Source organism: Tachypleus tridentatus, chromosome 8 (assembly GCF_004210375.1).
Source record: "Tachypleus tridentatus isolate NWPU-2018 chromosome 8, ASM421037v1, whole genome shotgun sequence".
Taxonomy (NCBI): domain Eukaryota; kingdom Metazoa; phylum Arthropoda; class Merostomata; order Xiphosura; family Limulidae; genus Tachypleus; species Tachypleus tridentatus.
The window spans coordinates 6370307-6442395 of record NC_134832.1 but is presented as its reverse complement, the minus strand read 5'-3'; the positions used below and the strand labels follow the sequence as shown (position 1 = coordinate 6442395).

General features: G+C 34.4%; 2 protein-coding genes across 2 annotated transcripts; one reads left to right on the top strand and one right to left on the bottom strand.

Moving 5' to 3' along the window:
• Positions 1–9502: 9502 nt before the first annotated feature.
• LOC143224092 (uncharacterized) lies at positions 9503–10749 on the top strand. Its single transcript, XM_076452552.1, has 2 exons — positions 9503–9593; positions 9798–10749. Exon 2 carries the CDS (start codon positions 9888–9890, stop codon positions 10392–10394), a length of 507 nt encoding a protein of 168 aa, XP_076308667.1. The 5' UTR covers positions 9503–9593; positions 9798–9887; the 3' UTR covers positions 10395–10749.
• An 8869-nt stretch (positions 10750–19618) lies between these two features.
• LOC143258465 (uncharacterized) lies at positions 19619–42736 on the bottom strand. Its single transcript, XM_076517481.1, has 3 exons — positions 42629–42736; positions 25774–26169; positions 19619–20016 (listed from the first exon to the last, which is right to left on the bottom strand). The coding sequence occupies exons 2-3, from the start codon at positions 26162–26164 to the stop codon at positions 19949–19951; spliced, it is 459 nt and encodes a 152-aa protein (XP_076373596.1). The 5' UTR covers positions 26165–26169; positions 42629–42736; the 3' UTR covers positions 19619–19948.
• Between the last annotated feature and the right edge of the window lie 29353 nt (positions 42737–72089).

Here is a 72089-nt window from a genome sequence, read left to right as displayed (position 1 = left end):
AACTAATTATCACCACCCACCGCCAACTCTTGGGCTACTCTTTTACCAGCAAATAGTGGATTAACCGTCACATTATAACTCCTAAGGCTGAAAGGGCGAGCATGTTTGGTACGACGGGGATTCGAGCCTGCGACACTTGGATTGCGAGTCGAACGCCTTAACCCACCTGGCAATGCCAGGCCATATTTGTTTGGCCTATTTCAAAAGAAACATTGAAGAAGGTGTTTTGAAACTGTGTGAGCAAGTCGTGTAATCTGTACATGACACTCATTAGCTGCAGCTCCTCCACAGCTCTGGTCGTACAGCTCTTGTATAAAGGTAAGGTTATAAATGTTCTCATGTGAAGGTTTTACATTATATTTCTTACTTTAAATTAAAATGGTTAATTTTGATGTTCTTTGATGTCAAAGTACAACCTGTACGGCTTCACATCTTGCAATGGTTCACCCAGACTTGAATCGAATTTTATGGTTTATTTTGTTCATGGCCCTAATAGTCACATCATCTTGTTTTTGTTATAATACTAGTCATTGCTACTACGGTACTGGTAGACGTAGATATTTCCTTTCTCACTACAACTGTATTATTGTTGTTTAGGTATCAATTCTTCCACATCATTTGTGTGAAAACTGTACATGTTCATTTATACTGTTTCAACTTAGGAAGATATTAAGCTTTCTATCAAAACATATACATACTGTTATAAATAGTTTGCATAACGTAATTTAATATGTCATGAATTTGTCATTTTGTGCACTTAGATTTTCAAATACACTTCATGTAGCTTAAATGAGAAAATATACACTGGTATAATAAACGGCACTGTCAATGATTAGTGGATTAAGGTGATATGACAATGTTCTCTCCAAAGTTTTATCAAAACAAAAACATAGTTGGCGTTGTATGACATATTACCTATTTGCATATGCTTTGAAGATAATTAATCTGAACTTGATAAACATTTATTTACATAATTAAAGGATTAACTTAAAAGGATCTTCTTTATTTTTAACATGTTTTTGCTCTCAAAATAGTGCATAAATAGTTAAATAGTGTTATGGTTTCATTTATAACTTCAGTAGTTTCTCTAATAAATTTTACTTATTTTGAGCTAATTTAAGCTGTGTTAAGCTTAAGCTAATATAGTTGAAATCATTACAAAAAACCTTCAGTAAGAATGTGACGAAATTAATCAAGAATATGACAATGTATGGATAGCAAAACGATGAGAAATGTTTTGCAGATAATTTTACCACAAGTTCGATAATAATATTAGCTACATAAATCTACACAAAATATGCAGCGCATCTCTTGTTGGAACAAAACTAATTTTCGAGGTGCATACTTCAACTCAGCACATGACCTAATGGTGTTTTCTAGTCCTGCGATCGTTTGAAATATCTTAAAATTGACAAAGGATATGATAAGCACTGATTGATTACATGTAATAATTTACGAAACCCTAAAGAGTAAAGGACATAAACAACCCGCCTATTACAAAAGATTGAAATCAGGCTGTATTTGTCAGGTAAGGAAATGAGAGTGCAATTTTTAGACGATTGTAAAAAACAAATAAAAAGTGGAAAACGTGAATATTATTTTTTAAAAAAGATAATTTTTGGAGCTAATTTACTTTGATCCTTTATTTTATTTCCTTGTCGATGGTTTTAAGCAAAAACAATAAATGAAAAACTGTTAATTAAAAATATCGAAAAATATAATTACAAAATATATGCAAATTATCAAAATTAGAGGTAATATGAACAACTGATCAAGAAACACTGAATAAAGAAAATGTATTATATAAAGAAAAACATAGTTTTATTATTTCAATTAAGTATAAAGAAAAATACATATTTACTCTTGATATTTAAGTTGTATAAAATTATTTTAGAACTTGTTGAAGTGTATTTCAACTATAATGAAATAAAGCACTGAAATCGAATATTACCCTTTGATTAAATATATGCCATAATAAACATAGATATTTTGTTTGTAAAATTATTTAGAAAATGGTTTAATACAATATAAACCGAAAATGTTGAAAAGTATTAAATATCTTACCATTAATAAATGTAACGTGTCTTTCTTATTGACCTTCTTTGATGTTTTAATTTTCTCTAATTTTTTTAACGAAAAAAATAAAGTACATTGCAACAACATGGTTTTCATAATTTCATGCTCACAGCGTGCATTTACGAAAAGGAAAAAACAAACACGATTCTCTCATTTTGTTGACAAGTGAGTTTTTAACAATATGTAGTTGGTATTATTAGTACTAGATGGCAACACCCTGTAATGTAATTTCAGATTTTTTGTATCTAGTTTATGTATAATTTGTGTCTTGAGTGTTCGCGCGTGTTTTTTTTTCTTATAGCAAAGCCACATCGGGCTATCTGTTGAGCCACTGAGGAGAATCGAACCCTTGATTTTATCGTTCTAAATCCGTAGACTTACCGCTGCACTGGCGGGAGGCCTGTGTCTTTTGAAAAGTTAATTGAACATGAAAAACTTCGAAAAGCAAACGAATGTGTAAAATAATTATAGGGCCCGACTACGTATACATTGCTATGTATTATTTGCGCCTAGTGGGCACAACCTCTCAGGTGCTAAGTTCCACAGGTGTTCAACGGTTCTGCAACGAGCCTCTATGTGTGACCTAACTGGTCAACATACAAACGTCGGCCAGGAGACCCTAAAAAGTATATATATATATAGACACACACAGATATTAACGTGATTTTTTTTATATCTTTAGATAAATAGAGCATCTGTAATAAACTTAAAATAATTTGAAACGATGTGTATATTAACTATAGGTTTCTTGATCTATAGCATGGCCAGGTGGTTAGGGCTTTCGACTCGCAATCCGCTGGTCGCGAGTGCTTCCGTCTGCCTGATAAACATATTTAAATACATGTGTTTCATTAGTTATTGTTTTTTCTTTAAAGAAAAAGCCATATCAGTAAATCTGCTGCTTCCAGACTTGTTTTGGTTTTAAAAAAGGATTTGTTTTCAGTAATTCAGCTGCGCAGACTTCTAAAATAATAATTCTTTTTTTTCTAGCACGTAAGAATTTTTTTTTTACAAATTGGAAAGAAAAACTTACTGAGACCAAATTATTATTTCGTTTACCACAATAAAAAATTATCAAAAATACAAATAAACTGAACAAAAAGGAAGAACACTGGTGTCGAATATGTATCCCATTCTTCCTGATTTTTTGTGTGACATCTTTTAGTCTCAAAACTACGTGTTGTGGTCTTGCTTTTAAGTGTTGCATCAGGAGCATCTCGTTTCAATAACCATCAGTGATCAGCCATTATGCTGATGTTCCACCTTCCCTGATACCTCTTTTCTATTTCCCTGATGTCTTGTTAAAACCTTTCCCCTTGTTCTTCACTGTTGATACCGAGATTTTCAGGGAAATAGTCAATATGTGAGTGTAAGAAATGAACTTTCAGGCTCATATTAGAACCCAACTCTTATGTCAATACCATCTTTTTTCAGGCTCATATTAGAACCCAACTCTTATGTCAATACCATCTTTTTTTAGGCTCATATTAGAACCCAACTCTTATGTCAATACCATCTTTTTTCAGGCTCATATTAGAACCCAACTCTTATGTCAATACCATCTTTTTCAGGCTCATATTAGAACCCAACTCTTATGTCAATACCATCTTTTTTTCAGGCTCATATTAGAAACCAACTCTTATGTCAATACCATCTTTTTCAGGCTCATATTAGAACCCAACTCTTATGTCAATACCATCTTTTTCAGGCTCATATTAGAACCCAACTCTTATGTCAATACCATCTTTTTCAGGCTCATATTAGAACCCAACTCTTATGTCAATACCATCTTTTTTCAGGCTCATATTAGAACCCAACTCTTATGTCAATACCATCTTTTTTCAGGCTCATATTAGAACCCAACTCTTATGTCAATACCATCTTTTTTCAGGCTCATATTAGAACCCAACTCTTATGTCAATACCATCTTTTTCAGGCTCATATTAGAACCCAACTCTTATGTCAATACCATCTTTTTCAGGCTCATATTAGAACCCAACTCTTATGTCAATACCATCTTTTTTCAGGCTCATATTAGAACCCAACTCTTATGTCAATACCATCTTTTTCAGGCTCATATTAGAACCCAACTCTTATGTCAATACCATCTTTTTTCAGGCTCATATTAGAACCCAACTCTTATGTCAATACCATCTTTTTTCAGGCTCATATTAGAACCCAACTCTTATGTCAATACCATCTTTTTTCAGGCTCATATTAGAACCCAACTCTTATGTCAATACCATCTTTTTTCAGGCTCATATTAGAACCCAACTCTTATGTCAATACCATCTTTTTTCAGGCTCATATTAGAACCCAACTCTTATGTCAATACCATCTTTTTCAGGCTCATATTAGAACCCAACTCTTATGTCAATACCATCTTTTTTCAGGCTCATATTAGAACCCAACTCTTATGTCAATACCATCTTTTTTCAGGCTCATATTAGAACCCAACTCTTATGTCAATACCATCTTTTTTCAGGCTCATATTAGAACCCAACTCTTATGTCAATACCATCTTTTTTCAGGCTCATATTAGAACCCAACTCTTATGTCAATACCATCATCTTTTTCAGGCTCATATTAGAACCCAACTCTTATGTCAATACCATCTTTTTTCAGGCTCATATTAGAACCCAACTCTTATGTCAATACCATCTTTTTTCAGGCTCATATTAGAACCCAACTCTTATGTCAATACCATCTTTTTCAGGCTCATATTAGAACCCAACTCTTATGTCAATACCATCTTTTTTCAGGCTCATATTAGAACCCAACTCTTATGTCAATACCATCTTTTTTCAGGCTCATATTAGAACCCAACTCTTATGTCAATACCATCTTTTTTCAGGCTCATATTAGAACCCAACTCTTATGTCAATACCATCTTTTTCAGGCTCATATTAGAACCCAACTCTTATGTCAATACCATCTTTTTTCAGGCTCATATTAGAACCCAACTCTTATGTCAATACCATCTTTTTTCAGGCTCATATTAGAACCCAACTCTTATGTCAATACCATCTTTTTTCAGGCTCATATTAGAACCCAACTCTTATGTCAATACCATCTTTTTCAGGCTCATATTAGAACCCAACTCTTATGTCAATACCATCTTTTTTTCAGGCTCATATTAGAACCCAACTCTTATGTCAATACCATCTTTTTTCAGGCTCATATTAGAACCCAACTCTTATGTCAATACCATCTTTTTTCAGGCTCATATTAGAACCCAACTCTTATGTCAATACCATCTTTTTCAGGCTCATATTAGAACCCAACTCTTATGTCAATACCATCTTTTTTCAGGCTCATATTAGAACCCAACTCTTATGTCAATACCATCTTTTTTCAGGCTCATATTAGAACCCAACTCTTATGTCAATACCATCTTTTTTCAGGCTCATATTAGAACCCAACTCTTATGTCAATACCATCTTTTTCAGGCTCATATTAGAACCCAACTCTTATGTCAATACCATCTTTTTTCAGGCTCATATTAGAACCCAACTCTTATGTCAATACCATCTTTTTTCAGGCTCATATTAGAACCCAACTCTTATGTCAATACCATCTTTTTCAGGCTCATATTAGAACCCAACTCTTATGTCAATACCATCTTTTTCAGGCTCATATTAGAACCCAACTCTTATGTCAATACCATCTTTTTTCAGGCTCATATTAGAACCCAACTCTTATGTCAATACCATCTTTTTTCAGGCTCATATTAGAACCCAACTCTTATGTCAATACCATCTTTTTCAGGCTCATATTAGAACCCAACTCTTATGTCAATACCATCTTTTTTCAGGCTCATATTAGAACCCAACTCTTATGTCAATACCATCTTTTTCAGGCTCATATTAGAACCCAACTCTTATGTCAATACCATCTTTTTTCAGGCTCATATTAGAACCCAACTCTTATGTCAATACCATCTTTTTTCAGGCTCATATTAGAACCCAACTCTTATGTCAATACCATCATTTTTTCAGGCTCATATTAGAACCCAACTCTTATGTCAATACCATCTTTTTTCAGGCTCATATTAGAACCCAACTCTTATGTCAATACCATCTTTTTCAGGCTCATATTAGAACCCAACTCTTATGTCAATACCATCTTTTTCAGGCTCATATTAGAACCCAACTCTTATGTCAATACCATCTTTTTTCAGGCTCATATTAGAACCCAACTCTTATGTCAATACCATCTTTTTTCAGGCTCATATTAGAACCCAACTCTTATGTCAATACCATCTTTTTCAGGCTCATATTAGAACCCAACTCTTATGTCAATACCATCAATACCATTTTTTCAGGCTCATATTAGAACCCAACTCTTATGTCAATACCATCTTTTTTCAGGCTCATATTAGAACCCAACTCTTATGTCAATACCATCTTTTTTCAGGCTCATATTAGAACCCAACTCTTATGTCAATACCATCTTTTTTTCAGGCTCATATTAGAACCCAACTCTTATGTCAATACCATCTTTTTCAGGCTCATATTAGAACCCAACTCTTATGTCAATACCATCTTTTTTCAGGCTCATATTAGAACCCAACTCTTATGTCAATACCATCTTTTTTCAGGCTCATATTAGAACCCAACTCTTATGTCAATACCATCTTTTTTCAGGCTCATATTAGAACCCAACTCTTATGTCAATACCATCTTTTTTCAGGCTCATATTAGAACCCAACTCTTATGTCAATACCATCTTTTTTTCAGGCTCATATTAGAACCCAACTCTTATGTCAATACCATCTTTTTTTCAGGCTCATATTAGAACCCAACTCTTATGTCAATACCATCTTTTTCAGGCTCATATTAGAACCCAACTCTTATGTCAATACCATCTTTTTTCAGGCTCATATTAGAACCCAACTCTTATGTCAATACCATCTTTTTTCAGGCTCATATTAGAACCCAACTCTTATGTCAATACCATCTTTGAAGGCAAACCGTGCTTCTTTTTCTGTGTGAAAAGTTGTGATTCATCAGTCATTTCGGGTTGAAAACAGTTCTTATCATCATTGACCTCAGATTCAGAATTAGATAAAACTGTATTAAGAATCTGTGGTGCAGTAGGTACAAGTACATCAGGTTCAGATTAAAGGTTCAAATAAGAAATTTGTTTTTTATTTTATCTTTGTTTTTGCAACACATTTACTACAAATTTAACATAATATATTTACCCAACCTCTTGTTGCCACAGCAACGAATAAATAATATTGAAAAGAAAAAATAATGTAAAAGTATATGCACAAATAAATATTATCCGGAAACGATACGTCTTGCGGTCTATTAACGGTATATATACTAGTGGTGTGTTTCTCGTGGGTTCTAGAACAGTCGATAAGACTCTTTCGTCGCGATTGCTCTGGAGAAATATATATAGTCAGTGGCTGTCAACATTTTAAGCTGAATAAAAATGTAACTCGATTTCAATAAAAATGATTCACTTATGTAAAAGTACATATGACCTTTTTTGAAATATCTGTAAATGTTGTAGGAAAATGATTATGATTTTCGGATTCAGTGTACAGGAATTAAAGTAGAACATGTAAAAAAACTGAATGTAATAAAATCATCGCAGGCCTGTGTTATTAGAGAAGCACAACTTTGAAAATAACTAGAGTCAACGGCAAATACAATTGGATATATGGATGTACAATGTTTATGTGTGAATATAGCATAAATACACTTTTAACAGTACTTTCTGGGATATCGACACATTGGTGACATGGGAGCAAGTTAAAATGTTAATATGTAAATTACAATACTTATAAATTATCTAAAGATATTGGAATTTTCTTTCATGGTTTATTTTAATGTTCTTCTCGTTGCTCAAAATATTTTGCGTTAAATTATACTTGTTTAAAGCTGCATGAATTTTTTTCTATGACAAGACATTAGGTGAGTATACTTAGGTTTATCCAGTACAGTGATCAAACAAGAATGGCCCGGACTGATCAGGTAATTACGTAATTTGAGAGTCGCTGGTTCGATTTAACGTCACACCAAACATGCTTGCCTTTTCAGCCGTGGGGGCATTATAATGTTACAGTCAATCCCACTATTCGTTGGTAAAAGAGTAGCCCAAGAGTTGGGGGTGGGTGGTGATGACTAGCTGCCTTCCTGCTCGTCTTACACTGCTAAATTAGGGACGGTTAGCACAGATAGCCCTCGTGTAGCTTTGCACAAAATTCTAAAATAAACAGATGAATAAACATTTGTTCAGAAACTATATTTATACGTAAATTATACATATAAGTCAAAACTGTATATAATAGTTATAACTATATTTCACATCGCTGTCTAACACATTTTGTTTTATATTATGGTAAACGTTTAAGGTGATACGATAGCTGAATCTTGTAAATGAGTTAAACCAGCTGTCATTGCTAGCCACTTCTTCAAAATGAGACTAGTCAGCTGTAATAGTCAAAATTGGGAAATAAGATGAGCAAACTGTAATCGCTAAGCCATAAAAATGAAATGAGTCAGCTGCAGTAGCCACATCTATAAAACTGAAAGTAAACACTTTCTTAATCTTTTCTGTATATACTAGAAAACATTCTTTAAAGATCTGCTTTTAATTTATGTTGAGGGTTCTTATCTGATACTAGGATAATAAGATAATGTTATACCGCTCTTCATATCAAATACGTCTTAGATAGGTATCCCACAATTCTTACATCACTCGTGTCGAACGAAGTCTGTTTCGATTTACATAGTATAGAAATACTTGTATTACCCCTTAATATAAGCCCCACATGATTAAATTGATACAAGCTTTCATTAAATACAAGCTGCTATATATAACCTTCACCTGAACAAGAGCATAAGTCCATGTTTATGACCTTCTGACATCCGATTTACTTGGATATTATTAATCACGTTGAGAAAACCTGCATGAAAATTAAGGAACATTACCATAGTAAACCTTACTACAGATATGTTATAAATTGCTTATGAAAGGGCAAGCTTATCATTTAGTCTAATTCTAACAAAGCTATGAAATTTTCAGCTGCTCTTAGTTTGTTTGTTTTAGAATTTTCACGCAAAGCTACACGAGGGTTATTTTCATTAGGTATTCGTAGTTTTTAAGTGACAGACTGGAGCAGTGATGGCTCGCGAAACAATTTTGTTGGCACGCGGCATGCAGTGCCGCCTCCTGATTTTTTAAATCCCAACGCTAACCCATAATAAATAAGTATATACGTAATGATTATCATTATTGCCAAATGCAGCAGCGAATGACTTTTTTTCAACCCGGGAGTAGTGAGAAATGTTCACAGGAAACGTCTCACGTGCTCTTGGTGCCAGCTTTGCGGTTGCAAGAACACGTGACATCGGATGGCACGTTTTCAATTTGTCGCAGACTCAGTGCACACACCAGTATTTGAGTAAAAATAAAAGTAAACTGTTGGTGTTGGTTTCGCTCTGCTTGTATTTTTTTTCTGTTGTTTGTAAGTAAATACTGGATATTTAGTGATAATAACGGTAAATATGCATTCATTTTTTCGCAGAAAATATATGAATTATATTGTTAAAATTATGCTATTTGGCGTGGCATGCGTATATTTTCTATTAGTTTGTTAATTATGGATTTATTTTTATATCAGTGATATAAATGTTTACCTACTGTTAGGTTACGGTAATAAGTTAATTGGTGAGATATTTTAAAATTGTATTTACACTTTTCAGAATATCAGTTCAACCCGTGAAGAAACAAGACGTTCAAATGGAAGGAGTAGCAGCAGAGATTTACAGTAATCGTGGATTGAAAGATTTGGCATGAACAAAAAGGGTGATAAAGCATTATGCATCTTATGTTCTGAAAGAGTGATGTGCAGGACTTCCTCTGTAAAGTGGCATTATGAAACTGTTCATAAATGGCTTTGCAATAAGGATGAGCAAGAACAAAAAGAACACATTTCTCGAGGAGTCGGCAACAACAACATGCAGTCAAATGTTTTGATGAAATTTGTTTCAGGTAGTTCCAACTTAGTTGCTGCTAGTTTTGAGATTTCAAAGATTATTGCTCAACATGAAAACCCACTTAATGGTGGAGAGTATATTAAAGAATCATGGCTAAAATGGACTACTTTCCTTTTTGATGGTTTTCCAGAAAAAGAAAAAAATATTCAGCGCATTAGTAGAACCACAGTAAAAGACAGAATATTAAAGATGAAAACAAACATAGCAGAACAGCTAATAAAAGACATTTTTTCAGGTAAATTCCTTTCCATTCGTCTTGATGAGAGCACTGATGTTACAGGAATTATCCACTGGACAGGTTGACCTTTCAGAAATAGTTTCCGGGACAACTGACAGAGCACCCAGAATGATTGATTGGTAAAAAGCAGGTTTTGTAAATATGTTTGACATCAACTGGTAGGTTTTCATTGTATTATACACGAGGGGACTTTGTGTACAAAAACTGGCCTTAAGGAGCTTGAAGAAAAAAGTGATGGAAATTGTAAACAAGGTTAATTTTATTTCTGCACATGCTCTGAAAAAAAGACAACTTCAAAATTTACTGAGAGAGAAGAATTTGGTGTATACAGGACTACTTATGTACAATATAAGTTTGATTCTCTGAGTATTTGGATAAAATTAGTCTGTTTTTTACAAATAAAATTTTTCTTGTCAAGAATTATCTGATGTTGTGTGGATTTGTAAATTTATGTTTTTTTTACAGATTTCTTCTCACATCTAAAAGACTTGAACACCAAAATACAGCTTTTGAAAAGCTTTTGAAACCAAACTGAAAAGTTTTAAACTTGATGTTTACAATGGTACTTTTAAATATTTTCCAAACCTAAAAAAAACGCATGACAGATATTGAAATTTATTAGAAAATATACATTTGGAGCTTGCAAATGCAATTTTCAGATATCATTAATTCAACTTTTGAACAATTCTCTTTAAGATTTAATAAGTTCAGGTTATTTGAAGAAACTGCAAAATTCATAAAGTATGCAGATAATGTAATGTTAGACAAACTGAATTTGGACATGTTACAGTGGATTGACTTGGATAATTTTGAGACGCAACAAATTGATTTACAAAGCAGCTCAATTTGGAGGCAAAAATGTTTCGATTTAAGAGCTGAACTAGAAAATATTGAAAAATGATCAGTTAGCGACTGGAATAACGCAGAAAATGAGTTTCTGAAACTGTGGAATTCTATTCCTGAAACTTTTGACTGCCTGAAAAACATCGCAATGTCAGTATTAACAGTATTTTCATCAACATATTTATGCTAGTCATTATTTTCAGTGATGAACTTTGTAAAGTGTAATTAGAGGAATAGACTTACTGATGAAAACTGGTGCTGCATGCATAGCTCTGAAAACAACCAAATACAAGCCTGGTATAAAATATCTGTCATCGTTGGTGCAGCAGCAAAAGTTCCATTAAGAGTAAAATATGATTATTTTCCTTTCCTTGGTTTTTATTTATTTTTTGTTTCATAATATGAGCCAAAGCTTATCATTTCACAACATGCTTTCTGTTAATAGTAAAACAATGAACAAACGTAATCCCGGCGTAGAGAGGTGGTTAAGGCACTCGACTCATAATCTGAAGGTCACGGGTTTGAATTCCCGTCAAACCAAACATGCTCGCCCTTTCAGCCGTAAGAGCGTTATAATGGTACGGTCAATCCCACTATTTGTTGGTAAAAGAATAGCCCAAGAGTTGGCGGTGGGTGGTGACAACTCTCTGCCTGCTCTTTAGTCTTACACTGCTGAATTAGAGACAGCTAGCGCAGATAGCCCTCGTGTAGCTTTGCACAAAATTCAAAACAAACCAATGAAGAAACGTAAATAAACGAGAGGACTCTTGTTTTTCCTTAAAAAGTCCATTATTATTCTTACTAATTCATTAATTTTATCTATTGTGAATTACTATAGTTATTAATAACGTGTAACTCCTACAGCTGTTAGATTTAAAATAATTCAGAAAAATAATACATTATAATCTGTTGCTACAAATTACTGTGGCGACGCGAGAGAATTTTGTACATACTCCCAAAAAGGTTCGCGATCCCTGGACTAGGGAGAACGCAGTTAGTCAGACACATCCACAGCTACTCTAATTCAATAGCGGGTTTGATTGTTACTGTTACAGAGATGCCAACCATTACAATTTGAGCGTAATCATTACGATTTTGGTGTATACATTACAACTATACGCTAATACAAAGAAATATTACGACTCGTTAAAACTCCCAAATTATTATATATTATATAGGCCTATACAATAAAGTGATAAATTGTTCCCCCAGGGCTTGAAAGGGGTGAAAAGAAAATTTCTAGTAAGATACAGATAAGTTTTGATAATAAATAAGACATAGTCCAAACGACTACTTGCGATAATCATGTTTATGCTTGAAATAATAAAAAAATATTTGTATCTCTGACATCTACCAATAGTTTGAGTGCGGTGCTTCTCCATACTGGGTACGTGGGGAAATCCAAAGTTACGTCATCAGTACTAGTCAACCAATCAGCGTTCGCGTAGATGGGTATTTCTCGTTTTCTAAGCGGCATAGAAACATCAATGCGATCGTTCACAAGTTGGAGAAAAAAAAGGCCTCGTTCACCAGATTGTCTTGTTTCTAGCAAATCTAAAAGGATTAAAACTGTGAAAAGGCTCTGTCTACAATCATTACGCTCAGTCATTTGAAATAGTTAGCATCTCTGCTGTTATAACGTACCCGCTGCCCCATAGTTTTGATTAGATATTTCGTGTCAACGGAACTTGAACCATGAAAGTTTTGATCAAAAGTCATGTGTGTGAGCCACTATATTATTCTTATTCATGAACAATTAACCAAATACCTTTTTGATGGTTCACTGAAAAGTGCAGTACTTTTGGTTATTCTTACCTGTTGGCTCATGTTTGCTTTATTTCTTCACGTAATCTTGTTATATTTATTTAAAAGTTACGTAAATTATTTAACTTTTTACAAGTTATATCAGTCGTTGAATCTGTTTGATTCAGGAAATCACGCCTTTCCAACGCAACTGTGTTTTGTTGTGTGTGTTTTTTTTTTAATATTGTTTTATATTTTGTACTTTATAAGTAAGCCATTAACTAAAATATTTTGGCTTTACTACTTCGTGACTAAACAAGTCTCTTAAGTTAAATTTATTCATAACAGAAACCAACGTGAGTAGTGTGTTGTGATAATTATACTGTAAACAATTAGTAACTACTGTGTTGTGATAACTACACTGTAAACAACAGTAGGTAAGTATTGTCTTGTGATAACTATACTGTAAGCAATAGTTGTTAGTAATGTGTTTTGATAACTATACAATGAACAACAGTAGGTACGTATTGTCTTGTGATAGCCACACTGTAAACAACAGTAGGTAAGTATTGTCTTGTGATAACCACACTGTAAACAATAGTAGGTAAGTACTGTCTTGTGATAACCACACTGTAAACAACAGTAGGTAAGTATTGTGTTGTGAGAACTACACTGTAAACAACAGTAGGTAAGTATTGTCTTGTGATAACTACACTGTAAACAACAGTAGGTAAGTATTGTCTTGTGATAACTATACTGTAAGCAATAGTTGTTAGTAATGTGTTTTGATAACTATACAATGAACAACAGTAGGTACGTATTGTCTTGTGATAGCCACACTGTAAACAACAGTAGGTAAGTATTGTCTTGTGATAACCACACTGTAAACAACAGTAGGTAAGTATTGTGTTGTGAGAACTACACTGTAAACAACAGTAGGTAAGTACTGTCTTGTGATAACCACAGTGTGAACAACAGTAGGTAAGTATTGTCTTGTGATAACTACACCGTAAACAACAGTAGGTAAGTACTGTCTTGTGATAACTATACTGTAAGCAATAGTTGTTAGTAATATGTTTTGATAACTATACTATGAACAACAGTAGGCAAGTATTGTGTTATGAGAACTACACTGTAAACAACAGTAGGTAAGTATTGTTTTGTGATAACTATATTGTAAATAAAAGTATGTTAGTTATGTTTTATAATAAATATATATCTAACAACAGTAAGTTGTGTTGTAATAATTATAAAGTTAACAACAACCTCCGGGGATTGAGCTGTAAGCCTAATGTTTATAATACTAAAATCGGGTTTCGATACCTGAGGTGGGCACAACACAGATAGTCCATTGTGTTGACTTGTCGTTATTAACACGTAAACAAAACAAAGTTACCAACAGTAATTACTGTGCCGTATTAACTGTGTAGCTAACAATAGTGGCTACTGTGTTGTAATAACTACACATTTACCAACAGTAAGTTCAAACGTTTAAAGGGAATTCATTTTTTTAATTTAGGGAAGATAACGACAACAAATGAATGCCTATCTAGTAACAGAAAATAAGATAGTTTGTACGTCAACGAGACGAGACGAGCGAACCTTGGATTCACAGTCTGTGTAGGCTAAACACTAACTCACACTCGGTCTTAACAATGTTAAAATATATGATGAGTTTTTTTTAATTTTGCAATTTTTAAAATTCTGAATATAACCGCTTACGTCCCAATTTATAAATTATAAAGTAAACCATAGTCTCAATAGTAACGTTATAAGATAAAAATCTGGTCTCCACATTAGCACTCATCTCTCAGTTCATAAGTTATAAAGCAAACTTCATTCTTGATAGTAACGGCCAGGATTCAGTTTAGAAGTTATAAAATAAACCATACTTTCAATAGTAACTTTCGTGCACTAATTTATGAGTTATAAAATACATATCTTATTTCCTGGAATAGATTTATCACCAAGTAAGAATGTGGATTAAATTTGCAAATTCGATTGAAATAGAAATTATGTAAATAATACAAAATGCTTAAAATAATATTTTGTACAATTCATCATTATTTGTTAGAAATTTGCAATGTTGTGAAATTTGATAGTTAATATTAATTCGTGTTTTAATATTAATCAGTTGTTTAACATCTCACACACACACACAGCCGAAAAGTTATTACTACTGTTCGTGCATACTTGTAAAGTATAGCGAAGAACTTATATGACATGTGTGTTTGTTTCTGTCTAGTTTAAATTCAAATTACTTACTTGCCTTTGTAGGATCAACACATTGTAACATATTTAGTAACATGTTGAAACTTTGTAGAATGGACGGCAACTGCATATTGTGGAGACACAAGTGTAGAGGACGATGTTTCGAAAGTCTTCCGCCTTTCGTCCTCTACACTTGTGTCTCTACAACAGGCAGTTGCCGTCCATTCTACAAAGTTTCAACATGAATACTCTGCCTAAACAATCTATCAAAGAATATTTAGTAACAGTTACTTGTATTTATACCGTTCACAGTAGGATCAACATATTGTAATATATTTAGTAACTTGTTTGTTTGTTTTGAATTTCGCACAAAGCTACTCGAGGGCTATCTGTGCTAGCCGTCCCTAATTTAGCAGCGTAAGACTAGAGGGAAGGCAGCTAGTCATCACCACCCATCGCCAAATCTTGGACAACTCTTTTACCAACGAATAGTGGAATTGACCGTCACATTATAACGCCCCCACGGCTGGGAGGGCGAGCATGTTTGGTGCGACCGGGATTCGAACCCGCGACCCTCGGATTACGAGTCGAACGTCTTAACATACTTGGTATTTAGTAACTTTATGAGTTTGCCTGTTACATTACTCATATAAAAAGAATTTACCAAAAGTTGAGTAAAATTATATTGTCTGTATAATTTACATAAAGAACTTTACCAGTCTAATTAATGGCATTAAGAATAATTTTGATGATATCTTTGGTTAAACATTTCGCGCGTGTATCTCATATTTTAAGGGTCCTTTAACCAGAAAATTAATGGACCCAAAAGTCATTCGGTAAATACACAGCTCAGGAAAATTTATTTAAAGAACAATGCAGGATCTCAGCTGGAAATCTTAAGGTCTGATTAATCATACGTTTCTTTTTGAAGGACCTGACAAGCTACTGCAAATTTGATAAAGGCACAATTTTTGAAAACAATTCTTTGGTTAAGTTATTTCTAAATTGAAATACTATTGTTTCTCATCAGCGAACTATTTATTCCATTCGTTTTAGAGACACTGATCTTCGTAATTTCTTTTGTAGCTTTTGTTAGCGTACTGCAAAAGATAAGACATACTTTCAAACGTAAATTTTATGCCAACGTCACAATTTAATCGTCAATAATCGGCAACCTATAGGCTTAATTTTTGTGGTAAAATTGAGTGTGATTTTTATCACATTCCTCTTAGTTATTTTAACAAGTTTTGTTTTTCACATATGAATAATAATTTAGCTAAACTTTCTTCTCTCCTAACTTAGACAAGAAGATTAATGGTATTGAAGGAAAAGCTTCATTGGCATTGAATCATGAAAAATTACACATAAGCTACGATTAAAAGTTTTGCAGCAACCTAAAACCAACTAATTGTTCATAAATTGAATCTAAACCTGTTAAGTAATTTTACACTTAAAGATTGCAAGGATGAAAGTACAGTATAACTCAGACCTTTTGAGTATATGTCTAAAAGGCTTAGAAAGTCTTTAAAAAGCATGGAATGCATTGCAAAAATACTAAATTAACATTTTCAGTATAACTTTACAGATTATTTTCTTAAATTGTGTTATATTAAAAATCTATATTATGTCGATACATGTGTTAAAATTATATCTTATTCCTAAAAGTTTAGGGTGATACGTAACATTTGGTCAATACCTGTAGATCTAAAATGCTACTTTTATACAGTTTTGGTTTAAAATTTACAAAGGCAAATTTAAAAGAAAACGTGTAAAAAACACCATACGGTATTATTTTAAAGACGGTATATGGAAAAAAGTGTCTTGTTTCTGTTGTCGTAATAGTCAGTCTATGTTATGACACCAGCTGATATTTTTGCTGACAACTTACTTTTGATTTCACTTCTATTGTTAATGAAGACGTTCTCACGATACTTAACTTTTCTTTCAATCTAAGAATAAGGACCATTGAAACTGTATCATTTCAAGATTTGACAGAGAATAGATAACACGAGTCTACTTACGCTAAACTTAGTAACAGTGATATATCCTGGAAAACAAGTCTGTAGAAACTTCATTGTTCATATTGGCAGTTTGGTTATTCCTGAAAGTTACTGGGTTCTTCTTCCCTTTGTTCCAATAAGTTATTGGATTATTCTTCCCTCTATTCATGTAAGTTACTGGGTTTTTCTTCTCTTTATTCATAGAAGTTATTGGATTGTTCTTCGCTTTATTTCTGTAAGTTATTAGGTTCTTCTTTCCTCTATTCCTGTAAGTTATTGGGTTGTTCTTCCCTTTATTTCTGTAAGTTATTGGGTTCTTCTTTCTTCTATTCCTATAAGTTATTGGGTTGTTATTCCCTTTATTTCTGTAAGTTATTGGGTTCTTCTTTCTTCTATTTCTATAAGTTGTTGGGTTTCTCTTTCCTCTGTTCCTGTAAGTTATTGGGTTGTTCTTCCCTTTATTTCTGTAAGTTATTAGGTTCTTCTTTCTTCTATTCCTATAAGTTGTTGGGTTTCTCTTTCTTCTATTCCTGTAAGTTATTTGGTTCTTCCTTTTATTCCTGTAAGTTGTTGAATTGTTCTTCCTTCTATTCCTGTAAGTTATTGGGTTTTTCTTCAAATCAAGCATCATCAATGTGTAGTTTCATAAAGATAGATGTTAAAAATACGATCTTAAGACAGATTGTTACATGAATGATTCTACAACAATATTTGAAATAAGTTATTCGATTATGGTTCCATCTACCAGACTGTAACATTTACCATTTCTGTGTTGTTGTTGTTTTACTGTAGACAAATCATTATTGACTTTGCTGGGTTTGGAGAAGTGTTGGTGGCTTCACTTACTCGAGGCTTCACTTTCAGGGTTTATATTTTAGTGAAATGTTAGGCCACTTCATAAAGTAATCATTTCATATCATGTATATAATTAATTGTGCTGACTTGTTTCAATTAATTGTTTGAATTAGAAATTAATATATTGAACAATAGATGTGGTGTATTTTCTGTATTGTTGCTTAGTTACTGGATTTTAAACTTATTCCATTAATTAACGTGCAATCACTTTTCAAAATACAGAATTTCGTCAAACTCTTAGGTATAGGAGATCCAAAGCTGTCATAAACACTTTTACCGGAGAAGAATTAAAGTAGTAACACTTAATTATATGAGAAATTTTATTACAATACTAAGTTGCTTTCGGATCCTATTGTATTGTACAGAGACAGCAAATTGTAATATACGTATTAAGCTACTCATTGTGTTCCTAATTGTGACAAGAAATTGGCCTACTTTTTGCATTAATTATACCTTTGAAGCTGAATTTAACACTTGTCTTCAACCGTTAATACATGCCAAGAGAAACAAGCCGCTAATCTTGTTATAAAATAACTTTTACCTTATCACATTCTTGATCTATTTCTTTCGTTTCTCACGCAGCATTTTCTGTCTTTTCAGAGACGTTTAGATAGATTTAAACTGGGTCTTAAGCAATCCAAGTCGGATTATAAGCCATTCAAAGAACTTTCAGTGGATTCAGGTCAGGAGTTTGAATTGTCCAAGGCAGATTACAAACTTTCCAGAACAGTTTCGGTGGTTTCAGAGCAGAATTCTGAAATGATTATAAATCTTCTAGAGCATTTCCAATGGATTAAGATCAGGATTCTGAACTGGCCAAGACGGTATTTGGCTGAAAGAAATGCTTTGTATGACGTATTAAAGTGGATGTAAAAGGCACTGTCTTTTCTTATAAAACACCATTAGTACAAACAGTGTATTATTACTCATAATGTCAAAATATGATAAGACATTATTTGTTCCCTTAACTACTACCAGAGGGCCAAAAACAATAAGCTACTTACATTTTGTGGTTCAGTGATGAAGTTGAGGACGTTTAACACTGGAAATCGAGATTCGATACTCATGATAATGACAGTGACAAACATAAGCAGAAAAAAAATTAATATCTTTGTTTCAGTGCTCTCATATCCACAAAGAATCAAGCATTTATTTGTATATTTATGCTGAAACAGAATAATCGATTAAAAATTGATAAGGAGGTTAAAACACGGGTAGAATTTTGTTAAATGTATCACAACACAAATATACTGGTGTTCTATAGAAACTTAAGACTTATAGTTCAAAAATCGAAGATATATAAAAATTAACTTAAAGGTTCTTCATCCCCAAATTTCTAATCCTTTGATAATTGTAAAACGAGTTATTTCTTTCCAACAATATGCATTGCGTGTATGAGCCCACCTTAGAATCTTCGCTAACGTTCCGGTGGCTAACACTTGCAAAATGTTCACTTTGTTTTGTTGAGAAGCCCATAATGTTTTTTTGTTTCATTAGGCCTAGATTATAAACTAAGAAACAAAAACAAGAAACAAGCTATTCCGTTGATATCAATACTTAAACACCGTTCAGAGAAAAGAAATCCAGAAACCACATTAATTTGAACATAAATTTATTGTTACATTAATTAACGTCTGTATTTCCATCATCATCCTAGAAAAGAAATGCATATTGTTTAAATCTTAACATCTCAACACTTATCATGAGAAAAGCAAAAATTGAACAAAAACACAATATAGCGAAAAAAAAAGTCTGTTTACAGTAATTACTCTTGTCTCAATCAGCGACAACAGCACATTAACTATGAAACGATAATGGCAAAAAACATTTTTTTCTTTCCGGTAATTTATGCGAAATGTCGAAACCTTAACTGGTAGAAAGTGATTCACAGCTACAGTTTTTGTTAAATTATCGCGTTTCATTGTTGGTTACTCCTCAGAAATCCGACATTCTCAAAGACTGTCAGTTTAGATATCAGTTAAATCTTCTGGTATAACTCTTTCGACTGAATCTCGACCTCTGATCTCCAATGGTTCTAAATATTAGAAGAAAAGATTACTTTTATTGGAAGAATGACTAAAAGCAAAATTCAATCAAGAGAAAATGTATTTTGTACAAGTCGAAGCTTATGAAAATCCTAAACTTAAAATTATTATATATTAAAAACTACTTACAAATGTACGTGTTTCAAAATCATATCAAAATATATACCTAAACCAAGCTAACATTGCTTTTATTAATTTTTTCAATTATTTTTAACATGCGATATTAGTGACTCAAACATTATATTCGTCAATGTGCAGGATATTGAAATAAACAATGAATTTTTTACAGAACAAAATGCGCATGTATCAGCGTCATTAAGAGCTGACAGAACTGAGAATGTAAAATGGTAAAAACGTATTTAACGCCTTTAGTGTCAGTTTTCAAAACTTTGTATCATCTCTAAACTCTTCTGAAACAAAATTATGTGCCTCTGATAAGATTTTGTTTCCCTGACCCAAGTAGTTTCAAAGATGAAATCGTTTTAAGTATTTTTTTCTTCATAATCATCCTGTATATACGTATTTTTGTTATTTTCTGATTATTATGTGAATGAACTGGCAGTTACAGTATCTTGTTAGGCACATTTGTGATAAAGCTACTTTGAGGCTTCGCCAGTGAGAAGCATAACGTTAAACGTCAAAACCAATTCATGCCCACTATGCCTGTTTGACGTTGTTGTTTTTTTTAAATGATCTTAATAAACACGCATGTTGGTTTGTTTGTTTGTTCTTTGAAATTCGCACAAAGCTACTCGAGAGCTATCTGCGCCAGCCGTCCCTAATTTAGCAGTGTAAGACTAGAGGGAAGGCAGCTAGTCACCACCACCCACCACCAAATCTTGGGCTACTCTTTTACTTACGAAATATTGGGAGTGACCGTCACATTATAACGCCCCCACGGCTGGGAGGGCGAGAATGTTTGGCGCGACAGGGATGCGAACCCGCGACCCTCAGATTACGAGTCGCACGCCTTAACACACCTGGCCATGTCGAGCCACGTATGTTGGAACAGGAAGCGTCACATTTCTCCGTGGCAGTAGGTCTTTTTTGCTGTTTAATTATGTGAATATTTGTATTTTGAATATTAGTTCATTATAGAAACCCTAAATATAGAAATATTATTAAACAGTTCGAATATTATTGAATGTGTCTCAAAACTGAAGTCGTAATTTAGGCCTCATGAAACAGATAATTTTCCTTACAAATATGTTTTCCAGTAGGAATTAATATGCGCTAAAAATTGAGAAGTATGTGAACAAAAACACTAACGAGTATTTCAGCAGTAAATTTCAACGAAAACTTTTGAGCGTGAATATCATCTTGGTTATTTTACTTTTATTACTCTCGTACAACTAAATATTTTCTCTGGTATCACACTAGTTGTACTACGTTCACGTGATTATGAATATCATTTCCATGGTTACTGTAATTTTGCCACCCCTATATAAATCTGAAAGTATCTCCATAGCTAAGTTACTTTCATTATTGTTGATCTGTCCGAATAATTAGTTATCTAATAGTTGGTTACTGAGGCCAAATATACCAATTTTACCTGTATTGTTATCTTTAAAAACAAATAATACTGATTCTTTTACATTAGTTTAAACTAATTACACATTTTATTCACATACACACGTAGATATTCATACGGACATTCATAATATTATTGTACATATCTAGAAGCATTTTAATAACTGAATGACGTCAAGACAATAATGATCCAGTTGATGTTTGTTATAATGTTTTAGTTGGCTTTACGAATCTTACATTTGTTTGATGCTTTACCAAATCAATAAATATGCATGCTGTAATGTGATACTGTAATTAAGTTTAAAAAATTGGGACAAAGGTTCAATGACTGTCAATATTCCCGTGATTACAGTTATTACAGATGTATCATACAAGCTGATCGTAACTTAACGTCTGTCGAGTTCGATCGCTATCTAACTCCAATATTAATAATTAAAGGAATACAGCTCGAAATTTATACATATGTATATGTACATAATGAGAATGTAGAGGTGAATTTAAATTATCCAGATAAAAGTTAGGCTTAGTTCTTAGAACAGTCGTCTGTAAAATTTAGGCCAAACTTGTAAGTAACCTTGAGATGACCCCTACATCGCAAACTTTCGAATTTTATTTTATCTAATCTTATTTTAGTAATTTATCCTTTGTTAATTCTGATATCGTGTTTATTCACATAGTAGTAATAATTTAATATATGTGGGTAGCTCAGCGTTAAGCCTGAGAGTTTATACAGCTAAAATTAGGGTTCAGATACACGCGATAGGCAGAACACAGCTAGCTCATTGTTTAACTTTGCGCTTAACAACGAACAAAAGCAGGGCAGCTAAGTCTGTATGCTCATTAGGAACTACCTCTACTTGAAGTATAAACTGTTGTATGAAATTATGACGTTTCTGGTAAATAAATAGACAGATGAACAGAATAATTTGTTTGTTTAGATGTAGTTAAGTGCAAAACTATTTGTGGTGTGCCCACCACCTGTATCGAAACTCGATTTTTAGCGTTATAAGTCCCAGGCTTACCGCTTTGCCAATGGAAGGCAGAAACATAAGAAAGTGAGTTTAACTAATGTATGTACTTTATTTAGAGAAGGGAAGAATTTGAAGTTTTCTGTGTAAAAAGCATTGAACTGTTGTCACGCGCATTAATATTGATGTGCTTTGATGAAAGATCGGACGAATATGGTGTTTATGAGAGATGACCATTTAAAGATGAGTGTACATCCAGATTTTTGTTCCTTGAGAAGGTATGAGAAGAATGTGATGTATTGATTGAAATATAATTTTACGTGTAAGAGGTTATTTAAACTGTAACGGTTTAGTGCAGTGAAGATGGACGCTTAGGGTTTGTATATAACATATGAATGCACTGTTTTCAGGGATGAGATGAACGGGCCATACTTGATTCAGTAAAGAAGGACGTGTAAGGATGTGCGTGTGTTATACGATCGCACTTTGCTCAGGGATGAAACGTGTGTGACGTGTTTGTTGCAGTAAAAGTGGACGTGTAAGGATATATGTGTACATTAAATTGGTGTGCTTTGTTCAAGGACGAGATGATGGATTTGGCGAAGTAAAGATTGATGTGTAAGGGTACGTGTGTAGTGTATGAATGTGTTGTATGTGTGTTTTATTAGAGATGAAATGAATGTAACTTGTTTTGCACAGAAAATATGGACATTTAAAAATGTGCTGTTCATTGTTCTGTTACCTGTTGTTTGGCGAAGATAGTCGCCTTGCGTAGTGAAAGGCCAACAACCCAGCCAACCTTTGTTCTATGACGAGATTAATGTGACGTTTTTAAGCGCAATGACAATGGACACGTAACTTTCAAAGATCTGTCGTTCTACAAGAAGTGAGAAGAAATAATCTAGTTAAAATATAATAAAATTAATTAACACGTTTAAATAATAAAAATATTTTATTTAGTTTTATTCTGTGCAATGTTTTTGTTAGGGTCCTTTAGTCTGGAAGTAAGTACCGTGTTACATACAAATTAATCTAATAAAGAGTGGTTAAAGGTTTAGAACATACAGAGTTTCCAATTCTATTTGAAGCATGCTAACAGAAATACAGTTTGAGGAAAATGAAAGTTTCGCGGCTTTCTTCTATAATTATGATCAAAATCACTAAGAAAATGGAAAGTCTGTAGTAAGAGCAACCGGAACTAAAACTCGGAAAACTAATACGGAAATTCGTAAAAAAGAAATTCGCAAAATTATAAAATGATAATCCAGGGAAATATTTCTGAAGGGAAGGATTTAACCAACGTAAGGTTGAGAACGAGATTGTGCGAAAGGTAAACAGTAAGTAAAGCACATCGAGAGAAACATTTTGTTGAGTAAGAAATATTTGATTGAATATACTCTTTTGAATTGTTTGAAAGTAAAATTTTATTTTTAATTCATAAGGAGACCTGGTTATCATATCAGGATATTCTAGGTTTTCTCGTTTTAACTTGGAAAGTGATGCGTTTATGATGATTACGATTTGCAGGTTTGCAATATTTTGTTTATATTCTTTGTTTGAAGTTAAGCACCAAGCTACACAATGGGCTATTTATGCTCTGCCCGCCACAGGTATCGAAACCCGGTTTATAGTGTTTAACTCTACAGACATACCACATGTTGGAAGTAACAAGGGAATTGATATGCCAAGTTACTGGAAGTTCAATGAAAGGGCGAGCATGTTTGGTGTGACGGGGATTCAAGCCCGCGATCTTCTGATTACGAGTCGAGCGCCTTAACCGCCTGACCATGCCGTGCAATGATGTAAAATTAAGCGTTTTGACATATACTTTTAATAATGAAAATTATAAGTAATAACTATAACACATATAGCATTTTAATTGATATCTGTGGATGATAAAAGTTTGGGCTTCAGATCTAAGATGTTCTCGAAGGAGACCAACAGTTCTTCGGATGCTTCTCAAATATGTAAATTTTATTATATTTACTGCACTGCAGTAAATTCCAACTTATGACGGGCTGGAATAATGTCTCCTAACGTACAATGTGTTTGTATGTTTTCTTATAGCAAATTCACATCGGGCTATCTGTTGAGTCCATCGAGGAATATCGAACCCCTGATTTTAGAGTTGTAAGCTAACCGCGGTACCAGCGGGGGACCGTGCAAAGTGTATTTAAGATCAATTATTGTAGTGTATAGACAAGTATAACAAATTTTCTCTGGTACCCTGAGCTCCAACAGTGGAATAATTCTTGTGTTGTGGGTTCAAATATCTCGAATGGTGTTTTTTTCTTTATAAGAAATTAAATTAGTGAATATTTCAGTAGTGATGGTGTCAGTCTTGAGTATATATTTTTTTTATTTGTATGAGATTTGTTACTAATCTGTTGAGGGGGATTTTATCGTTTTCAGTTTTGTCTTTAAGTTGGATAACTTTGATATGTGCTATGGACTTTTCTTAATGGCGCGAGCTGGGTAGTTGCTTTGTTCAAAAGATCTAGTCTTCTCATTGGGTTCACCGCTGGAACAGCGGTAATTCTACGGATTTGCAACGCTAAACTCATGGGTTCGATTCCCCTCGGTGGACACAGTAGATAGTGCGATGTGACTTTTCTATAAGAAAAAAACACGCACAAGTACATCTGATTGGTTTTGCATAAAAAGTCTGGTACTCGGAACATCAGTGCCCCAATCTTGTGAATGTTCTTTGAGAATTTCGGTCTTGGTTTCGTGTAAATGGAAAGAACGGTAGTCTAAGTAACTGTACCTATCAGTGCCTTTGTAGTACAAAGTGGTTTAAGAAAGTAGGGTGAAATGCGAATGTCGATGTTGAGAAATAAGGCACTGATATAATAAAATTACACAAGTGTGAAAGGTCTGAGAGAAATTGTCAGACAAAGTCCAGGAAACGCTCTACTTTAACTCTGATACATGTAACAACACCTAAAACTTCGTCACTCTAACGCATAAAGAAATCGGGCAAAAGTCTTAAAAAGGCAACCCTCAGGATAATCAAAAAATAGAAGAGAAAATAAAGAATCCATTTCGTGGCCATAAAGTTGTTGATCCAGTTGGTCATTGAATTCAAATTATCCATATGTGAGAAATATAATAATTCAGGTAGTTAAATGAAAGTAGTAGTGATAGAAAACTTAATATCTGTTTTACTTGCTGACAGTTAGAAAACGGTTTAGATATGGTACAGTCGAAATGTTGTTATATTTCAAAACCAAAATTTTTCATTTTTACCATGAAATATTGACTTGATCCATATGTCTTCAGTGCCTTCACCCGGAATCATGCTGTCTACCTCTTTGTTTCCTTTTCCCCAAATTTCTGAAAGATCGTTCCAATCCCGTTTTCCCCACATACCCGACAATCTATTCCAGTCTCGTTTATCCAACATGTCAGATAAGTCTTTCCATCCTCTTTTATCCATGATCTCGGAAGGTTTTTTCCAGCTCCGCTTGCCCCACATTCCAGACAGACTGTTCCATCCTCTCTTCTGATGCTCTCGCTCGCCAGTTTTTAACAGTACTGCTTCAAGGTCTGGGTTGTTGTCAAGATAAGAGCTCTCTGCCAAGGTAACAACAATGCACAGACAAAGGAAACAGTAGACTCCTTCAGTAGTATGGTTCATGACGGCTATGAAACAGACGTAGGTAAATATAGCAATCAAAGCATAGGAAGAAGGCAAGAAAAACATATATTACAGTAAGAATAATAAAGATATTAAATTATTGTTAGACCTTAATTCTAATATTTTATGACAAGCATAACTGTAATCATTCTTCGCCAGCTTCTGTTATTATATCGAATGGCCTATAGGAATAGTGTTTCAATTACTATTGTATTTGTCGTATCCCAGGCGGTCTGAAAAGCTCTGGATTGATAGAAACTGATAGTTTGGCAATGGATATGACAAATATAGTGGTTTTGGAATACTATTATTTTACGCTCTTCTAATACTTGAAATTACCTAAGGGGATGGATAAAGATGTAGTGTTTGATTTTGTTATAGGTCTAATATTTATGTCTTATGACAATATATTAAATAATAGTCAAGAAGAACATTAAAACCTAGAATAATATGGCTCTTTACGTGTGCTACATCCCATCTAGAACATTGGAAGGATATTTAATATTATATTCAGATAAACAAAAACTACCAACTTTTACCAAAACGAAACATAAATTCAGTAATGAACATAGGCACTTATATATAATTGTTCCACATTCTTCTTCATAAGGTTTATAATGCATTGTTTCCTCAGTTGAATACCCTCACTTTTGTTAAGTAGTATAATAATGTTTACCTTCCTTCTGATAATTCTTTTTAAAGTATACAGTTTTAATAAACAAAGTATTCCAGCTTTTTAAATCTTTAATAACCTTGGCAGTATTCTGTGTGTTTCTTTTTATCATAGCAAAGTCACATCTAGCTATCTGCTGAGTCCACAGAAGGGAATCGAACCCTTGATTTTAGAGTTGTAAAGACGTAGACTTACCGCTTTACCAGCGGGTCGCGACAGTATTCTGAATTCGTATGTAACATTTCAATATAAGTAAATCATCTCGAATAAAAATTACTTGTTGTATTTGTTTACAGATACAATCTTTATTTAAACATATTTTTAACATTATTAAAATGAAATAATGTCATTTCGATGTGTGGGAAAGACGGTGGGGTTTCCCAAATTCTATAGGTACGAGGTGAAAATTTTAAGGGTGAAGCACTTGAAAGAAAGTATAGCAAGCACTTATCACCACATGAAGGAATTTACCATCAGCAGTTGTCACCATTTGAAGGATCCTATCGCTACTGCTTGTCACCACCCAAAGAAAGATAACATTACGATTTGTCACCACCCAAAGGAAAATATCACCACTTTGTCACCACCCGAAGGAAGGTTTAATCACTCTTTGCCGTTACCAGAAGGAAGGTCTCATCACTGCTTGTCAACATCTGTTGTAAAGGAAATATCACTACTGTTCGTAACCATTTGCTCTTCACTACTTGAAGGGATATGTTTCATGGCCAGGACATACAGCATTTCAATGGTCCAAATGACCAGTCACTTTATTATTGGTTACTAATGATGTAGCGCAAAATTTAATAGTGCTGGAGCCCTGCCAAAATTTGTCAGACATGTGACGTCACCATAAGGATAACTATCTCAAAGGCTAACTTCAAATTTTCTAATCCATTTTAAATAAATTAAATATATATTCAATACTAATTATGTGAGACTACTTACATTAGAGACAAATTTAATACATATATAGAAGCGAGAGAAAACACAACTAAACTTCCTTTAATTGAGCAACACGGAAAATTAACAATCATTATGTAAGGTATGAAAATCACTAAAGTTAAAAGAAGTTTCAAATTACATATTTGATTAAAATAACTGAATTATAATATAAATCATCTTGATTTTTATAATTTATTCCATTCCGCTTATTTTATCAACACGAATAGCTAAAAAAAGCAGTATTTGTTTTTGATTATAAAAAGTTATTTATTTCAGGTGAAAATACAATAACTTTTTTACATACATATTTTTAGTTTTTGAAGTGTCAACGTTTAGCTCCAAAATTTCAGGAGCTGGAGCGACACTAGTGTAATGGATACTTTTCTGTGTGCCAGTGACATTAAATTAAAATTTTCCTTCGCAATGTTGAAATTGTAACTTGTAGTTTTCCAAACAAGTATTTAAGTTATTGGTAGTTGGATTATTGCCTTTCGAGGGGATATTCATTTTAATACCTTACACTAATACTGATATATTGATTGATTTATTTCACAGTTTTCTCTGCAGTTTCAAGCAAATTATTCTTCAAACAAGATAGCAAACAACGAGGTTTGGTTTTTGGAATTTCGCACAAAGCTACTCGAGGGCTATCTGTGCTAGCCGTCCCTAATTTACCAGTGTAAGACTAGAGGGAAGGCAGCTAGTCATCACCACCCACCGCCAACTCTTGGGCTACTCTTTTACCAACGAATAGTGGGATTGACCGTCACATTATAACGCCCCCACGGCTGGGAGGGCGAGCATGTTTGGCGCGACTCGGGCGCGAACCCGCGACTCTCAGATTACGAAGCGCACGCCTTAACGCGCTTGGCAATGCCGGGCCAATAAGGTATGAAATTAAACTTGTCTCTATTACTGAAGTACTTGTATAAAAAATAGAAAATTACTTGTCCAGAACAAAATATAAATACAATATTTATAACATGTCTAGGATAAATACCATGAATATTGCTAAGAATAAGTGACATGAAGTGTGCGCTAACTTTTCAACTCAGAAATAAACATAACGCCTGAATAAATGCATTTTAAATAATCCATAGTAGGAAACGTGGTGTTGCATTACATAATGGGCATTATATATTTTCTTTTTGTTGCTTATTTATAAAATAACACCGAAACAATCATATCGATAATTTTGTAATCAGTGAATCGTTAGAGGGCGTTTTTGTGACACTTGTGCTCACAAATACTGTTACTTGGATGTACACTTTCATAATCTATTGACATGGTTTAATAGCAAAGAAACCTGTCATATTGGAAAAGAGCGTCAGAACAAAAACCTTCCTTATCAAAACCTGAAGTAAAGAGAATCAATACTCTTTGAGTTTAATCTGGTTTCGTGTCACGTAATTTGTTTTATAATCAATAGAATTACTGTGTCACCTAAATTAAATACAAATCATAAGACGCTGTTTTGGTAATTAGCTATTTATTTGAAACTACATAAATAATAGGCTAATTTGAGTACTTCTACCATTTAATTGTTTTAATGCTGACGATAATTACATTATTTTTATTACATTAAACTACCCTCTTGTGACACAGCGGTATGTCTGCGGACTTACAACGCTTCAAAGTGGGTTTCGATTTTCGTAATGGGCACAGCGCAGATAACCCATTGTGTAGCTTTGTGATTAATTTTAAACAATTACATTAAGCTTTTGTTTTCATTAAGAAGCCTTGAAAATATCCATATATTTCTTAATAGTAAAAATAAATAGAAGGAACATAAGAAGTTCTTGAGTATTTTTATGTTATTATTAGTACTTTCTGAATGATATTGTTTCTTTTATTTCAGCACAGACTAGCTTGATAAACATCCTCGATTGTATATATAATCCTCAGATAGAGATATAGCTGCGTAATAATAACACATGCTACTCTGTGTTTACTTTGAGCGTTCCACCAAATGATATGTATTATTGAGAACTAGCTACCCCTATTTTGTAGCTTTTAATTATCCACTCTCGTGTCATTCATAAAGGATATACTTTTCTTTTCAAGAAATGTTGAAGTTCAGGTGTGGCATCTTGTAAGTAGTTTTGATTAGAAGTAGTTATTGATAAATATTCGACGAAAGACGTTATGGTTCTTTCAGTTTTTTTTAACATGACCTAGTTCACAAGAACTCTAAACACTCTAATTCCTAACACATCATTTCATTGTTAGAACTTAAGCAGTAAGAAATATGTTCTAATCACACTCTAGCTAACACCTGCTATTATCAACATGTGTTGACAGGGAGGAGCTAAACAGCACGTGACAACAAGAAGTTATATTCGTATTGAGGCTAACAACCGCACAATTTCAGACAAAACTACCCCTATAGTGCTGGCTCCTATACGTTTACGCTACAAAGTCTGTAGCGCAGATAATGAACGCTTAGTCGTTACGCTACTTAATACGCAGAGTACTTTGTTCTTTCGTTCAAATTGAAAGCTGCTTTTCTATTTTTAAACTAAAAAATATGACATAAAATTCCCCCCCTTGGGACAGCGGAAAACTTACGGATTTATAACGTTAAAATCCGGGATACATTTCTCAGAGGTGGACACAGCAGATAGGGCAATGTGACTTTACTCTAACAAACAAATAAAATTAAATCAAACTGGTCTATCTTCCTTTCGTTATAGCAGAAACAGGTTTTGGTTACTCAAGTGTACCGAGGAAACTTGTCTACAAAAGTATGTGTTCATTAGACAGATTTTAATCAAACTTATTAAAATAATACCAATCTTCCTCTACATATGATTTAAATCAGTGGTAGGTAGTAATCACACAAAAATCACCTAAGCGTCCGAATAGTAATAAAAGTGTTTGATCTTGGACTTTAAAACAGTTTCATTATTATATATTTTTTCAAGACAAGTGCAAATATAAAGAGAAATGTTCCCAGGTGTTTCAGCACCAAACTTAAAACTTATACCGTTAAAATCTGACGTTCTCTTCCCTCGGTGTATACATTGCAGTTCATTGTTTATCTATCTGTTTATCAACCAATAACAGGGGAAAAAGTATTTTAAGTTTTAAATGGCAATTGCTCAGTCTGAAAGGTTACGATAAATAAGAATAAACATTAAAATTAGAGGAAAGTGTGATAATTTTAACTTAGTCTAAGCCTATACATTAGGGTGCGTCGAAAAACAAAAAGTTGTGACACTCAGTCGCTCGCTTATAATTTGATTCCATTCAATGAAAAAAATATGCTAGCGTAAAAATCAATCCAATACATTAATATTTAGGGGTTGCGCAATGCGCACAAAATAACAACGTGCTTCCGGAACCAAACGAAAAGTTGGGATTAGTGAAAGGCTAGCTTCGGCTTTAGACAGAACCCAGATCAGTGACCGAAAAGCCGCGCAAATTTTGCTTCCTTTTTGCAGCTCATATTGGACATAATATCGAGGATCTTGCCATTAGCCCCAGTTCCATAAGGAGGAAACAAATTACTAACCGTACTCTTCTAGCAGCTGAATTGAAGGAAAGTTTTTCTCCAAACGTTCCTTTGACATTACATTGGGATGGTAAGCTGATGCCTGACTTGGTTGGCAGAGAGAAGATTGAACGTTTGGCAATTTTAGTTTCAGGTGAAGGTGTAGAGAAGATTCTTTTAGTGCCCAAGACTGATAGTGAGGATGCAAATTCAGTAGCTTCTGAGATCGGATCAGTTTTAGTAGAATGGAGTGTAAAAGACAGAAATAAATCGCTTTGTTTTGACACCACGGCGACCAATACAGGATCCAAATCTGGCGTCTGTCTGAGGATTGAAATGTTACTTGAACGTGAGCTCTTGCACCTTGCCTGTAGACATCACATTTTGGAGATTCTTCTGAGCGCTGTATTCTCTACTCTCGTGATAGAGACATCGAAAAGTCCAGATATTACTTTGTTTTTAAACTTTAGAGATTGTTGGCCTAAAATTAATAAAACTAAGTACATAACAGCAGTAGAAGCAATGCCACTCCGAATACAGCCTTGAAAGGATGATATTATTCAATTTTGTCAGAATCTCCTTCAATCTCATCAACCACGGGACGATTATAAAGAGCTCTTGGAATTAGCTGTTATTTTTCTTGGATCTCTTCCACACGGACGTTCTTCAGTTTCTTTCCGTACTTCTGGTGCTGTACATCGTGCACGATGGATGGCTCGAGCAATATATTCTTTAAAAATTTGGTGTTCCAAGAGGAGTTTGGTAGACTGCAACCACGGCCTTCTTCATCTTGTGTTTCATTTGACGCACATTTCTGCAGCAAACTTGGCGATTTGTGTGTCTTTATAACTAAACATTACTTGCTCTCATAGTTTTACAGCTAAGGATGCTTCCGTGGCAGCTCGAAGGGACCTTACACTACTCAAGGAACTTGCATTGCATGAAAATCATATGATTAAGGAAGTTGGTACAAAGGCAATGAATCGGCATTTATGGTATTTATCTAAGGTTGCAGTTGGGCTTGCGCTCTTTGATGACGGTGTAACGAATAGCGATAAACTCAAGATGGTCTCAAATATGAATATCGTGAAAGGATCTCCTAGGCCAACTCCACGTTTAACAGTTGACGTTGCAAGCAATGCTGTTTCCAGAAAACTTCCAGATTTTTTTACCTCGACAACGAAGAAAATTTTCTACCATCAGGATATTAGTAGCGCATTTTTATCATTACCACCGAAAGAGTGGAGCGCCTCCAAAGAGTACAAACAAGGAAAGGACAGAGTAAAGAAACTTTTTGTGACAAATGACGCAGCTGAAAGAGGAGTAGCTTTAATTCAACAGTTTACATCAAAGGGCCGCACCAAGAACGAAGATCAATTTCAGTATATGATTCAGGTGGCAGAAGAACATCGGCGAACATAATGCGAAGGGGGCAGGCAAGATAAAACTTTAATGAAATAAATTTTTCTTTCAAGTTTTTATGTTTTTGCTAATTGTATAATCAATAAATATTAAATAATTTCTTTAAATAATTTAATTACCATTAACAATGTAATGTAGGGTAAATTTAAGGAAAATAGTGAACTTTGCGAGGGATGCGCGATCCCTAAATACTTCGCGATTGAAATGAAACTTTGTCCATGTTCTTTTCTCATGCAGTGGCACAACTGAGCAACTGAGCAAAAAAATTGGGACACTTTAATTTTTATCCTTTATCCACTAACGAACCCTACTATACATGAACAAAGAAGACGTAACTTAGAAAAAATTCAAGTATTATTTTTTATATTTCACACAACAAAGAACTACTTATAACAGGCTATCAGGCCTTTCACGAACCAATGATGGTATTTTTGTTAAAAACAATAATTAAAAACTATCCAATCCAGTTTATTTGAACTGATATTTTTCAGCATTTTTATTGGCTAAAAAAGAAAGCATTTCCTGCATTCCTTTAGCGTTGAGGCTGTGAAAAGTGACTTGTAAGATGACTGAAATCTGTACTCGCATAGAGCTTAACGGTCAAGCACAAGAAGCATGGAAGTATCCAAATGACACACAGAGATATTAAGAAACTATTTAGAACCGCCTTGTGCAGCAAGTCGAGTACAATATTCCTATAGCTATTTCCAAAGTGTTTCTGTCTGCTCATCCTACTGCTGACTATCGTGATGCTTCGACTTTCCCTATTGTATCTCAACTGAAAGCTAAATATCGAAAGGTGAGAGCCGAAACATAAAAGGTTGACAATTACTTAATTAATGGTGCTGGGAAAATAGCTTTAATGATATATACTAAATTTACTCCCAGCGGGTAGACCTTAGTACTAGCTAGTATGAAGACTTGAGAATGACGTATTTGAATTAAAAATATACCATTTAACGAATAAATACATGTATTGAAGTTGTCTGGAAAAGATACGTCCAAAACCACCCTATTGTTTGTTTGTTTTAATTTCGCGCAAAGCTACACGAGGGCTATCTGCGCTAGTCGTCCCTAATTTAGCAGTGTAAGACTAGAGGGAATGCAGCTAGTCATCACCATCCACCGCCAACTCTTGGGCTACTCTTTTACCCATATCGAATAGTGAGATTGACCGTCACATTATAACGCTCCCACAATTGAAAGGGTGAGCATGTTTGGTGAGATGGGGATTCGAACCCCGACTCTCAGACTACGAGTCAAGCGCCGTAACCATCATACCATGCCAGTCACACCCGTAAATTACTGAACAATGCAAAAGGTTTACATTCAACACATGTTAGCGAACTGTTTCTTAGCGATACTGTAATTACAAGCTTGTAGTCTGATGTGGAAAATCAAATGAACAAAAGAAAGTTAAAGAAAGTATATCTCGCCGTGCTAATTTTGTTGTTTTTAGATTCTTTACAACACTTATTTTATGACCACCAGGTGTCGTTGTGACAACTGGGATTAAGTGCAAATATTGATGATATTTTTGTTTATATTTTTTGAGTGAATCAACTTGCTTAGGAATCCTTAACAAATAAACGAATGGATTCACAAGCACTTGGTTCATAAATATTTTAGAAACATTTAGTTAAGAAGCCGGTGGATTCTGCATCGGTATCGCCTACCCCCAATGGCAGAGGTATGTCTGTAGGCTTATACCGCTAGAAGACCAGGTTTCGATATACCTGATAAACACAGAACAGATAGCATTTTGTGTAGCTTTGTGCTTAACTACAAAGAATCAAATAAACAATCTAAATCAGTAATTCCATGGCTAAAATATATAGTTGATATTACTTATTCTAAGGTTAAAATCTGGAGTTGATACTGATCATTCTAGGTTAAAAATAGTATTGATATTGATAATTCTAGAGATAAGAGATGATGTCTATATCCGCAATTCTGGGGTTAAACGGTGGAATTAGTTTCGGTAATTCAAAAACTAAGAGATTATTTGTACTAAAATATTACCGGAGCCGTAAATCTTTTGTATATTTTTCACGTGCTTGTCTCACGTTCATCCTTCTCGCTCAGTGGCAAATCTTAGGCCTTATAAGGTAAGTTAGAATTTGATACCTACGGTGACCAGAGCACCAATGGTTCATTGTGTAGTTTTATACTTTACAAGCAACTGAGAAGTGCATGTTCTATTTTATTACAAAAAGTACATGTGTAGTTTTTAAAAGCTGTTTTTTTATTTGTTTGTAGTTTGACAAAGACTACACGATAAGCTATTTGTGATGTGCCTACCATAAGTATCGAAAATCATTTTCTCAGTGTTGTAAGTTCCAAAACGTACCATTGTGGAACTGGAGAGATTTTAAAGCTGAGAATATATAAATCCAAAATAAAAATAAAAGACGCTGCACAATTTTAAAGGATTCCTAGGTTACAGGCAATAATGTGAGACCTAAAATGTACCTTAGGATTATATCCCATATTATACCCTTGGAATCCTTTCAGATGATGCAGCGTTTCTGATTTTTGTTTATAACCAGCTAACATTAGTCAGTGGTTTGAACTTGGTGTTTTTAAAGCAGTCCTTTCTTTTGATCTTGTTTTATTTTACTTAACTTTTCAATATTAATATTCTATACACATATATATACATATATATTCATTTTTTCTCTTTAAACGTACCCTAAGAAACTAACTAATAAATCAGTGACAGCTACGAAGATTTTATGAAACAAGAAAATTACAATGACGTTTTCTACCTCAATAAACACTTACATCACACTGCTGTTTAGAGCTTTTGGCTTTAAAAATCATTGTTCATCTTCTTTAAGTACATTCATCCATGTGATCAACATAGAATAGAATTCATCGACGTGTGTTTCAGGACTTCCAGGAGAAACGTGGGTTGGTTCTTATGAAAGTTGACGTCAAGAATAAGTGACACCCATTTCAGGGTTTTAAGTTGATTTCTTTTTTTCCTCCAATAAAAACAAACATATTAATTTGAACTTCATGGAACATGGCCAATCAAACTATTCTATTGACAACCCTTATCTTTTATCAAAAAGCAAACACCCGTAAAGTTCAATATTTATCTCTTATATACTTGCAGAAGAAATTGCACAAATAATTTTTTTAATAATATCTGTGAAGATGTTGTTCTGTTGTTTCACAAAAACGCGTTCTTTAAGACATTTTTACAGTATCGAGATGTATATGAAATTAACTAATTATTCGAAAAAAATTGTGAAATTCATTCACAGTGTTAGAACTACATTTTTCAAGATTTTTGTTATATATATATGAAATCAAGCTACTTGTGCAATGTTCTCTTGTAGCCCTTACGATATCGACTTTGTCCACATTTCCTTGTATACCTGTCCAGAGAAGCTGTTTACTAATGAAACTTTAGAAAAACTAACGACAAAGATGTGAGTAAATAAACACGAGGCTCCTTTGTAGAAGGAATGTGCTTGAGAGTATCATATAACGCAAATAAACATTACCTATTTCTCCGTATGCTCTTGGGGACTTTTCACTGCTGAATACTGATTGAGCGAGCAAACTATGTTTGAGATTTAGTTTCTTATAAACACCCACACTGATAACATTACGGTATAAGTCATAACTCCCACGGGGAGGGGCATATTTGCTGACGTTAATATTGTATTGATAAATATGAAATTCACTAGCATAAAAGGTTTATGGAATTTTCCTTCAATTAATTTGACACACTATCTTACAGAACACACAAAGTAAAGCCTTTGTGTTGCCTAATTGACATTTAAACATTTTGATACAAAATATATAGACAAGATTTTAAAACTGTGAACACTATTACATTACTAATGCTTTGAAGAAACTCGACACCAGCGATCTCATACAAATTATACGTTATATATATATCATAAGCTACTCATTTTCTACTTGTCGCTTTTCTGTATTTCCAGACTTTTACTTTTCGGGTTGATGCTACTTTGTCGCTGAAGTTTTGGAATAATATTATTTAATGTAGCAAACTAAAAGAAGTTTCTTCTCTCTTAGTAGTGAAAGCAAAGATGGATAGAGAGAAAAAAATTCTTACACTGAAATCATGCTAGAAAAGAAGAATTTCATATCCTGAACATTGATTTGGTGAACAACCAAGAGAATAATAAAATCTGTTTCAACAATGTTTTTTTGCGTAAGATGATTACAGCAACGCTAACCCTATATTCAAACAAATAACAGTTTTATATATATATATTTAAATATGTTTGGTAACTGAACTATTTCTTAAGCGGCATCAGCGATAAAGCAGTCATATTTAAACTAAGTTTCATAAATAGCTATCCAGAAAAAGACCGAGTAGTCAGGAGCCCCTCCGCTAGTAAGGCTACTTTGGACATTTGAAAATACGGGGCACGTTCAACAATGTGTTATGGACTGGAACCTTGAACCTTTTAATATGAAGCTGGCACGCCAGTCCTACGCCTTTCTCGCCCAAAACACATAAAAGGTTAATACTCCAGTAAAACGTGTTTCACTGTGATACATTGTCGTCGTAAGAATGCGTTGACTTTAAGCTTTGCAATACTTCTTTTGAAAAAATAAAAACTCTCGTGAATTTGCAAACTGTAAATTAAAGTTTTATTGCTTCCAGAATGCTTTAATGTAAACATTTCTTATACACATGATATTAAACGACACGAGCACTAGGAGGTCAGCTTTCCTTTTATAGACTTACACAAATCTAAATTTCAGGGGGCTCGATTTCCCGCGATGGACACAGTAAATAGCCCAGTGTGGCTTTGCTCTAAATACAAACGAACAAAAATTAGAATACAAGAAAGAGATTATTGGAACTGTATATTACATCCAACAGGCATTTTGACTTGCAGTTCATTTTAGACTTAGCAGGCATGGTGTTTAGAGCGGTCGACTCGCAATTAAATCGACCATTCTAAACCTGTAGTTATACATGCTCATCCTTTTACCCTGAAGGACGTTATTATGTGACGTTCAATCCATCTATTCGATGCAAAAGAGTAGTCCGAAAGTTGGCGATGGGTAGAGTTGATTAGGTGCCTTCCCTCAAGTTTATCATTTCAAAACGAGGTAAGGCGATTGCTTTCGAGTAGCTTTGCGCGAAATACATCAAACAAAGAAACTGTATGCTAAACAGAGTTTTGACTGTTTTTATTTACGGCCAGTCAAGTTTCTAAACGACCTTCTACGATTAAGCTATTCGATGAAAATCTTACCTTCAAATAATAAAAGCACATACACGCTAAATACACACATCTAGACATGAATGGAAGAAAAAATGATGTAATATATGATCTAGTAAAAATAATCAATATCAAAAGCAAGTAATTATATAAATAAATATTGATATCGTTGATAGTTTGTCCTTTTTGGTTTTGGTAAATCTATTTCTCGCATTTCTGTATTATCAGCAGTATTTTCATGTTTATAACAGCACGTGTAGCTAAGTTAAGAAATGGTCCAAGTTCACCAGAAGTTCTCTTGTAATATTAAAACTTTTCGCAACTGGCTCGATAAAACATCTAATAAAACAAACCACAAAACATTATTTCATCCGCTGTCGTAGTCCAAGCATCGAACAACAAAACTTTAATGTTTAGATTTAATTGTTTCACGCCATTTAACTGTTGAAGTTGATTTTTATTCCTGGTAAATTCTTGGTTTTATATATGAGAAAGTTACGTTTCCTTTTCAATATATAATTGCAGTATTTCTTCTCTGACGAGTTTACGACACACAATAGAAATTGTGCACTAAGGCCACATTTCGAACACTTATGCTTTCTTAGCGTCATAACTACTGGGTGTAATCCAGCCAATCAGTTACTTTTCCAAGCAGTAGAAAACGTTCTAAACATTCCACAGCTCTGAATCTTGTGAGTTATGCAATCATTCTGTAAAGACCCTTATCCAGATACGTCAGATGTTTCGCCCGGTTTATCTCCAGTGTTTATTGCTCTTGTAGACATTTCTGTCAAGGCTTGCATGATTCGTTTTGACAACTGTCTCTTCAGTAATAGCTATTTTTCTACTAGAAGAACATTGCTTAACGAAGCAGTGTTCATACGGTTAATTTGAGACTCGTGTTGTATTTTATAAAACCTCTCGATTTCACACTCCATTAAGTGCTCTCACATCAGAACTCGGTGGATCTCTCCTCTATATTGCTGTAGCTGAAGAGTGGTTAGGATATACTATAATGATCATAAAAATGGACAGGAAGTGAGTTAGGTGAAATTTATGTGGTAATTATTAACGTGAGTTCAGTCTTTCACTATCCTTTGTTCTTCTGTAGAAGACACATATAGTTTACTCTCAGAGCATCTTAGCCTAAAATAAAACAGATATCAGTTGTGGCACCAAGTAACTTTATCAAACAAAGTCAAGGATCACATTAGGATCAGGGCAGATTTATATTTTAAACCCCATATTTACCTCATCCTCCTTCGTATTCAGTTGATCATTTAAACCTAATCAATCTTATTGTAAATTTGTTGATTATTTACAGATTCAACAAGCTATGCTTTTCTGGAAAAGAGAGCTGGAAGTTTGTGCGATTGCTTTTCAAACTGTAGATTTCATGTTGTGTTAGAAGTTGGAGTTTCAGGAGAACGTCATTTCTGAAGTATGCAACATTTCTTGGTGATTGTGATAACAATACGTTTGCAGAAAGAGCCTGGCGGGTGACTACATGAATGAAGCTTCGTGAAAGAATATGTGGATAACATGACAGAAAACTGGCCACGTATGTGACGTTGTGTTGAGGGCCCTATAAAAAACTTCTTTGGAAACAAGACCAATTGTATGACGTATTCAGGAGTTTTTATGGAAGAGTAATTGATTACATGTGTGATGTTATGAGAGCTTTGAATAAAAACTATTTATAGAAACCAGGCTGGTTAGAAGAAATTAATTTTATTAAATACAAATTCAACAGTACGTATTCATCCACTCACTTTGTTCTGATATATTAATAATAAATGCTCTTTAATAAGTGAGAAGAGACATCTAACGTCCATTTAAAAAACATATTCTTAGCTCACTAATTTATATATCTATGGTGTGGTATGGAATACCTGGTATAACGCGTTAGGTGTTCTCTCTATAAATGTAAAAAATATTTAGGTAGCTCGTTATTTCATAACAACTCGTAATTGCAAAGCAAATGTAAGCTTAAGCCATCAGCCATTCTCAGTTCACAAGGAGATTTAGCATTCCACAACATGTAAATATATTTACTTTTTGATCACAGCAAGCTGTCCTCGGTTAGGACAGCAGTAATTCTACGGATTTACAACGCTAAAATCAGGGGCTCGATTCCCCTCGGTGGACACAGCAAACAGCTCGATGCGGTTTTGTCATAAGAAAAACACACACACAAGTTTGTCTTAAATCAACAGATCCAGTTACTCTTACAATTCCATTTTTTTAACTTTAAACAATGCCAGCGACATGTAATTTTATGTACTTACAATGAAAAATCTAAGCGTTAGCAATATTAACTGCCAGAACTATAGATTTTAGGATTTCCGTGTTCGTAGAAGATGGAGATTTTAAGGTTCAAAGTTAGTCATAATTAAGTTAGGTTTTTGAGTTAAATAATACTTAGATTAACTAGCTGAATTAGTAATATTTATAACGGTTTAAGTAAGACGAATTCTGATGAGATAGTAGAGAAAGTCCCTCCAGCCTCATGATTGATTGGTTTGAAACTGTCATAAACTGTCACGTAATGGAAGTACGCTAGTAAGACAGAAAGAATTATTGGTTGAAATGACTATTCTGCACTTTTTTTAAAAGTCACCAGTGGATAAACAGCCACCAGCCAGAAATATCTTACCAACCACCGTAAAGAAATGAAGGAAATGACTGTCACTCGTATAATGCTCCTTCTGTTAAAGGTGTGGGAATTATTTTATGATATCTCACGAGTTCGAACTCAGCAAATCCGCGTGTGTGTGTTTGAAATTAAGCACAAAGCTACAAAATGGGATATATATGCTCTGCCCGCCACGGATATCGAAACCCGATATCTAGCGTTGTAAGTCCGCAAACATGCCGCTGTGCCAGTAAGGAAGGAGCAGCTAGTCCACTCCAAAAATCAAGAGCTCTATCAATTGCCAACCTGCACCCTATAAATCTTTTCAAACTGATTTTTAAAAAGTGTTAGATTAGGTCTGCTATCTATACGTTTTTCAAGCTACGTTGAAGCACATTTAACAGATAAAATTATCTTTTTAACACATGCTTTCTAAAAATAATTCATTTTTACAACTAGGACGCTTAAGTTTCTCTGTATCAGGATTCACAGAATAAATAAATAATCTGTTCTCATTATCCCAAATACTATGAAAGGCACAGTAAGAGTTTGAGAAAGCTTTCCCTCTCTTTCCCATTACAATTCATGAAAACTCATCTCAAATGCCAATAGTAGCGGGGAATAAAATGTAAAGTATAGTTTGATTAGTAAAAGTTTAATTATTGAGACATCTGTGGAAAATGTTCTGAAAAACGGCGAATAGAGGCAGCAACCCTTTTTAAATGTTTCAATAGCTAATAAAAATCGTGAATTTCATCATTTAATCTCAGATGTTCTTACACGTAAATTAGACTTTATAAAGCTGGTAAAATTTTCTGATTTAATTCTGGAAAAAAATATTAAAAACTTTTCCACAGTTGGCGACTTAGAGTGATGGCGTTATAATTTGACGGTCAGTAAAGAGTAGCTCAGGATATAGCGGTTGGTGATACCGATTAGACACCTTTTCTTTGGTCTCTTACTTTTTAATTAAAAACGGTTAGTACAGGTGCCCTGTTGGGACAACGGTAAGTATGCGGATTTGCAATGCTAAAATAAGGGGTTCGATTTTTCTCAGAGAACACAGCAGATAATCCTCATGTAGCTTTGCGCTGAATTTAATAAACGAATAAACGCTTTAAACTAATCGCTAATTATCTAAAGCTTGATCTAAAACTTAAGATTTGGAAAATCTTTTTTAAAGTACAAAGCTGCATAACGGGCTACCTCTGTAATGCCCTTCACGGGTATCTAAACTCGTATTTGAACGTTTATGGTTTCAGGCTTGCAAAATTGCTTTCCTTAATTTTGAGTAAATTAATAAATAAGAGTAAATATAGCAGTTCTCTTAAAGTTATTTCGACCATCTCCCACCCAATGACACAGCGGTATGTCTGCGGAATTAAAACACTAGAAACCGGTTTTCGAAACCCGTAGTGCTCAAGAGTTGGCGATGGACGATTTTGACTAGTTACCTTCCCTTTAGTGTATTAGTTCATCATTACAGACCCCAATGAGCAGACAGCGCTCGTGTAGCTTTACGCAAAAACTCTAAAACAAACAAACAAACATCAGGTAACATTTATGGTTTTGTTTGTTTGCTTTCTTTCTTGTCAGTGATATTTTAACATTAGTTGAACCGATTCAAGACAAATATAATCAGCGAGTTGAATACTTCAATAAATCTTTTATTATCAAGTTTGCGCTTTGCAAATTATCTGCACAGAATAAGCAGATATTAAGTATTTTTTTGCACTTTCTGGATACGTCATTCACGTGTATAATAAATGTAAGTGTTTAGCTCGGTTTCTAAGTAATTAATGTTCTCTAATAATATTTGTTATTATACAGGAAATTTACAGATTGATAGAAATTGAATAATTCAGTAACGTGCTCGAAATCTGTCGAACTTTGAAACCTGCCATACGTTCGAGAATCACACGATTTCCGAGAAAGTTTGTAAAAATGTAAAACAAAACATATTTCATGTTATATCCACAATACAATAGGATGCTCAGGAACAGGCTGGTGTGGTTTGTACCACATAAGCGATATCTTGAAACTTGTCGTTACTTGAGTTGTAACTGAAACGAACACTTACCTTCAGGATTTAGCTTCTCAGTAAAACTCGATGAAACACTTTACCAGCCTGATGACTGTTACGTGCTAAGAGAACGAGGTTAGGTCGCTGATTATTTCTCAAACTCTATAATTGTCCTCCTTTTATTCCCACCCTTATGCAAGCTTTCATACGTCACGGGCGTCGTCCATTTTTGTACATTATGATTGGCTACATTTCTGGAAACGTAGTATTTAACTTATTCATCAAGAGACTGTGATATATAACTAATTACATACAAGCAAGGCATTTATAACAATTACAAAATGAAAATGTGTTACTGAAGTCTCACTTATGTGCATATATCAACGTTCCCTAAGTATATGACAACATCGTATCCATGGTTCCATTAAAAACATGTATTCGTTTGTTTGTTTTTGAATTTCGCGCAAAGCTACTCGAAGGCTATCTGCGCTAGCCGTCCTTAATTTAGCAGTGTAAGACTAGAGAAAAGGCAGTTAGTCATCACCACCCACCACCAACTCTTGGACTACTCTTTTACCAACGAATAGTAGGATTGACCGTCACATTATAACGCCCCCACGGCTGAAAGGGCGAGCATGTTTGGTGCGACCGAGATTCGAATCCGCGAGCCTCGAATTACGAGTCGAACACCTTAACACACTTGGCCATGCCGGGCCCTAAACATCTATTCATTTCAAAGTGACAGCAACTGGAATTATTTGTCGTACGATCATTTTTAGACTCTTCGAAATTACTCTAAGGAAGTTAAAAAAAAAAAAAGACAAAGTGTATTTCTGAACCTCTTTTATTAAAATATTTATGCTATTTTTATAACACGCACATCTTCATGTGTACATTTGATTTTGTTTTTCTGGATGTTTCTAAGATAAGGGATCCAAGGCTATTCATCACGCCTTGGAAATCCATGGCAAAGAGCTGAGACATCATATTTTTAACAAAGGACAAATATGGATTCGTATTTCCACTAAGACTTTATTATATCCACTGCACTTACCTTTAGTACACAATTGCTTATGCACACACACAACAATTACAAATCACACTACAACACGACGTCATCGGTATTTTCGTATCATAACAGTTTCTCATTTTGGCGTTCAAGGTGTCTATTTCTTATACTCAACAGTCAAAGTTATAACATGTTCCAAAACTTTAACCTGTGATTAAATTATTGTTTATTCGTTTGTATAGAATTTTGCAAAAAGCTACACAAGAGCTATCTGCACTCGCCGTCCCTAATTTAGCAGTGTAAGACTAAAGGGAAAGCAGTTAGTCATCACCACCACCCACCGCCAACTCTTGGCTTCCTATTTTACCAACAGATAGTAGGATTGACCGTAATATTATAACACCCTCACTGCTGAAAGGATAAGCATGTCTAATGTGACAGGGATTGGAACCCACGACCCACAGATTACGAGTCGAGTGCCCTAAGTTCCTGGCCATTTAAACTTTTGTAACGATTTTAATTTCATGATAGAAATTTCCAAAGAGTTTCTATACTTAATTATTATGACTAAACAAGTGAAATATCAGGACAAATCAAACGAATTATTTTAACTGATGTTTCGTCAATTGGCTTCCAGTCATAATTATTAAAAAAGGGAAAAATAAATCCCGAGTTACAAGTTTTGTAAATTACTTTTGATTGAACTTTCTTTTATTACAACTTTCTGATCATAAACCGTTATTCCCAACAAAAATATATCTGTAATATATTTCAGTTTCATATACATTGCAGGATAATGTGCGTTCTAACAGTTATTTAAAGAACCATTAAAATATGGTAGTCTACACTCCATAGAACTGCTTAAATATAGAGAAAGCTATTCCTAGGAACTTCACTTATGTTAGCAGCAGAGAAAAGTTTACTCTGTTGTATTTCAGAATTGCGTTCAAAGCTATACAAAAGGCTAAAGGTACATAGACATCTTTCATTTTGAACTGACAGACTTGAGGGAGGACCATTAGTCAAAACTTACCATGAAAGGCACATGGTCATGGCTTAGTAAGTTAGCGAGCCTGGACTATGGATCCAAATGTTTAGTGTTCGCTCTAGTTTTTGTAAAAACACGCTCCGCTCTTTGGGGTCGTGAGTGGGTTATAAAAGTGAGAGCCATATCATGCTCAAGAGTTGACAGTGGATGCTTGTCACTAGCTACCTTCCCTCTAGTCAGTCTAGTGTATTCGTTTATGATTATGGAAAGCTATGCGAATACATCGCTGGTGTAGTTTTTTACAAAAATTCTAAAACAAACAAACGTCAAAGCTATTCGAGAGTTATCTGTGCTAGCCGTCCCTAATTTAGCAGTGTAAGACTAGAGGGAAGACACCTAGTCATCACCACCCACCGCCAACTCTTGGGCTGCTCTTTTAACCAACGAATAGTGGGATTAACTGTCACATTATGACGCTCCCACGGCTGAAAGGGCGAGCATGTTTGGAGCGACGGGGATGCGAACCCGCGACCCTCAGATTACGAGTCGTACGACATAACACGCTTGGCCATGCCGGGCCGTGGAGCAGCTAACATAAATAAGAGTTCTGGATAATTCTTTCACTTCTTGTCTAAACTTTTTCTTACTGTTAGTCCTTCAGGATAACCCTAAAGATCACGTAATTGCTGCAGATGTTTAGTCTCCTTTTTGATTTATTATTAACAAACTCGAAAACCTATAATCAATAAAATGTATTTTATAATTATTTTAGCGAAGACAACGATCCGAGGTTTGTGTAGTGTAACACTTTAGGAAACTCAAATTAACTTAAGTGCTAGATAGCAAAGGTCCAGTTTATGTGCTGTTATTTGAATGTTTTTCTTTTCTTTTAATTTTATGTTATTGAATCCAACCAGATACGTACATTCAGTATGCAAAATATGTGTTAAAAATAAGCCCCCCCCCAAAGAAAACATCTTAAAATGTTTTTAGATTGTATGTCCATATTTCTGAAAATATCAGCTTAATCATTAAGAAATATTAAGGATTATATTAGAGTTTGGATTTTATTTGTTTTGATTATTGTCAGTAGGTCAGGTGTGAGACTTAAATCTCACTATTCTGTCAGGCGAGAGTATTTCAGTTGGCGGTGAATTTAGTTCGCTATCTATTTTTCCTATAGTCTCACAGTTCAAAAATTAGGGACAGCTATTCGCAGATTGTCTTTGTAACATTTGTGGGAAAACTCGAATCAAACAATCAATTACCCAATGAATTAATTATTTCACTAAATTGAAGAAAAATTATTTGAATAAAAAGTACTGCGAAACAAGCTAAAATAATGCTAGGTAAAAAACAAAAATAGCAAAATATAAAGCATGCAAACAGGACTATTAGTCTAAAGAAACGTTTTGGAGTCGATAATAAATGACATCATGGGGATTATTCTGTCACAGGTGTTAGAGAGTCTGGCGAAAGAAGACCTGTTTGGTGAAGTGAAGTTACTAAAACCATGGTCAAATGGTTAAGGCGCTCAACTCGTAATCCGAGGGTCACGGGTTCAAATCCCCATCACACCAAACATACTTTCCCTTTCAGCAGTAGGGGCGTTATAATGTGACAATCAATCCCCCTCTTTGTTGGTAAAAGATTAGTCCAAGAGTTGGCGGTGGGTAGTGATGACTAGCTGCCTTCCCTCTACGCTGACGCTACTAAATTAGGGAGGGCTAGCGCAGATAGTCCTCGTGTAAGGTTGCGCGGAATTCCAGATTCAAATTAAAACCTTCTAATGTAAATATAGTTGAAAACAGGGATATATGGACATAGTTCAAAACATATACACAACTAGTGTTAGAAACCCTAATCTCTATATATTTTTATTAAAATATTCAACTGTATATAATTGGGAAATAAAAAACAACGCAGAAAACATTTTGAATGCCCCAGTGTCTTAACAACTACCATATCAGTGTTTAAACTAGAACAGATAATCCACAAGTTCTAATTGCAGTCATGAAAACACGTATACTCCCATAGTTAGTAATAATAAATGTTAAAATAGTGGCCACAGTGGTTTTTTTCCTTGAGCAGTCTTGGTACTACAGCCTGATTAATAGCATAAATACTAATGTCATTATGCCTGAGAGAAGATAGCGAAGGCACAATCGACAAGTTACACAGACGACCCTGTTTGACTTTTATAACTACTACGTTCTCGTTGGCGAAACGGAATGTGAAAAAGAATAAAATCAAACCATTTCTAAACATACACTGTTTGTCGGTCACGTTTCTTTTATTCTAGTTGAGTCTGTCTATTTGTACTGTTTGTCGGCCACATTTCTTTTATCTTAGTTGAGTCTGTCTGTTTGTTTTGTTGTTACATACACAAATGTAAACATCTTCGTTGTGTTTGTATTCGCTGTTTTTTAACTACCTACTAATATATTCGTTCAAAGCAAGCTCTCTATGATGGGTATCGTTGAGGTTCCGTTGTCACTTTGTGACGAGTTTCAGCCACAAACTGAAATGAATGTAACCACATTTCAAGAAGGATATGATGAACAAAAACAAAAGGTTTTCATTTAACATTCTTCCAATATTTGCATGAAGCTCTGATATTAAAATATCAAAGGTCGCTTTTCGAATGAAGACGCTTTCTACAAAACGATATTAAATGTAACATTTTCAATCAAGAATATAAAAGATGTATTCAACATACCTTTAAACATGTTATCTGCCTTAGGGTAGATGCGTGGGTCATGGAGGCGTTCTGTTCTGGACACTCTTAGATGAATGTGGGATAATCTTCGTGGTAATAGCTCCACTTAGAAAGTCTTTATTTTGATCATATTTCTTCTCATACTGCTTGTTAGCAGGAACTTTACGAGAAAGAACTATAAGATTAGTGTTTATTAGACTAAACGACATATTTTCCTTACGTTTTATATTTTATTCACCATATAAGAGCAACATATTGATGTGCTTGGGGTATTTGTTTCTGGTTAACTTAGAAAACCCAGAGTGTTTTTAAATGCAAAAATGTGGATTCCTTTAGCAATCCATCGTAATCCCATTCTGCATTGAAATAATAATAAATTAGGCCCGGCATAGCCAAGCGTGTTAAGGCGTTCGACTCGTAATCCGAGGGTCGCGGGTTCAAATCTCAGTCGCACCAAACATGCTCGCCCTTTCAGCCGTGGGGGCGTTATAAAGTTACGGCCAATCCCACTATTCGTTAGTTATAAGAGTAGCCCAAGAGTTGGCAGTGGGTGGTGATGACTAGCTGCCTTCCCTCTAGTCTTACATTGCTAAATTAGGGACGGCTGGCGCAGATAGCCCTCGAGTAGCTTTGCACGAAATTAAAAAAAGTTATAATAATAAATTAACATTTTCCAGTATTTTAGACAATTTAGTATACTTGACAATATTTGCCTAACTGTCTGAATAAAATTTATTTTCACATTTAAATATAATGAATGGGAAATAATGGATGAGAGCATGAGACGTTGATATAAAGAAGTATGGTATATCATCTTGTTGTAAAATGTGGTGGTATATAAATAATGTCTCATTTTGTTGTGAAGATTGTAAGATCTTTAATGTCTAATAGAACGTAATTTATATTATATATTGATATGAGACTGACCGCGGCCCAGTAATCATCGTGTCAGTATGTGAATGTCAGGTTCTGTAAGTTATGCCCGTCGTTGTAATGAAGTTTGCGTTATAAGAGACTCCAAGACCTTCATCATCAACAAGGTTGGGAAAATGAGGTCCATCTGGGACAAAGAGCATACTAACTGGACTGAGGCAATGTGGAGCAATTGATCTTTTCGGACGAACCACAGTTCAACCTGCACGAATCAGAAGAGAAGAACTTTGTTCGACGTCGATTTTGAAAAGAGGTTCTTTCTGCGTGTTTGAACGTATCTGTGAAATAACGGCAGGGTCAGGTAATATGGAGACGCGTTTAGTCAAGGTGTGGGATGCCTGGATTTTGTGAAAGGCACTGTGAATGCCGATAAGCACATCGAAATCCTCGACTCTAATTAAAGCCAACAATTTTTGGCCACTTTGGTGGATCTGACCAGTGAACATTCCAGGATGACACTGCTCCATTCCATAGGAGTAAACGTGAAATAAAGAGAAAAGTTCACTCTAAGTGTATTGAAAAAACATTTTTTTATTTTATTTCATTGCTTCTTACGAAGGGCTATCTTCAAAGGAAGAGGATTAATACACTACGCTGGCATGCAACAGCCCAGATATCAACCCTATGGAAATCTACTGGATTGTAATGGATAACAAAGTGTAAAGAGAAGAAACGTTGGAACTTCAGGAAACCATAATCCGCACGTGGAATAATGAAGTCAATTCTACTACATTCGGTCACCCATGCACTCTATGCCACGACAATGTCAAATAGTTATCATGGTTAGAGGGAACAAAACCAAACATTAAAAGTAGAAACAGACTTTGTGAACATTTTTTTTGTCAGTTGCATTAGTGGCGTTAACTTTAAGTCTTTTTTTTTTCTTACTTATAGAAAATTTTCGTATTTGCTAAGTAAAATGTATAATTTTTGGTGATTTACTATAACATATTTTTCATGGTTGATTTGTTAATAATATGCATATATGTGTTTCAATGTGTGAAATATAAGTAAATATACCCCACACGATGTTAGTAACCTTTTTACACTGGTTCTGGCAATGTAAAGTCTCTTAAAACTACAGGAAACAAAAAAGGTATGGAAACGGTCGGGCAATGTACCACTGTATATTTAACAAATAAACAATTTTATTCACCAAACAAACACTTATATTCAAGACCCAATGATTTTCAACAAACGAACACTTGTATTGAAAAAAACAGCACGTTTTCCACAAACACATTTATTAAAGAAAAAATAATTTTAACAAACAAACAATCATATTCAAGAGAAACCATCTTTAACAAACATACAATTATACTAAAGAAACAGTCATGTTCAACGCACAAACAGTTATATTCAAGAAGCAATTACTTTTAAACTTGATAAGACGTAAATGATATGGAATTTTATAACTAATCTGAGTAAGACAAGACAAGTTAAAACTGAAATATTGTCAGTATTATAGAAGCTCTTGTAATACGAATCATATTCTTTGTGGAACTGAGAAGTAGAAGGAATCAGTTATGAATACATAAACACTTTATAGATATGATATCGAGAATATTTCCCTTGTATATATCAATAATGCAGTATGTACTTGCGAAGCATTTCATACACGTTGCTATTAGTTGGTTTTATATGTATAAATATTTGCTAGAAGTAAATTAGTTGCAGTTTTTTTTATGAAATACTAAACTAGCTCAAGACGTGTTGTGTCTTAATTAGAGCCAGTGGCGTTTGGCAAGATTGTTCTAAACCAAGAATTACACAACACAGCAAGCGAGCGATACAGATAATATTCATTTCCAGAATAGAGGAAGGAATACCAATCTTCATTTTGTTAGATTTTAAACGTTTCATTACACTGGAATCATTGAGAAATCATGCTTATTAAACGATATACTTTTTGTACTAAAAATGGTTTACGAAGTATTCCAAGTTTTTCGGGAACTTTTCGAATTTAGGAAAAGGACAGCTTATTTTCCCAAAGGCAACTGGTAACATATTAGTTTTAAAAGTTCAAGTTATTTCCAAAGCAGTGAAACTTCTACGTAACATAAAATGTTAGTAGGACAAAGAATAAGCTGTTAACTGCCATGGATATTCTACTGACGCACACATTGTCGTGAAATTCTACATTGCTTGTAATAGGCTTACCGCTATATAGAACTTCAATGAAAAAAAAAAAAAGAGTATAAACCTTAAGTGAATTACTTCCACCATCATCAGTATACGATGTTTGCAATAAATTTAATGGAACCTTAAGGTAATAATTAACTTAAACGGTGACTCCTTAAACTTTAAAATATTTCCTCACAAAGCTGCGTCTCCTAGTGGTTCAGCCTAAAGCCTGAAGGCTTATGTCCTTAAAAATCGGGTATTGATATCCGTGGTGAGCAAGCACAGACATTTCAATATGTATCTTTGTGTTTAGCAACGTATAAACATACATTTTCGTATATTTAATTTCTGTTGTTTAAATTCGAGATCTAGTCGCCTTTTTCTTTGAAGATTGAAATTTGCTGAATGTTAAAAAAATGTTTAACGCTGTAGTTATTTTAATTTTTTTGTTTTCTAAAATGAAGAGAGTTTATAAAATGGGGTTTCTGCTTTAAATAGTAATTGTTTTATTAAATATTTTAGTAATACAACTTTCCAAAATATGGTATTTTCAATTTGTATTTTAAGAATATATTCATACTTTTATAAAATGTTTTATCTTTATATATATAACAATAAAAGGCATTATACTAAGTTAGAATGTTCCTTCCAGTAAAGCTATTTCTTTGATATTGTGCTGTTTTAATCCATCCCCACCCCCACGCTCAAATTCTAAAAAAACTAAAAATATTTTTTTGATGATGCAAGCAATGACTTGTTTTTGTCACCAGGTCTTCATTCTTTATTCTTTATTCTATGCTGAACTTCAATATAAAATTAGATGTTTTTTTCGAAATCTGTAGCATATGATTGAATGATTTGATGTATTTTTTATTTTTATAAATTCCTCGACTTTAAAATGATATTTTTTTTTCTTTTGTAGCGAGATAGATATGTTGGCACACACACACATGTATATATATATATATAGTTCGATGAGTTAATTTGGGTTGGAACAGCGTTCCGCCTCTTAAGGATTCAAGCCATCAGCGTTACTGGTCTTCTTACAGGAATGTACGAGATATTTCATGTTTCAATAGGTTCTCTGTTTTACTACGCTGCTACCAAAAGTCGATCATAAAATGTAATTGTAACTTTTCAAAACCCCATTTTAACCACTTTTTGTTTGATGTTTCTTTGCTCACTAGAAAACCCACTAACATCAAACGCTTGATAATTTTATTAATTTGTTTTATTTTTATTGAGATTTCAAGTTAGCGCTTCTTTTAAAATAGAAACCACTTTAAATGTTATTTAAAATCTGATATTTTAGAGAGGATATATTTTCTCTCCTTGTTTATCGATCAGATATGTCTTCATCTTCAAATGCTAAGCATAAAGAGGTTTGAGTACCTTACAGCGAAACGATTTTGATTTTGTTTTTGTTTTTTGAATTTCGCACAAAGCTATTCGAGGGCTATCTGTGCTAGCCGTCCCTAATTTAGTAATGTAAAACTAGAGGGAAGACAACTAGTCATCCACCCACCGCCAACTCTTGGGCTACTCTTTTACCAACGAATAGTGGGATTGACCGTCACATTATAACGCCCCCGCGGCTGAAAGGGTGAGCATGTTTGGCGCAACGGGAATGCATACCCGCGACCCTCAGATTACGAGTCGCACGTCTTAACACGATTGGCCAAGCCGGGCCAACGATATTGAATATGCAAGTCAACAAATCACCTGACAAACACTATCGATATAAAATCATAGTATCAGAAGTTTGCTTTCAAGTTTCGCTTAAAGCTACAGGAGGGCTAGCTGCTCTAGCCGTACCTAACTCAGCAATGCAAGACTAGAGGGAAGGCAGTTTGTCATCACCACCTATCGCCAACTCATGGGCTACTCTTTTACCAACGAATAGTGGGATTGACCGTCACATTATAATGCCCCAACGGCTCCACGGCTAAAAGGGCGAGCATGTTTGGTATGACAAGGATTAAAACTCGTCGATCGCCCTAACCACCTGGCCATGCCGGGCCTGTACTTCTGATACTTTGTTTGGCATTATATTTATAGTTGAATGCCACAGAAAATTTATCGTTTATGGGAATTATATGTAACAATCCTTTTCGATGCAAAATAATCATACACTCATATCATAAAGATGTGTTCAGATGAGATCGTGGATTTAGAATATTCAGTACAGGTATATCCTATATCCCTTATTTTTAATGGTCTTTAAACAAAAGTAATATGGATCATTTTAGAGAAGTAGGACTATTGAGAAAAAGACTTGCTATGAATCACGTCCCAGTCGCGGGTAGGCAAAGTGTGGCGTATTTTGACAAGTGAAAATTCAATAACACAGATGTGGCAACATCGACGTGTCACAGACAACAGTACTCAATATAATGAAGAAGGATCTCCATCTGAAAAAGAGAAAACCCATATACATTCAAACTGCTTCCATAACATATGAATTAAACCGTCTCATAGCTGAAGCCACTAGAGAATGAAACGGATGTTCATGATACGTAGACATACCTGTTAAGTCATCTAAATCACTGTTTCTGAATTTCTAAGTAAATTTCTGTTCAAACTATTTCATTGGGTGCTTGGAAAGTATTGTTCTCACACAGTAAGTGGAGTATGGAAAGCTGTAGAGAGGAAGGGTGTGCTCTGAAATGCAGTCGTGCGATGGAGTTTTTTCAATAAATACTTTGTTGTGGCACTATTTTCAAGCTGTGTAGTCATCACATTAAATAGAGGATGGCCGTTAATATAACACGCACATAACGAAGGGGAGCTGTTATATGTTAAATCAGTACTATATTATATATGTGTCTGTATGTTAAATATATATGTTAAACATATATATATATATGTCCCTTCACTACAAAATTAATAGATGCAAATATATATGAATGTCAGGAAAGTACAAATTATGGTTATTTGTATAATTTAATGCTAAAATTACCTTGACCTTTAAGTGAAATAATTCTAAATAGTGATAATTGATAATTATTTAGTTAATATACTTTTATACTAGATACTAACTGTGAAAGGATCTTTTAATATAATAAAGTAATGGCTTTATTCATTCTACATCTATAATTTTTACTACAGAAGCATTTCCCACTGATTGCATACCACAACGTTTTCATTTTGTTTTATTCGTAGAGAAAACGTTTTATTACCGTTTATCGTCACAATGCACACTAAAAACTCTCGGAGAACGGCAATATTATATTATTAAAATTGCAGAAAAAAATGCATTCCTCTCTTTACCAGAGCTACATTGTTAGTTGTAACATGTGGAACTCGTCGATAAATGTGAAACAGGCGTTATTCGATTGTTTCAGATTCTATACAAAACAAACGGTCCAAGCACATCATTATTATATTTTTATTGATCTTGTTTTAAAATATCACAAGAAATAAGTTCCTGTATTTAAGTCTAATGGTAGATCCTGTAGGAAAATCAATATTGGATGAAATACCTTTTGAACAAATGACAACTGGGAAAATAATTATTTATTTAAAAAGAAATAATAGAGAAACATCTGTTAAATGCTAATTAATTATTATTATTGAGTGTTTATAGTGGAAAATAAATAGTGAAATATTGTGATTTTATTAGTTCGTTTGTTATTCTATTCTAATTCTTATGTTGTTACCAGTTTGGTTATTAATATATTTTACCTCCTGTGCTCTCAATAATTTGCTTGTTGTCCTATTATATCTGTGTTGTTAATTTTTTGTTTCGCTATTCATATCCAACTCTTAACTTTTTATAAAACCGTTTGTTATTCTGTTCTACCTGCTATTTATGTTCTTATCTATGTTTTTACCTTTACATCTACTATTCTTATGAGTTTATGTTTTACCCTATTCTATCTCTGTTTCTCGTATTCTTTATGTTTTTACTAAATTTTTGCTATTATTGTGTCTCTATCTCTTGTATTACTACCAATTCGTTTTTATTTTTCTTTCTCTTTACATACAAGGTATATACTGACATTCTAATGTGAATTCGTATTTATCTTTCTTAAATTCAACTTTGTATCCAATTACTAGATTTTATCTCATTTTTTTCAGTACTTTATCTGAAAGACATGGTAGTTATTAGATCACTTTAGTTTTAATGTCATAATCATGATTGAGAGTAAGCGGCAACATGCATGAAATAACAAAAAACGTAATGAGGGCTTTGGTCATTTTTAAAATATAGTTTTGTCATACCCCCTTCCATTATTGTGTATTTTACTTACATTGAATCCTTTACGATCCTAAAGATGGATTATATGATTCAAAGTCTTTATAACCATATTATACAGTTGATTTTTTTCAAACAAAATTAAATAAAACGAAACCACAGCTCCAAAACCCGAGACCTTAGAATGCCTGATAGAGTAGATAACAAAATGTTTTTTGAAAAAAATAAAGCTAACGACGATAAGCAAATAACATAAAACAAAAATGAATCAGAAAAAAGGAGATTGAAGTTAATGATAGAAATTATTGCTTCTGTAAGTAACATCAGAGCTAGCATCAGAAGATATATATTTCAAAAAAACTCCAACAATCATCAGAAAACAAAAGAATAAAAGGTTAACAAACATGACATTCCAGAAGCAGAGCCACTTCTCCTCTTTGGCATTACTGTTTAACACATTACGAAAAAGGTTTACATGAATGCAAAACAAATGGCATAGTAGCAGTAGGTTGTCTATGGAACACTCACCATTTTCAAATTTTCTGTGAAACTTTTGAGGAATTGCTGGGACAATGAACCAGAATATCTGAATGTTTCTTCTTGTCGAGACAGAAAAGAGATCGAATTAAAAGTTAGTGTTTAATGTTAAGTACGAAACTGAAGTGTCACAGGTGTAGTAGATGTAGATACAACCATGATGACATAAAGGAATCTTAACAAACGCTAACAGTAAAAGGGGTCAGAGAAGCTGACATGCCTGGTCTACAACTAGGACCTCTATAGAAAAGTAAACAAACTAGGCTGGAAAGAGTATCCACATCATTTTCTCAAAATACAAATCCCTGTTTTGACTCCATGTCCATAGTACTTATCAGTTTTAGTGCAGTCAAATTAGAGTACAATTGGCTACCCTACTCCAATTTTATAGCAGCGTGATAGGTGTGGTAAACTGTAGTAGTGGTTGTTAATAAATGAAATGAAATAACTGTTTTCCAATACTAAACATAAAAACATTTATGACAAAATATAAGAAAAAAAGCGATTTTACGATTAACTTTTCATTTCACCCTCGCAACAACCTCCAACATATGTAAAGGTCGAAGGTTTTCTATTTACATTAACGCCACCAAGAAACTATAGGCTCGTTTTAATTTTGGGGCAAAACTGCCTAAAAAGCTGTTTGCACTGGATTCACTGCATCGAGCTAATTCCGAATTTGAGCATTATAAACACATTTAAATAAAGATATGTTATCTTACGCACGTGAAACTTTATAAGTTTTATTATACTGGAATAATAGAGTGAATGAAAAGCAAAGTTCTGAAATTTCCATCGTATTGCTTCTGACCGGAAATCTAAACAGAACTAATTTCTGTATATTCTGACGTCAGAAACCAAAACGTTGTTGTATATAAATACTAATTCTGTACTACAGATTTTAGAAAATAGACAGTCTAATTTTAGCAAAACTCTAACAGATAAGAATTATTTAATACAAATATCCAAAATCCGTAAAGTTTGTGTATTGTGCATGAGAGAGATTAAAACGATTCATTTTTTTAGGATTAATCTATTGAGATTCTCCAACCGATACTGTATCGATATGATTAAGGGTTGTAGTTAGATAATTTCTGTGGATTTTAATATTCTAGTTAATTTGGATAAGATCAGATGGTCTATAAAATGTGGTGTCTTGAGTGGATGGTCATTTTAAAAACGTCGGTGTTGTAACTCTGAAATAATACATGGATCGTGGTTGATTTGAGCCTAGAAAATTTGTCTTTTTAAATAACAAACTAGATGTTTGAACTTGCTGAAGCTTAAAAGAAGAAAAAAAAAAAAGAGTTCGGTTTTTGCGAACCAATGCTCAGAATACCACCTAGATTATAACATACTTTATAATAATTTCTAACAGTTTTCTCAACACAATAAGGATGAAATTAAATTTTCAGCCACTAAACTCATCTTCAGTTATTATTTTAAAACTGAACAAAACGACTTTCGTCGTCGTAATATTTGAAATTAACCACCATCAAGATAATTGGATCTCCTCTCAAGTACTACAGTGTCGAACATTCTTGGATGATGTACAACTTAGTTTAGTACTTAAGAATTGCATCTATTCATTTAATCTATCAAGAAGTTGTTACAATAACGATTTCTCTTTTTTTTCCATATTTTTAAAAAATAAATGTATTTTCTTGCTGGAACGGTACTTTTAGTAGAGAAAAAGCTTTCTCTAGATGTTATATGCTCTAAAGTTTCTGATACCGCGTTTGTTTTCATTTTCGTGCAAAGCTACACAAAGGTTATCTGCGCTAGCCGTTCCTAGAAAAGGCATAAAAGAATGTCGGTAGAACAAACTGCTGCAGACTTGAAATGCTTCCCAAACACCGTCAAGTACGCCCTAGATCGTGAGATATAGGAAAGGAAGAAGCAGAACCCAATGATACTGATGTTAAATATCTTTGTTTATGTAGCCTTCAGGATAGAAGGAAGACTGCCACTGATTTCTAGAATGAGAAAACCATGTACAGTTACGACAGAAAGTGTGCGTATACCTGCGTCCCGAGTGATGTTTTGCTCATAACTTAAAAAGTATCATAATTAGACTAATAGAAGTATGATATATTATAAATATGTTACTAACACACATCCACATATTTTTTTATGTAAATTAAAAGACAAATAAACTGTTTATAAACAAATAACCAAAAATAGGAGAAGCAGAAAGTGTTCGTACAGTTCAGAACGTGTGAAAAAACTAATATTCCCGTAAAACTTTTGTTTAGTTTGGCGAATAAACTACATTATACCATTCCAGAACTAGACACTGGGTTCATAATTATTGGAATTTAGCCAGCAAAAAATGTACTTCCGGCAATTATTGTAAAATACAAGCCTCGTGTGTCTCTTTCCGGTATTGCTACACAACCTAATGTGCCGAAATCTAGTGCTCAAAGCACAATTGCCAAGTTTAAGCTTACAGGATCAACTGCTAACCTCTCTCGTTCCGGACGCCCAACCAAATTTCCAGAGAGAACCAAGAGGAAGGTTCTCAGAGAAGTTTGTAGGAACCCTCGTTTAACACGTAATGACATGCAGAAACTGGTGTGGAAGTCTGGGGTTGAAGTAGGCACCTCTACAGTTACGAACATGTTACGCTCTTCTGGGTTCAAAGAATGCCGTCCTCGTAGAACTCCATATTTAAAGCCTGTTCATTTAGAAGCACGACTGAGGTATGCAAGAAAGTATGTAGATTAACCCTTTACCTATTGGAAGATTATTCTTTGGTCAGACGAGGCTAAAATCGAGCTTTTCGGCCACAATGATGTTCGCAATATTTTCCGTAAGAAGGGGGAACGAAATCTTCAAAGAACACCGTCCCTACAGTTAAACACCGAGGTGGCTCGATCATGCTATGGGGCTCCTTCAGCTCTTCTGGTGTAGGCAGCCTTCACTGCGTCAACAGAATCATGAAAAAAAGAAGAGTACGTTTATATATTAGGCACTTATATCAAGAATGATGTTCGGAATTTGCGGCTTGGGCGTCGTTGGATCTTCCAGCACGACAATGACCCCAAGCACACATCATAATATGTGCAATACTGGTTGCAGAGGAACCATATAAGCATTCTGGAGTGGCCATCACAGTCACCCGATCTCAACCCAATTGAAAACGTTTGGCATGAGTTGAAGACCAGGGTTCATCAGCGTCATCCAAAAAACTTGCAAGAGTTGGAGGCCTTCTGTAAAAAATAATGGAAGAAAATACCAGTCAAGTACTGTCAAACGATCATGGAGGGCTATGAGGAGAGATTGCGCCAAGTAATTCACCTGAAAGGCTACACAACTGACCATTAAAGTAGACGCACCAACACTTTCTGCCCCTCCTATGTTTGGTTATTTGTTTATAAGCAGTTTATTTGTCGTTCAATTTACATAAACATTTATGTAGATGTGTGTTAGTATAATATTTATAATACACTATACTTTCATTATCCTAATCGTGATACTTTTAAGTTATGAAGAAAAAACTACTCACGAACACTTTCTGTCGTAACTGTACAAAATGATAGAAAAGTGTCCAGATCTACAGTATTAAGAAGACTCAATGAGAATGTAATGTTTGGTTGTGTAGCAGTTAAAAAACATTTACATTGATCTGCAAATATTATCAATGACCGAAATTTGCTAAAATGTGCAAAAAATGAATTGTTGATGATTGTAAAAGGGTGTTATGGACTGATGAGTTCAACTTTTATTAATTTTTTTGTTTTAGTTGTTGTATAAGTAGGGCTTCTTTGATTTTACATTTATTTATATTTGTTTTCATACTTACTATCTGGGTGTTTTCTATGGTTATATTGTGTTTATTGGATTTTCAGCGTTCAAAAATGTTAAATCAATATAAAGGAACACCTTTATACCTATATTAATTAATAACCTAACATCTAACTGTAACGTCCCCTAAAATCCTGTACCTGTTTACACTCTCGATCCTAAGACATAAGTTCAGCAACTGTCAATTGCAAACTCTCTCCTTGTTAACCTAAAGATGTCCTAATAAGGTCGGAACGTTGTTCTCTGCTTTATTTTGGTAAAAGTGTTAATACCTATACCAGCCGTCTTGAGATACATTTTTACTTCAAGTGGGTTTCTCCTCATCACGGAGTGGTGAACTAAATAACACAGTAAACTGACGAATACGTTTTTCAAATTAGACTTACGTGTACAAACAAAATGAATATTTTGAATTGAACATATTTCTGATTTTTAGACTTTATGAAAATATACAGTGTAGTGTTTACTTACTCTGCGAAAGAATAACTACTACTTTTTAGTTAATTGATAACACTGACAATAGCAAAATAAGCAAATTTGTTCGAAACAAACGTGTCCCTCACTAGGCATAGATCTTAAATATAATCAAATTTTAAACATAAACATTCACATCTTATCTCTCTTTAAAGATCCATATTTTACCAGCCCTGCACGTGATGACATGGATTCACTCGTGACCATGTTTTTTATCAGGTCGGATAAAAAAGTTAAAAGGTGAAAAACTAAAGTGAAGTCACTAGTAAAGTTCCTCGCTTGTGATTAACCTCTATTTCGAAATCATCCGACATCAGTTTGTTTGATCAGTCCGTATATCCATATTATTTGATATCTATATCCAGGTCATCTGATATCCGTTTATTCGATCAGTCCGTGTATCCAACTCATCCAATATTCGTTTATTCAATCAATCCTTATAACCATGTCATTCAATATCTGTTTGTTTCAGAATTTTATGAAACTACAGATAGACTATTTGCATACAACCGCTTCTACTACTAAACTAATGACAGTTAGTCAGCACTACTTACTTACAGACTATTCGAATAGTGGATTTGACTGTCACTCTTATTGCACACTACGTCCTCAAAGTATAGAACGTATTTTTGCGGTAACGAGTCACGAACATTTAATTTTCAGTTTTCTATCCATGCAATTATTTGATTTTATCAGATTATCTTCTAGGCTTACACACAACCCAAATAGCACGTGCCAGTACGAAAGAAAGGAAATTTCAGCTGAATCTCATTTTCTGATTGTTATTTTAAACTACTGCAAAAGTTTCAACTTGAAACGTATCATGTTTTATTATTTTCGTATCTATAACAAAACTGCTAAGTTTATTGTCCACAGTCAATATTTTGAGCTATTAACCAACAACAACAAATGTAACAGTTAAGAACTGAAATAAATTAAATTTAGTACGAAATTCACTGGTGGAGCTTTTCGCTAAGACATTTTAAACAATGAATGTAAATATTTCGAAGAAACATAATGTTTAATAGAATAGGATATTTGGAAATTAATACAAATTATGAGGTTTGTTTGTCTCCCTTTTTTATATTTTATTTAAAAATCGCAAAACTACACGAGAACTGTTTGCTCTAGCCGTCCCTAATTTAGCAGTGGAAGACTAGAGATCATCTCTACCCACCGTCAAGTCTTCCGCTACTGTTTTACCAACAAAACGTCGGGCCTGGCATGGCCAAGCGCGTAAGGTGTGCGACTCGTAATCCGAGGGTCGCGGGTTCGCGCCCGAGTCGCGCCAAACATGCTCGCCCTCCCAGTCGTGGGGCGTTATAATGTTACGGTCAATCCCACTATTCGTTGGTAAAACAGTAGCCCAAGATTTGGCGGTGGGTGGTGATGATTAGCTGCCTTCCCTCTAGTCTTACACTGCTAAATTAGGGACGGCTAGCACAGATAGCCCTCGAGTAGCTTTGTGCGAAATTCCAAAACAAAACGTCAAATTGACTGTAACGTTATAAGGCTCCCCTCCCGGCTGAAAGTCAACCATGTTTGTCGTGATGACGATTCGAGCCCGCGACTCTCAGATTGCGAGTCAAGCGCCTTAACCACCTGTCCCCCAATGGTACAGAGGTAAGTCTAAGATCCAAAATCAGGGGTTTGATCCTCTCGGTGGACTCAGCAGCTAACCCGATGTGGCTTTGCTATAAGAAATCACACGTACACCTTAATCACCTGGCCAAATTATGAGGAACAAGGTAGTAAACATAAAGATTCAAGTGATGCCAGGTATGATAATAATCACTGCCACTAGAAATTTAGTGATTTTTAAAACTTTAATATCGACAATATATTCATTTTTCTAGTACTTTACAATTTGTTATTGGTTTTGACCTGGTGTTACATAATCCAAGTACTCAACGTAAAAAGTAACGTACATTATGAAGATACACTGCTGGCCAAAATCTTAAAGCCAATGAACATAAAGAAAAAATATGCATTGTGCGTTGTCAGACTCAACCACTGTTTGAGTAGACCTTAGAAAGATGAAAATAAGAAAAGGGAAAATAAAATAAAAAATTTTAGCATTTAATAGGGAAAATGCAAACACTATGAAATTAGCCTAAATACTAGCTGGTCAAAAGTTTAAGACCATACCCAAAAGAAGTCCTAAACAGGGTAGGAAATGTCCAACAAGAGGTCTCAGTAGTGAGTTGCACGGCCGTCATTGCGAATAACTTCACACATTCCCTTTGGCATTGTCGATATAAGCGTTTGCAGAAGACTGGCTGAAATGTTATTTCAAGTGGTGAAGATGGCTTCAAGATGATCATGTACTGTTTGGAATTGACGTTAATTTCTATAGACTTCCCTTCCCATCCACCCCGAAACATTTCAATGGGGTTTAGTTTGGGCGAACAGGCTGGATGGTCAAAGAGAATCACGTTATTCGGCATGAAAAAGTCCTTTGTCCTGCTGAAAAATCTAGTCATTTCCACACAAGCGAGAGCCTTCAGTCAATAAGTATGCTCTCTCCAACATGCCAATATAGCCAGCTGCTGTTTGACACCCCTGTATAACTTGAAGCCTCATTGTTCAATAGAAGGAGAAGCACCCCAGATCATAATGGAACCTTCTCCACTGTGTCGTGTAGAAAATGTCTGCGGTGGGATATCCTTATCGTGCCAGTAATGTTGGAAGCCATCTGGACCATCCAAGTTGATTTTTTCTCATCATAGAACAAAACCTTCTTTCACTTTTCTACGTCCCATATTTGGTGCTTCTCAGCAAAGTTTAACCGAGCTGTTTCGTGGTGTGGAAGGATGCGTTAGCCTTTCAAGACGTTTACGGTTTTTAAAGCCTTTTTCTCATAGATGCCATCTTATTGTTCTTGAGCTGTACTCTGCGTCCGTAAGGGCCTTAGTCTGGCGCGACGATCGGCTGGTGTCACAACCCGTCGAATCCTCCTGCTCAACGCCGGCGAAATTTTCTTGGGCCAACCACTTGAAATTTTCGTTCCGTATCCCTCAGGGTCTTTTAAGAAATTTGCAACAGCAGTTTTACGACGTCAAATCTCACCAGCGATGACACGTTGAGAGAGATCTTGCTTTTGCAGCTCGACAATTCTGTCACGTTCAAACTCTGTCAACTTTTTAATCTTTGCCATGTTTTTACCCAATGTAGCACAGGAGATGTCAGTGGGAAATGTTGACAACGCCAATGCTTGAACACAAATAACTAAATTTCGTTGCGTTTTTCCCGATTAACGCTTCGTTTTAATATGGCCTTAAACTTTTGACCAGCTAGTATTTAGGCTAATTTCATAGTGTTCACATTTTCCCTATTAAATGCTAAAAAAGTATTTTTATTTTTATTTTCCCTTTTCTTATTTTCTTCTTTTGAAGCTCTACTCACAGAAGTGGTTGAGTCTAACAACACAAAATGTTCATTGACCTTAAGACCAACAAAGCTAGGTTTGGGTTTTAGTTTAATCTTTCTATTCCTGTGAGCAAACTACGAAGTAAAACTTTTGGATTTTTTTAACCTCTTCTTTTATTGCTAAATTTTTGTTTATTTTAACCTCGTCTTCCATTCAACAACAATAAAGCTAGATTTTAGATTTATTTTACCCTCTTCTTTCATTTAACAGAAATAAAGTTAGATTTTGGATTTATTTTAACTTCGTCTTACATTTAACACCAATAAAGCTAGATTTGGGTTTATTTTAACCTCCGGCCCGGTATGGCGAGGTGGCTTAAAGCGTTGGATGGGTAATCTGAGTGTCTCAGGTTCGAATCCTCGTCGCACCAAACATGCTCGCCCTTTCAGCCGTGTGGACGTTATAATGTGACGGCCAATCCCACTATTCGTTGGTAAAAGAGTGGCCCAAGAGTTGGCAGTTCAATTTCGCACAAAGCCACACGAGGGCTGTCTGCGCTATTTGTCTCTAATTTAGCAGTGTAAGACTAGAGAAAAGGCAGCTAGTCATCATCACCCACCACCGCCAACTCTTGAGCCACTCTTTTACCAACGAATAGTGGGATTGGCCGTCACATTATAACGTCCACACGGCTGAAAGGGTGAGCATGTTTGGTGTGACGGAGATTCAAACCCGCTACCCTCAGATTACGAGTCGAGCGCCTTAACAACCTGACCATGCCGGGCCTAAATCGAAATGCCCTGAGATCTTGTTGTAACCTCTTAAAAATTAAACATTTTTAACATACTCAACTCATGATATATTTTAAGTTCGCAATTTACTAGCATGTTACTTAAAATTCACCATTTAAAGTGGTGCTTGAAATTATACTTTAAATAGTAATGTTTCTAACAATCTTTATTACTGTAAATATATTCTCGTTCGTAGTATAAATGTGTCTGTAAAAATCTATGTTGACTCTTTATAGTACATTGTTCAGGATAAAAACAACATTACACTCCAGTCACGTAAGATTCGCGATTTGCTTTACACATGAACAGCTCCAATTTTTGTTCTTTTTTTTTCAATTAAGAACGTGGTGTAATAACTCTAATGGTAATTTCTACTACCCGTAATAGCAATAACAAGGTCATTAGAAATACGGGCCACTGGAAGCACGAGTAAGCCTGCGATTTCCAAGCATTATTGGGGTCATTAATGTTATGATTAAAAGTCAACATCTAAGATATCTTCTAACACACGAAGTACTTCACACTTTACAGCTCCACGGATGGCCGCACAGACTCTAATGTTTTAATTACGTCCCGTCTTTTTCTAAAGAACAACTGTCCAATGAATGTAGTCTTCCACGATATCAATCTTCTTCTATTACAAGATTTATGGACAAGTTTGGGTAATTTAGAATGATAACATTTGTTTTCGCATCTTGCTTTTGTGTTGGTTGAGATAGTGCCAAAAATAAATTAGTTGGGCGACAAGTTTAGTTTTAAGAATAACATTAAAGGCATTGTTCTACTTTATACATTTAAAAAGTACATATAAGCCTCTTAGAGAAAAGCTCACGTTGCATGTTCATGTTATTAAAGTTATTAAAGATTATTAACAAAATATCCTCCTGGTGAATCAGCGGTAAATTTACGGACTTACAACGCTAAATTTCGGTCTCGACTCCCCATAGTGGAAACAACAGACAACCAAATGTTGTTTTTCTCTAAAATTAATAAACTTAACAAAGTACTTTAAATTTGTGTAAGTATTGGAGTGAGTTAACTAATTTACTATTCATAACTCCACGTTTCGAAATCTTATGTCGAAACGTCCGCTGTTCGTTATCAAGCACAAAGCTACACAAAAGGCTATCTGTGCTCTGTCCATCACGGGTATCGAATCTCGGTCTCTTACGGTATAAGTCCACAGACATCACTGTACCCCTTGGTGGCAACTGTCCAGTTTACCTAAAAAAAACTATGTACTGGCTAGCTACTGTATCAGGATTTCCACAAACGTGCTCATGTATTAAACGTTCCATATTTTTTTTGCATTTGTAAAACATAATAATGGTGATGTATCAGGTGATTGGTTGGGTTTTGAAAACTGTTATCCTATAGGACAATAAGTAAGAGTAGAAATCTCTCCGACTTTCAAAGATCATGATAGTGGACACCTGCTTAGCAGGAAAATCTTTATCAAAGACAAGTTATTTGACAAGCTGTTCAAAGATATGTGGTATCACAGTCTATCAATAGCCTTCAGAAGACGCTATCCTTAAATCATTCCGTTGGCTGGCTGATAGGTGTTAGTTTTTATGTCCAGATCACACGTGATCAAGTGTTGAAAAGTATAGACATAGGTTTTTAATGTGTTTTCTTCTTATATTTTGATAGATAGCATAGAAGTAACTGAAATTATTTTTCATGATGCGAGAAACCCACTTGAAGTAAAAAATGTATTCTAAAGATGACTGGTATGGGTATTAAAAGTTTAAAATAAAGTATACAACAAATTTCTACCTTCTTAGATCGCCATAATTGTAGATTAAAAGACGACCTAAGAAGATGGAAACATTGTTCTGTACTTTATTTTAATTAATGTGTTAAAATCCATACCAACTGTCTTTAGAACACATGAAATTATCTTTGTTAAATTATATTAAACCAGAGATATCAAACGAAACCAAATTCATATTCCAAGTTCCACAAGTTTCAAAACAAGATCATGATCTCTTTCCATCGTACTCGTCAAATGAAGGCTAAAATGAAATTAAAACACCCTTACCCTTAATGGAGAACAGGTGATAAGGGTCAGTGCCATGGAGCTGCTAATTAGCAGCAATCGACGTTATCATTTCCTTTTCTGAGATTATATAACAAAATAACAATACAATAGAATCATTAGAGTTTTCATAATTTCCATATGCAATAAGCAAATGTATAAAGGCAGAAGATATGTAAGGATATCCTAGTTTGATTAAAGATGTATGGCAAACATGTCATAGAACTTGTCTGTGACCTATTTGAGATAGGTTGCTAGCTATAGCACGTTAGCAGTGATTTTAAATTTAGGAATACAAACGATATACTTCGTCTTTATGAAGATATTTAGCAGAAAACTGACGTAATCTCCCAGTCGTGTAAAGACAAGTGACGTCACTAGAGACATTCACTTTAGCAAATCTGTAAAAACGTAGCTCATAAAGTCATAAAGACCACTATAATGTTTTGTCACGACTTCGACTATAACATAAAAAAATATTCATCAAACTTTTTACAGAACGGGCTCGTACGCGGACTGTCTAAAAGTGGGGCTTTAACTATGAGGTCAAAAGTCAACAGTTATTGTACGAAACAAAATCAACATGAAAACACATTAATATTACGAGTGTCTGGGGGCATGCTATTATTTCAAGCCAAAGAATGTAGCCCTCTACTGGTACAGCGGTATGTCTGCAGACATATACTGCTTAAAACCGAATTTCGATACCCGTGGTGGACAAAGCACAAATAGCCTGTGTGTAGCTTTAAGAAAACATCAGAAACCAATTAAGCTAAAATTTGTAATAAAAATTATGTAACCCGCAGAAATTTTTGTTTTTTCCCACATTCTATTTCGCACTCAAAATAGGCGGCGTGAAAAAAACAACAACTTCATTCAGGTCTGTTTTTTATTTCGTGCACGCCACTTCTTCAGAATGCTTCGGTTGAAATAGACGATGAGAGACAAAAGTTAGCCAAAATAATATTTATATATACGTATAGTAAGTTAAATGTTCCGTTTTACACGTCTTCCTCCTCATTGGCATAGCGGAATGTCTTCGGAATTAAGTCGATAGCAACGGGATTTCGATACCCGTTGTGGACAATAATACAGATAGTTCGTTGTGTAGTTTAGTTTTTAACTAAAAAAAAAAGGTTTGAATGCCCAAAGCTGGCGGAGCATCGAGATCAATGGGCGTAAAGTTTGTGATAAAAATTAAGGAACTTGTAGGTGTTTTTCCACTTTTCTATTCATTTTTCTATTTCGGACAAATAAATATAAAGTTTATAATTTTCTTTTCACCTCACAAGTTTTGAATTCGTAACTAATACGTTAACAAGAACGTGGAAAGAAAAACATTTTAGTTAACATGATTTTCACCAATAAAAGCTAGAAATTCAATTGTATGTATGTATATATATATATATTTGTGAAATTAAATAATTATATCCAAATGAAGCTAAATGAATAAACAATACCATGAGAAAGGAATGCGTTAAAAACAGCAGATCCCAACCTATGATTAATTATATAATAACCATAACATTTTAAAGCAACAAACCAAAACACATTAACATAAAATAAAATGCGCTGCATATTTTTAAAAAAGGATCCTAGGACACAAGTTGCAATGTGGAATTATAAAATGTATCTTAGGTTTTGGAGGTGAAGAGGTGAGTAAGACCCACATTGCGTTGGGGATATACCGCCTACCAGTCTTAACCTCCAATTTGCTAGTCTCACATAAGAAAATTAGAATTAGGAGAGTGAGATGTGGATGCTCAAGTCCACAACGTCCCACATCTATACGACCCTTCACTGCCTGCAGACAGTTGTGGGAAGGTGACTGCTCTCTCAAGTTAAAATCATAATAAGAAAAAGATAAACATAAAAATATGAACAATTATAAATTAAAAAATTGAAAAATAAGGTTGGGGATAAATAAGATAAAACTTGGTTTTGTGAGTTTTGAATTTCGCGAAAAGCTACTATAGAGCTATCTGCGCTAGCCATCTCTAATTTTGCAGTGTAAGACTAGAGGGAAGGCAGCTAATCGTCACCACCAACCGCCAAATCGTAGGCTACTATTTTACCAACGAATAGTGGGATTAACCGTAAAATTATAACGCCTCCACGGCTGAAAGGGCGAGCATGTTTGGGGTGACGGAGGTCCTAACTCGCGACCCTCGAATTACAAGTCGAGTGCCTTAACCAACTGGCCATACTGGACCTAAATAAAACTTACTTCTTGAAGTTAGCATTCCAGCCCCCCAGTGTGGTAGGGTCACTAATTAACACGACATCAGTAAAGTGATAGTTTACTGTGACTGTCGTGCTTTTATATGTGGCTTAAGGTGCACATCCGCATAAAATAGTACCAAGTTCTTAGATGACCTTATTTCTAACTAAAAATAATTTTAGTAGAATTTCTCTGATTTTACTTTTTGTACAAAAATATATTAAATAAATACAAAGAAAGTAAAATCACTTTTTATTTATCTATTTATAGCTTTTCATCTTTTTATGTTTATCTTTATCTTATTTTAACTTGGGAGAGCAATAACCTTCTCACAACTGTCTGCAAGCAGTAAAGGGTGATATAAATGTGGAACTTTGTGGGCTTGAGCACTCACATTTTGATTTCTAATTTTCTTATCTGACTAGCGAACTGGAGGTTAAGACTGATAGACGGTGTATCCCCACCGCAATGTGGGTCCTACTTCCGCAATGACCTCCAAAACCTAGGATACATTTTATAATCCCATGTTGTATCTTGTACCATAGGGTCCTTTTTTAAAAAATATGCAGCGTATTTTATCTTGTGTTAATGTGTTTTGGTTTATAGCTTGAAAATTTTATGGTTATAATATATATATGTATATACAAATTATTCTGAACTGGAGAAAATTCTTTTTATCCAAGCCCAACGAACGTGCTTTTAGATGCACTATTTGATAAAAGTATAAATACTAGAAACTAGTAATTTTAAGTTGTTTTTAAACTAATTCTGTTTGTGCTTATTGTAATTTTAGAGTCGTACTACACACACCAATGCGTCGAGTAAAGATCTTGAGCTGGTACATCAACGCGTTAACAAAGTTCTCGAGCTGGTGGTACATCAACGCGTCAACAAAGTTCTCGAAGTGGTACATCAACAAGTTACACAAATTTCTTCGGCTGGTATGTCAATACGTTACACAAAATCCTTGGGTTGGTGCATCAACGAGTCACACAAAAACCTTATGCTGGTGCTTTAACTCGTCAACAAAGTTCTTTCTTTGGTTCTCCTACAAGATTGTTTCGTTGGTGCATAAACTCGTCACACAAAGTTCTTCCGCTGATCCACCAAGTTCTACCCATTGCATTCCAACGCGCCAAACAGAAGATCTTTCAATGGCGCACCAACACGCCAAACTCATTTATTTAAATTTCTCCCAGTAAGTAGAAAAAATAATTCTAACATTGTAAGTTGTTTTTCAGAAACTGTTAGTAATTAAGAATTTTCAAACACTCAATCTGAGCCAAGAATGGATAATTAAATAAACAATCGTGTACGGCGGTTTTATCCTCTCAAATGGTATTCATTGCAAATCTTCTGATCACTTTCTAGTGGTGAGTAAAATATATCCTAAAGTAGAGGTTTCCAAAGCGAGAGTCGAAGGAAGGATTCATGAGGAGGGTCGTAATAGATGTAGAAAATACACTAAGTTGAGATGGAGGTTCAGCCAAGATGCGGAATGTTCTGGGAAAGGAAGCCTTGTTTTGAGAAAGTTAGATAGCCCATATCGTAATACAAGCTAATTATAGTAAATGTATCGGAAATATCTAGTACAAGAGGACAAGTAGAACGGAAAATAACAATCTCTGTCACAACTTAAATGACGTTCTTTAATGTTTTCATAAATAACAAAACTATACCATGGGCTATCTGTACTTGGCCATCGCAAATATCGAAATCCAATTTTTAATGCCATAAACCCTCACACTTGCCGCTGAGCTAGGAGAGAGCTTAATTTAGATTATATTAATTGACAAAGCATTTTTATGTCAGATAATCACATTGTCCAAACTGTAAAACAAGACCTGATATTCAATGGTTCAAGGTGCTATATACTGGCACGTGTAGTACCTTAAACGTGTTTGCATAATTTAGATTATGGAAACGTAAATCTAGATAATAAAAGTGTAACTGAACGTTCATTTTTTCGTTCTGTAACAATGTTATAAACACCTGCTCCATCTATTGAGCAAAGTTCTAATTTACACTGCTTAAATAATATTTTAAATAAGAGCCGTCTATTGGCCCTGTGCAAGCCAATTGTTATTTTCCCGTCCAAAGCTAGTGAATGGGCTACCTACGCTCTGTCCATTGCTGGAAATATCGAACCAGAATTTTAGAGTTGTGAGTAAGTACATTTACCGCTGACCCAGGAGGTGGAGCTCTGAATTGTTGTGTTGCTGAGCCAGGTTCGAATCTGTGCGATACCACAAAATATTCAATGTACTTTAAGGTGCATTATAAAAATGACAATGAATCTCTTAGCGTGCATGGTGGGTGGTAGAGTGCTGCTGACTATCTGTCTTCCCTCTGGTCAGTAGTTCAATGTTAGGAACGATTACAAATAGCTTTAATAGCTCTATAACAAATATAAAATAAAAATACGAAAAAAATTGCACAACTTAATTCCTAAATGGAATAAAAGAGTCAAGTTATTTGAAGTATAACTCTTCTCAAGTAAGTAGCTATTGAATATATTCAGTCTCAAAAGTACTATATACAGCATATAAACTGCTCAGGTTGGTCAGTTACCCTTATTGTTTACGAATAGTCGTCACTGATTTAGAACTTTTGACCAAGGGAAGGGTAATCAGTCAGAAACACCCGCCACCTACACGGCTAATGTTTACTGAATGATATATTGAGTGTCATAATTATAATGTCCCGCAGATGAACGTACACGGTATGCTCAACCGCATATCGTGGCTCGAACACTCGATCTTTCACTCCACAACTCAGTAAATGAATGGCTATGCTGTGTCAGGCCTTTTTTTTTTCTCTTGCGCCTGACATCTAATGACATTCAACTTGTTAATACCAAGAGCTGGTCATCTAAGAAATAAAGAAACAGTACTTTCAAATGTTTCTTTTTTGTATTACGTCTACTCATAGGTGATCTAACCTACTGGGCAAAGTGGACCTTACATATGGAATGTCCCCCGATGCTATGCTCTTTAATATACTTCTGAGTTTGCTTTTCATTATGGGACTTCAGGGATCCAGAGTGACTAAGACCGCATTATCGTTTTGTAGCTCAAAATAATGAATTAAGTGATTGTGATTCTTATACGAAACAATGAATTTAAATGCATTGCTCATTCGAGGCTATATATCTTTAATGAACTTACTATACAAGCGGTTTAAAATGCAAATAAAGAGTCTTCACGTGCAGCTTAGTCCTGCCGTAATTCTATCGTCTTCAAATGAAATAGTGATATATATTACACATTTGGTACTAAAATGAGAATGCTATTACATTTCAGATGTTTCAACTGATAACTAGAAAAATATTAATTACGAACAAGACTGAGATAGAGATCTATTTCACTTGGTTTAACGAACTCGGTTAGTGTTAATGTTGCCCTATTTCACCTTGACATCGAACCACTGTTTCTATTATTGTATCAAATATCTTCTATTCATTAAAAAGAAACTATTTACTGAAGTGTAATTTAAATTGAAAAATGATATTATGATAACATAATAAATGTTTAGTTATCTCAATTTTACAAGTGCTTGTGTTTCTCAAGTAGCACAGAAAAAGGTTTATTATTCGATTTTTAGTGTCTATCCTATACCCAATTTCACTCAGTGTTCCATAGGTAGAAACTTCAAAACCTATATCCAATTAACTGATTCCCTTTAAAAATATATATAAGAGATTAGAATATTGAGCACATCAGGAAGAAATTTTCTAGAAACTTTTTTTCAAAAAAAAGGAAAATGTGACGTCATAAGTACTTCATCAACAATGTATTAACAAATTAAAGAAAGCTTAAGGGCAGTTCATTTGAAAACAGACAAACAAATGAGCCGTTCTAACAATGTGCGTTAATGTCATAAACAAAACAAAAAAAACAGCTCATAATGGTAATAATTTTCCAACTGATTTGGATCATAAATGAGTACCCTTTGTGTGTGTTTTGTTTCAGTGCAAAGCTACACAATGGATCTTCTGTACTTTATTCTCTACGGGGAATCAAACCACCTCTTTTAGGGTTTAAAATCCGTAAACGTGCCTCTGACCCTCTGGAGGACAATTGAATACAAATATCAACAGGTGAAAGAAACTACTCTACGAGCAGTAATAAATACTGGTTTTGTTTTGTTCATTTTTTCTTTTCTTAAAGACCACACAATATATTAAACCCTTTACTTTTCAATGTTTACTTTTCACCAGCCATTCACTAACGGGGATTTCGTGAAAGAGTGTTTGATGGCAGTACAACATTTTGTGTCCGAGTAAAAAATATTTTATTTTCAAATA

Excerpts from the sequence above, each read along its gene's own strand:
- LOC143224092 (XM_076452552.1), top strand. The coding sequence starts at position 9,888 with ATGAACAAAAAGGGTGATAAAGCATTATGCATCTTATGTTCTGAAAGA.
- LOC143258465 (XM_076517481.1), bottom strand. The coding sequence starts at position 26,164 with ATGAACCATACTACTGAAGGAGTCTACTGTTTCCTTTGTCTGTGCATT. Across the intron at positions 20,017-25,773 it reads GATCAAGTCAATATTTCATG|AACCATTGGAGATCAGAGGT; the intron begins GTAAAAATGAAA and ends TCTAATATTTAG.